Source organism: Pantherophis guttatus, chromosome 4 (genome assembly GCF_059756535.1).
Source record: "Pantherophis guttatus breed Tessera chromosome 4, ASM5975653v1, whole genome shotgun sequence".
Taxonomy (NCBI): domain Eukaryota; kingdom Metazoa; phylum Chordata; class Lepidosauria; order Squamata; family Colubridae; genus Pantherophis; species Pantherophis guttatus.
The window spans coordinates 6,809,594-6,860,290 of record NC_142066.1 but is presented as its reverse complement, the minus strand read 5'-3'; the positions used below and the strand labels follow the sequence as shown (position 1 = coordinate 6,860,290).

At 40.9% G+C, this 50,697-nt stretch overlaps 3 protein-coding genes across 3 annotated transcripts; all 3 read left to right on the top strand.

The window, feature by feature from the left end:
* The first annotated feature begins 417 nt into the window (after window positions 1-417).
* On the top strand, window positions 418-17,519 carry LOC148113638 (vomeronasal type-2 receptor 26-like). The gene is made up of 5 exons (XM_087892298.1): window positions 418-658; window positions 2,832-2,970; window positions 8,219-8,510; window positions 10,490-11,228; window positions 16,618-17,519. The coding sequence occupies exons 1-5, from the start codon at window positions 418-420 to the stop codon at window positions 17,517-17,519; spliced, it is 2,313 nt and encodes a 770-aa protein (XP_087748424.1).
* Window positions 17,520-19,953: 2,434 nt separating this feature from the next.
* Window positions 19,954-34,999, top strand: LOC148113636 (vomeronasal type-2 receptor 26-like). Its single transcript, XM_087892297.1, has 6 exons — window positions 19,954-20,038; window positions 21,213-21,387; window positions 24,702-24,993; window positions 29,740-29,961; window positions 31,356-31,482; window positions 33,811-34,999. The coding sequence occupies exons 1-6, from the start codon at window positions 19,954-19,956 to the stop codon at window positions 34,707-34,709; spliced, it is 1,800 nt and encodes a 599-aa protein (XP_087748423.1). The 3' UTR covers window positions 34,710-34,999.
* On the top strand, window positions 28,071-28,928 carry LOC148113637 (vomeronasal type-2 receptor 116-like). The gene has a single exon (XM_087891547.1). The coding sequence runs from the start codon at window positions 28,071-28,073 to the stop codon at window positions 28,926-28,928; it is 858 nt and encodes a 285-aa protein (XP_087747673.1).
* Window positions 35,000-50,697: the final 15,698 nt, after the last annotated feature.

Below are 50,697 nucleotides of genomic sequence, written 5' to 3'. Positions count from 1 at the left end.
ACGCATCCCTGTGTGCCCGAAACCAGAAGAGCAGCTGCCCGGCGCACCTGGTCTTATGGTTTCTGGTGGGCATGCGCGTGCAAAGACCAGCTGGCTGGTGCACATACATGCACTGGAAACCAGAAGAGTGTCAATGAAGCACTCACTCCAGCCTGCCACTGAGAACAAGCCAGTGCAGCCCTTCCAGGGGTGGGTTTTACTTACCTTTACTACCAGTTCACAGCGGGGCATGTGCAGAAGTGTTTTGATGATGTTGGGGTTGGTGGGCAGAGCCTCCTGCCAGTTTTACTACCAGTTCTATAGAACTGGTGTGAACCGGGGGCAACCCACCACTGAACTCTTCCCCCTCCGACTACTTCTGCCAAGAGAGTGTGACCACTTCCCGGCCAGTGCGACTCTTACCCAGGTGCCGGACAGATGTACATCCTGCACAGACTCAGCTCCTGTGCAGCCCTGCTGCCCCAGAAGAGCAGTTACAGCAGTGGCAGCTGCAGGGCAAGGGGCAGGAGCGACTGGCCCTTACTGGTGAGCTGGGCCCTCAGCGGTGTCTCCATGCATGAGGATCTGCGCTCTGCTTTGGCCCTCCTAGGTCAGCTCGCCTCCCCGATGGCAACTCCTCCTCCTCCTGGCTGCTCCAGCATCCTGGCCAGAAGCGGCAGTGCGATAACCGCCCCCATCCCTTCACCACTGCCCCTGGCGGCAGCAGCAGGAGATGGGGTGGGCAGCTGTCCCACCAGCAAATGCTGCCTGGCTGCCCTGTGCACCTGAACTGGCTAGTGCTTGTGACTACAGACACACATCAGTGCCATGGGGTGGAGGGCTGGGGCCACGCAAGAAGCCTGCTCGGATGGGGAGGGAAGGAAGCCCCAGCCCGTCTGTCCTGGCCAACAGCTCTGCTCCCCTAGGAAGTGACCGCTTTGATCCCCTCTCCACATCTTTGGCCCATAAGCCACTGCCCATTGCTCTTCCAGCTTCCGGCATGCCAGCCAGCTGGTCTTCACGTGGACGGGAGTGCTAGAAACTGGAAGAGCAGCCGCCCGGTGCACATGCATATTTTCGGTTACTAAATGATGCAAAGTTTAAATCCTGGCTTTTACTCAGATTTTCTATTATTTGGTGAGGTTTTTTCCCCTCCTTTCTTTCTTACTTTTCCAAAGTAGAAAATCATCCAAGTTTTAATAGTCAGAGAATGGCTTTGAAATACCCCTCTGAATTTTTCCAGTTATCATAGAAATAGCAATAGCACTTAGACTTATATACCACTTTACAATGCTTTACAGCCCACTCTAAGCGGTTTACAGAGTCAGCATCTGTGGTGGCATTCAGCTGGTTCAGACCGGTTTGTGCAAACCGGTAGTGGAAATGATGGATGGGCCTGCCCACTCACCCCGGTGCTATGCCGTCCTATTTAGCCACATTTTCTAAGCCGGGCACATGCATGCAAGCTGTGCATGTGAGCAAAGTGCACGTGTGGAAGGTGCGCGCGCGGGGCGAACCGGTGGTAAAAATATGTGAAACCTACCTCTGGTCAGCATATTGCCCCCAACAATTTGGGTCCTCATTTTACCCACCTCAGAAGGATGGAAGGCTGATCCACCTTGAGCCTGGTGAGATTTGAACTACCAAATTGCAGGCAGCCGGCAGAAGTAGCCTGCAGTACTGCATTCTAACCACTGTGCCACCATGGCTTATCATGCCACAAAGAGAAAAGAAATTAGGACATATTAAATTCAATATCCTTAAATATATATATATATGTCCAACAGTGGAAGAAAAAAATGCTGAAGGCATAATTTTGTTCCCCGCTAGAATTATTCTAAAGATAATAATTTGTTCTCTTCGTAAAATCTGTAAACACTAGAATGGAATGGAATGGAATGGAATGGAATAGAATAGAATAGAATAGAATAGAATAGAATAGAATAGAATAGAATAGAATAGAATAGAATAGAATAGAATAGAATAGAATAGAATAGAAAACATGGAATGGAATGGAATGGAATGGAATAGAATAGAATAGAATAGAATAGAATAGAATAGAATAGAATAGAATAGAATAGAATAGAATAGAATAGAATAGAATAGAATTCTTTATTGGCCAAGTGTGATTGGACACACAAGGAATTTGCCTTGGTGCTTATGCTCTCAGTGTACGTAAAAAGACAAAATACATTCGTCAAGAATCATAAGGTACAACACTTAATGATAGTCACAGGGAACAAATAAGCAATCAAATCATATTAGGAAACAGTCAATATAAATCGTAAGGATACCAGCAACAAGGTTACAGTCATACAGTCATAAGTGGGAGGAGATGGGTGATAGGAACGATGAGAAAATTAACAGTAATGCAGACTTAATAACTAGTTTGACAGTGTTGAGGGAATTATTTGTTTAGCAGAGTGATGGCGTTCGGGAGAAAACTGTTCTAGTGTCTAGTTATTCTGGTGTGCAGTGCTCTATAGCGTCGTTTTGAGGGTAGGAGTTAACTAAGACTTTAGAGAAATGAAAATCAAGGAACAGTCTTTCCCATGGAGATTAGGTAGGAGAAGAAAATGACACACAAGCCCTGAGATTTCAACTGCCCCAAAATTCATTTGTGTTCAGTGCCATTTGGAACGTCTGCATATAAGCACTATATGCAAGAAGAATCAGGGCTAAAACTTAATCTTCATCCTTACTCCTAATAGGAATTTTGAGACCGGTGAACGCAGACTAATATTGGAAGATCTGGTAGTGAAAGTTCTATACTTAGAGAGCATTTGCTGCCCAAATGTTCTTTCTTCTCCTATTTCCACTTTTAAGAGTTCAATCTTTGCCCTGTGATCCAGGTGATCCCATAATTGTCCCGAATGAATGGTACCAGGAAGGGGACCTTGTCATTGGTGAAATGGTATCCATGGCGAACTACCATTTCAACGAACTCTCATTTCAGCAGCATCCCTCTCGGGAATATTTTGGCAATCCAGAGTAAGGAATTCTTATCTTTTCATCTTTGTGGCATCTCTAGGTAGAGGGATTGTAATAAATAGGGGGGGGGGTGAGTAAATTTTCTTCCCATTTGTCTGACGTGGTGTAGGGTTTCCTGCCTAACAGGGGGTTGGACTAGAAGACCTCCAAGGTCCCTTCCAACTCTGTTATTAGATTATATTATGTGGACCCTTTCTGATGAAAGATGCAGCATGATGGAATATGGAGTGTAATAATGCTATTGTTTGTTTATGATGCAACAAAATTCTATGTTTGGAAAGATGATATACTGTATAGATAGATAGATAGATAGATAGATAGATAGATAGATAGATAGATAGATAGATAGATAAATAGATAGATAGGGATAGATAGATAGATAGATAGATAGATAGATAGATAGATAGATAGATAGATAGATGAGAGAAAGAGAGAGAGAGAATCTTTTCAGTTATAAAGAGCGCTGTAGATAAATTTCTAATTCTGTCTTTCAAATGAACTTTGTTTGAATTTGTATGTTGATGCTCTCTTTAAAAAAAAATAACAAATCAGTAAATTCTATTCTTATTTATTCTTAATAGACTGAGGTTATCTTTTAAAGATTGTTTTCATTTTATTAAATCCGTGTGTCTTAGAGATTTGTGATCCAGCAATTTATATTCACCTTCTCATGTCATTTTCTTAAAAACAAAATGAAGTATCTTAATGAGAACACAAAAGTCTTCTTTAGCCTACAGCCCAAAACTCCATGAAAACTCAAGCAGTTACTTGTCCAGATCGAGTTTTCATGTGCTTTTTTAAAAACAGCTTTTAACTCTAAAGAATAGGTGGCAACATCACATGAAGTGTTAATACTACTTTATAATCCCTTGGTAAGGCCACACTTGGAATACTGCATTCAGTTTTGGTCGCTACGATGTAAAAAAAAATGTTGAGACTCTAGAAAGAGTGCAGAGAAGAGCAACCAGAAAGAGTGCAGAGATGATGAGGGGACTGGAGGCTGAAACATATGAAGAACGGTTGCAGGAACTGGGTATGTCTAGTTTAATGAAAAGGACTAGGGGAGACATGATAGCAGAGTTCCAATATCTCAGGGGCTGCCACAAAGAAGAGGGAGTCAAGCTATTCTCCAAAGCACCTGAGTGCAGGACAAGAAGCAATGGGTGGAAACTAATCAAGGAGAGAAGCAACTTAGAACTAAGGAGAAATTTTCTGACAGTTAGAACAATTAATCAGTGGAACAACTTGCCTCCAGATGTTGTGAATGCTCCAACACTGGAAGTTTTTAAGAAGTTGTTGGATAACCATTTGTCTGAAGTGGTTTAGGGTTTCCTGCCTCAGCAGGGGGTTAGAGTAGAAGACCTCCAAGTTCCCTTCCAACTCTGTTATTCTATTCTATTCAACATATCTTTTCTTTTATGTACACTGAGAGCGTATGCACCAAGACAAATTCCTTGTGTGTCCAATGACGCTTGGCCAATAAAAAATTCTATTCTGTTCTATTCTATTCTATTCTATTCTATTCTATTCTATTCTATTCTATTCTATTCTATTCTATTCTATTCTATTCAACATATATAGAAAAAAACAAGGAATGATTTGGCGAAGAGCGTAAGATTTGCTTACTCTGAATATGGAGTGTAATAAAGCTATTGTTTTTTTTAAAGATGCAACTAAATTCTATGTTTGGAAAGATGAAACAATAGATTAAAATCTCCTTTATGTCAAAAGGAGAATACCTAGGGGAAAATATATATATTAAAGTGTTTTTCCAGTGAGACCGGTCTATCAGGCAATCTGGTCTACCCAAAAATGGGACGGAGCATACTGCTTCCAATTCCGCCTTTCAGCTCCAGTCCAGGAGCCTTTGCAGGCAGTTTCTTCTGCAACAAACTATTTTGTGTTAAATTTAAATTTACCAACAAAGAAATAAAGGGAGACTATAGCAGTGGCCAAAATTGTGGAAACCTTTTGGGAAAAGTGTATTTTCTAAAACTAGCTAATAACACCACTTTTCTTTGGAGTAGTACCATAAAGTTATATATCAATGGAAAGATAATTTAATCAAGAATGTAATGTAATAACCTTTATGAAGGATTTGCTATTAGAATAGCAGTTACAGTATAAAGAAGACAAGTGAAACATGTAGAAAAAAACGAGATATATAAAAATTATCCCCATAGAAAAAATGAGATATACAAAAATTATCACCTCAGTTAATACTTAGTTGGGTAAGCATGAATTTAGCATGAATGATGGCCTTACAACATCTTCCCATGGAGTGAACCAAGTCTTTTAGTTCTGCAGCTGTTATGATGTAAAACCAAGATTGAATGATTGCTTCTATTAAGTGGGTTTTATTGCTGTGTCATTTCTGACTAACAAGTTTCTTTAGTTGGCTCCATAGATGTTAAATTGGGTTAAGGTCTGGGCCATTCCAGCAGTGGAATAGGATTATCTTGAAACTCAAAAAAAGTGGTGTTATTAGCCATCAAACCTCAAAAATACACTTTTCCCAAAAAGTTTCCACAATTTTGGCCACTAGTGTATTATTATTATTATTTATTATTATTATTATTATTATTATTATTATTATTATTTAATCTTTAGTGAGATTCACAGCCTTTGAGGCTGGTTAATAGCTCAGCAGCTCGAGTCCTAACCAAGGACCTAGGAACTGTTAAGGTATCGTTGGAGGATGTAAGCTGTTCTGAGTAAGGTGGTTTTTTGTAGAGTCAAAATGTTCAAGTCCGGCAAATTTAGAATTTCTAAATAGCAGGGTAGCCCTTTGGGTATTGCTCCAAGGGCTCCAATTACAATCGGGACAACACACAATTTCTTTTTCCACAGTCATTCAACTTCAATTTGTAAGTCCCGGTACTTTGTGATTTTTTTCTTGCTGCTTATCTTCAATTTGTGCATCACCAGGTATTGCAATGTCGTCTTCTTCTTCTTCTTCTTCTTCTTCTTCTTCTTCTTCTTCTTCTTCTTCTTCTTCTTCTTCTTCTTCTTCTTCTTCTTCTTCTTCTTCTTCTTCTTATTATTATTATTATTATTATTATTATTATTATTATTATTATTATATACTTTATTCATTAAACATGAAACTCAATCATGAGCTTCATGTATAAATTTATGTGTTTATGAGTTTAAATTTATGTGTTTATGAGTTTATGAGTCATGAGTTTCATGTTTAAATTGAATGTTCAGTTTCAAAATGCATCACAAATACCACTGACTGATGCTAATGGTTGATACAGGTTGCTGCCAGCATCCTAGGTATCAACCAAGTCCCTTCTTAAGATGTACGATATTCCAAGTAGCACAGTTTTTTGCAGTTCCGCTGGTGTTATTGCAGGAAGCTGCAATTTGTTGATGTATCTTATAAAATTCTTGGACATGGTACCAAGTGCCCCGATGACAATGGGTATCATTGTTACATGTTTCATCCATAGCCGTGGAGTTTCGATGACCAGGTCGCAATATTTCATGATTTTTTCCAGTTCTTTTTCTTTGACTCTGGCATCTCCTGGTACTGTAATGTCACTAAATTGTACATTTCAGTTTTAAACAACTGTGATATCTGGCATGTTGTGTTCCAAATGATGATCTGTCTGTATTTGAAAGTCCCACAAGATCTTCATCTTCTCATTTTCTATAACTTTTTCCACTTTATGTTTCCATGACTTTTTGGATACAGGTAAGTTGTATTTTTTACATAATGACCAGTGGATTAATTTAGCAACTCGGTCGTGTCTAGCTTTGTAACCAATTTGTGAGATTTTGCTGCATTCACATATTAAATGTGAAACAGTTTTGACTTTGTTGTTGCAAAGTCAGCAGTTTGGATTGTCAGTGGATTTCTGTATCTTTGCTTTCATGGCATTAGTTTGTAGTGCTTGTTCTTGAGCAGCTAGTATTAAACCTTCTGTTTCTTTCTTGATGGCTCCCATCTTAAGCCATGCCCATGTAAAGTTGTCATCACATTTTCCTTCAATGTTTTTCAAGTGCTGTCCATCCAAAGCTTTGGTTTTCCATCTATTTAATCTGTCATCCAGCTGTTTTTCCTTATATTCTGCCTTTGTTTCTGTTGTTTTTATAATGTTCTCTGTCTTCACAGCCTGCAGCAATTTTTCTGTACTTTGGTTCACATAATCATTCAAACTTCGTTTTTCTTCTTCTACAGTTTGATGGATTTGCAATAGTCCTCTGCCCCCTATTTTTCTTGGCAGGTACAACCTGTCGATGTCACTTCGTGTATGTAAAGCGTGGTACATATTCAAAAGTTTGTGCGTTTTCTGGTCCAAGTTTTCCAGTTCAGCCACAGTCCAGTTGATGATTCCAGCTGAGTAGCGTATCACTGGAACTGCCCATGTATTAATGGCTTTAATTATGTTTCCAGCATTCAGCTTTGATTTTAATATTTTGTGGACCCTCCTGATGTATTCCTTTTGTATTGACTCTTTGACGTTTCCATTCAAGACGATATCTGCTTCCAATATGCATAGGTATTTGTAACCATCATCCTTTGCTAATGCTTTTACTATGTTTCCATTTCCCAGTTCTATTCCTTCTATTTTTTCCATTTTTCCTTGCTGCATGGATAATATAGCACATTTTTCAAGTCCAAAGTTCATTTTGATGTTGCTGCTGAACAGTTGAACTGTGTTGAATATTGATTTAAGTTCAGTGGGGCTTTTCGCATACATTTTTAAGTCATCCATGTATAGTAAATGGTTTATCTTGCCATGTTGACATGAGATTTGGTATCCCAGTTTTGTGTTTCATAGGATTATTGTCAATGGAATTGTCATGTTGAATGGTAGTGGTGAAAGTGAGTCTCCCTGGAAGATTCCTCGTCTGATGTTGACTTCACCAATGTTCTCCCCATTTGCTGTTAGAACTTTATTAACTGTTAGAAATTATATTATTACTATTACTATTGCTATTACTATTATTATTATATACAGCTACAAGAAATGTGGAAGTTTCTACCTTGTAAATAGAGCTTCCTGTGAACTAGTTTATAGCGTGACAACAACAGAACAATTTTACTTCTTCAAAACCAAAGAACATTTTTGTCAGTCAGGAACTATGTGAAACTTTAGACAAGAACCTCTAGTTAGTTGTCATAGACTAAGCAATAGAAATGGATCCGCCATTTCATATACACATGCATACGGAGTGAAGCACTTGTGATAATAATCTAGACGTAGTTAATGGTACCTATAAATTATCCTATTTTCAGAGCGCTGACAAAATTCTACCAGCATGTCCTTTCCTTGGTCTTTGCTGTGAAGGAGATAAATGAGAATCCAAAAATCTTGTCCAACATCACTCTTGGCTTCCATATCCATGACAGCTACTACAATGCTATGATGACCTATCGAACTACTATAGACCTCCTCTTCAGGTCACAAAAATTTGTCCCCAACTATAAGTGTGACACCAGGAAGAATCTCATTTCCATCATTGGGGGACTCAGCTTTGAAACTTCCTCCTATATCGCTAACCTTTTACAGTTTTACAAGATTCCACAGGTAGGATCTTTGAGAACGGAGGCATAAAAATTCCCTCCTCCTTTCTTTTTCTCAAGCAAGTTTATCAACAATTGATTGTCTTTCAATGATTGCACAGGAAAACAGTTTTGGTCATACAATAGAATTAGATAAATGGCAGAAACTGTGGGACAGGAATTACAAATTAACGATGTCAACTGCATATAAAGAAAATCTGTATAAAATGTTTTATAGATGGCACTTTGCACCGGCGAGGTTAGCAAAGATGTTTAAAGATAAGTCAGCCAAATGTTGGAAGTGCCACCAGATAGGTAAAGGTAAAGATAAAGGTTCCCCTCACACATATGTGCTAGTCATTCCCAACTCTAGGGAGCAGTGCTCATCTCCATTTCAAAGTTGAAGAGCCAGTGCTGTCCGAAGATGTCTCCATGGTCATGTGGCTGGCATGACTAAATGCCAAATGTGCACAAAACACTGTTACCTTCCCACCAAAGATGGTCCCTATTTTTCTACTTGCATTTTTTACATGCTTTCAAACTGCTAGGTTGGCAGAAGCTGGGACAAGTAATGGGAGCTCACCCCGTTATGCGGCACTAGGGATTTGAACCGCTGAACTGCCGACCTTTCGATTGACAAGCTCAGCATCTTAGCCACTGAGCCACCGCGTCCCTATATACCACCTGATACCTAGGTCTTATTATCATATGTGGTGGACATGTGTAGAAGCAAAAAAATACTGTACAAAAATACATGGTGGAAAAGATGATAAAACAGCACATTGATTTAAAATCAGAAATATTTTTGTTGGGGGTTTTACCTGAAATTTATAGTAAAGAGAACATATATTTATTCATGTATTAACCGCAGCTGGAATAGTATTTGCATGAAATTGGAAAAGTGAAGAGGTCCCGGCTGATGAGAATGTGATTAGGAAAATATTAGAATGTGCAGAAATGAACAGATTAATGCTTGCAATTAAGGAGAAAGGACAAACTGAATATTATATGATATGGGGATTATTTTATTCAATTGTTATAGAATAAAAATGGAAGTTGGAAATAAAAGAAAGAGATTAAAGAAGAGTAGAAACTATGTCAAGATAGAGATGTAAACATTGTAATTGTTATTATTAGGATTATTATGCTCAATATTATTATTGTATTCTTATTAGAAGATATGTTAAGAGGGAAAAATGAATAAGTTACTATGTTCAATTGTTCAATAGACTACAAATGTAAGATTAGAGAATTAATATTAATGTAATGAATGTTGTTGTAAATTTTAATGGTTATTGCACAGAGCTATTCGTATCCAGATGACACGCTGTTTAAGGGAAAATTGTATGTTTATCTTTTTTTAAAAAATAATAACTTTTATATTTAAAAAAAATTGATTGTCTCTGAATAATGTCCACATAGCTCAACAATCTGATCAATGTTGACCAGTATTAGTTTCACAAATAGCAAAAGAGAAATAGATGGGTTTTTTTAATTTATTTTATTCATAAACATTTTGAATTCTGTGTATCGTCAGGGTGTATCATTTACAAAAGAAAAAACAAGGAAAAGACAAAAAGAAATATTAACACATATACTAGTAGCAATAGTGATAACGTAACAGAATAGTTTGGCTAAATTTCTCTTTATATTGGCTTATTTATAATTTTGTTAATTATATTGGCATATTTATAAATGATAAATCATCTTTATATTTAATTCATACATAGCAATAATCTAATTTCTACCTCTTCTCTCTAACCACTCATAGAATCTATTCCGTATCAAGTAATATTCTGCCTTCTCTGTCTTTTAGTTTTAAAGTCAGTCTGTCCATCTCAGCACAATCTAACATTTTCCGAATTGCATCCTCATCTGACGGGGTGTTCTCAGTTTTCCAATATTTGCAAATGCAATCCTTGCTGCTGTCAGTACATGCAAAACTAAATATGTAAGAAATAGATGCTGGTATTGACAGTATAATATGTGTTTCTTTTCTTTTAGCTTACATATGGGTCATTTACCCCGCAGGATATTCATAGCGCTGAGATTCCCTTCTATTACTCCATGGTCCCAAATGAGTCCACCCAATATATTGGGATTATCCGACTGCTTCAGCATTTTGGGTGGAGATGGGTTGGGCTCCTTGCTATTGATAATAGGCACGGAGATTATTTTCTGCAGACCATGGAGTCCCTCTTTTCCCAGCACGGAATCTGCTCTGCTTGTACACAAAGAATTCCTTTCTTAACTTACTGGGATAAATTATTTGAGATGATGAAGAAAGGGAAAAACATTTACAACCAAATCACTACCAAACAGATCAACACCTTTATCATCTGCGGAGAATCTTTGTCGGTTATATGGGTGACGAGTATCATTTTTTGGATCGATCCCGGACATGGGCAGAGTTCTTTGGGGAAAGTGTGGATCATGACTGCCCAGATGGATTACATATTAACAGGAATGCAAAGAAAATGGGATCGGCAGCTCTTTGATGGGGCCATTTTTTTAACCATTCACTCCAGAGACATTCCAGGGTTCAAGGAATTCCTGAAGGTCATGAAGCCTCCTTGGATTCAAGAAGATGGGTTTTTCCCACTTTTCTGGGAACAAGTATTTGATTGTTCATTGCCATCTCCTCCTATGACTCTTCTGGATGATGACACTTGTACCGGAGAGGAGAGGCTGGAGAACATTCCTGGGGCACTTTTCGAGGTGCAATTGACTGGGCACAGCTATAGTATTTATAATGCTGTTTATGTATTGGCTGAAGCTTTACATGCTCTCTTCTTACTTCGATCTAACCCCAGGAATTTGGTGAGGCACCAATTATCGGGATATGAAGACGCACAACCATGGCAGGTGAATTGTGTGCTACAACTACTTTATACTAGATAAAGGTAAAGTTCAAAGCAGGGGTGAAATACAGCAGGTTCTGACAGGTTCTGGAGAACCAGTAGCGGAAATTTTGAGCAGTTCAGAGAACCGGTAGCGGAAATTTTGAGTAGTTTGGAGAACCAGCAAATACCACCTCTGGCTGGCCCCAGAATGGAGTGGGAATGGAGATTTTGCAATATCCTTCCCCCAGGAGTGGGGAGGGAATGGGGATTTTGCAGTGTCTTTCCCCTGGAGTGGGGTGGGAATGGAGATTTTGCAGTATCCTTTCCCTACCACACCCACCAAATCACACCCACAGAACCGGTAGTAAAAGAATTTGGATTTCACCACTAGTTCATAGTTAGGGTGATGTGATTCCAACAAGGAAGAAGCAGTTATTAAAATGAACATCTGTCCTTTGGTAATATTTAGGTGTATAATTTTATTTCCATCACTTTACTATGTCTTCTATTACGTTCCCTGGACATCTTCAGGATGCAAGGATGGCTTAAATGAATTAAGATCCAGGGCCTGGTTTTCAAACCCTGTAGCATTTTAGACATATCACCAGTGGTGGGATTCAGTCTGTTCAGGCCGGTTGTTGTGGCTCTGTTACCTGAGCCTGTGTCATCGGCAGGAGAGGACTCTGAGAGTGAAGGAGAGGAGTTGGCAAGGCCTCCCTCTCCAGGACCCTCCTCTCTGGCAATGCCTTCGGTGTCCGCCGAAGAGCAAGAGATAGGGCCGGGGCCAAGCACGTCCACGCAGCCACAGATGGACAGTGATGAGGGTAATAAGTCTTGGCTGGATCCATGCCAGCGTCGCAGAGATAAGCGCGCACAACAGAAAAAAAGGTGTGCCCGAGATTAGGTTGAGTCACTGGACCACACCCCACAGGATATAAAAGGGAGCGTGGTGGCCAGTCAAACCTTGTGACGAACAAAGCTGAAAGCTTCCATGCCATTCTGCATTGCCGGACTTTTGCTACAGACTTTGCTGGATTATCTCTGGACTTGATTGACTCCGTAATTATTGAGCTGTTTCTTTTGATGTACCAGAAGTGGGAAGAAGTTATCTCTCCTCTTCATAAATAATAAACTCTTGGCAGGCAGCCACTAGGTTGTTGCCAAGTTCCGTTATCATAAGGAAGAGGATTTTGCCAGCTGTTTTGGTCTTTAACTCTTGAATGTCTGTTGGTGTGTGTGCGTGTGGTTGGGGACAGAACACCGGTTTGGGCGAACCGGTTGTTAAATTGCTGGCATAGAATCCATTTTATCCCTTATTTGACAATTGCTCAAACTATCTGATCCTTCTTATTACCTGCATATGCAGAGGCTTGTCAACAGGTTCTCAAAGGGGTACAGAAGTGGATTTCCCATGTTTTCAGAGTGTCTCCCTGAAAGGTATATTACAACCAAGATTAAATGACTCATACCTTTCTATTCTTCATTTTTCTATTATTTTTTTTTAAAATCCCAATAATATAGCTCCACCAATTTCTTAAAGACATGAAGTTCAATAATTCGCTTGGAGAGGCCTTGGTTTTTTATGATCAAAAGAAGATGGAAGGGCTATTTGATATCATCAACATAGTCACCTTTCCCAATTCCACCTTCCAGAGACGAAAGGTTGGAAAAGTGGATCCAGATGCTCTGAGTGGAAAGGAATTAGACATAAATGAAGACATGATAATCTGGCATAGATCATTTAACCAGGTATTGTTTCAAGGAATGTTTGTATGAACGTTTCTCAGATGGGTTCCTATCTACTTTTATCCTTCTCGGCAATTCGTGAAGATTAACAGGATTAAGAAATGACATAATAGAGTTGGAAGGGACCTTGGAGGTTTTCTAGTTCAACCCACTGCTCTAGCAGGAGAACTTATACCCGTGATGGTGAACCTATGGCACACGTGCCACAAGTGGCATGCAGAGCCCTCTCTGTGGGCATGCCAGCTCTCTCCCCAACCCAGCTCCACCTTGCATGCACGCGTGCCTCCCACCGGCCAGCTGATCTTTGGGTCTCTGCCATGCATGTGCGGGGGCAGGACCTTCCCCAATCTCCGCAGGTTCCAGCCTCCGCAGGTGCCTCTCCGTGGCAGGAATGGAAGAGAAAGCTAGGATATGCTGGAGGCAGAAACTGCAAAGATCAGGGAAGGCATGGAAGGTAGAAAATCATTTTTCTTCAAAACAATAAATCTTCTGCCAACATTTTAACATTGAAAACTAGGTGCTTCCCATTTCTCTGTGCAACGACTATTGTCACCCTGGTTATCAAAAAAGGAAGAATGAAGGGAAAAAATTCTGCTGTTACGATTGTGTTCCATGTCCAGAAGGGAAAATCTCTAAAGAAATGGGTAAGTTAAAAAAAAAAATCTTCTGATTTTGTGGCTGTACGGTTTGTGGTGCTGATTAAATCAGTTAATGAAATGAAATGAAATCAGCTCATTAAATTTTCCAGTCGTGCCTTCGTGAGATTTTATTCAGAAATTAAATGGGGAAATGCAATTAAATTCATAAGATTAGAAATGATAGGTTCTAACCATGGAATTTTCAAGTGTTGATGATGACCACAGCTGCGATATAAAGATATCTGCAAGAGGGACCTAAAGGCCCTGGGAATGGACATTGACAACTGGGAAACCTTGACCTCTGATCGTTCAGCTTGGAGGCTAAAGACGCAGCATGGCCTTCTCCAATTCGAAGAGACACTTGTTCGGCAGGCTGAGGCAAAGAGGCAGTCCCGGAACCAGCGAAATCTGAGGGCTGGGCAGGGGACGGAATGTATCTGCCCTCAGTGTGGAAGGGATGGCCACTCTCGAATTGGCCTTTTTAGTCATGCTAGATGCTGTTTTAGGACCTCTTTCCAGAGCACGATACTATAGTCTCTTGAGACTGAAGGATGCCAATGATGATAATGATGATGACATAACAATGATTACAACAATGTTTTAATTAATTAAATAAAATGTCCAGGAATGGGTTAGGCTTTTTATAATCAAACAACCATCCTAATAGCAATTTGAAAAATAATAACCATGAAGAGTGCACAAGGGGAGCAAAAAAATGTGATCATTTCAGAACTTTCTTTTTGTCAAATACAGACAAAATATAAGAAACAAAATGATTAGAAAATTAAAATATCTGCATACTGTATATTACGTAGCGATGGTGGCACAATATTTAGAATGCAGGAATGCAGGCGGACTGTGCTCATTTCCACAGTTTGAGCCTAACCCGCTCAAGGTTGTATCAGTCACCCATCCTTCCAAGATCAGTAAAATGAGCAGTCAGATTGTTGAGGGCAATATGCCGACTCTGTAAACCACTTAGAGAGGGCTGTAAAGCCGGTGGTGGTATTCAGCCGGTTTGAACCAGTTCTGGTAAACTGGTAGCGGCTGTTCTGACCTAGGCTTCCCAAGAGCATGAAGCAGACTCCTTGTCCCGACAAAAATCCCTTTTTATTAAGTTACTGTGAATTCCTCTCATTCACATCCAGCAAGAAAGAATTTATAGTCACAGACCTTATCTGGCTTGGAGAGCTTCCAGGCCGATATCTTCAAAACTTGGCAATGAGCCATGAACCAATTAAGCGAACTAATTGTCTCCTGCAAACTCCACTCCCCTTTTGATCCTCTTTATTCCCTATTTGGGGGCGGGGGTGACATTCACCATCCATCTGTATCTTTACTCCTGAGTTGACCCTTGTTCCTTAGCTGTTCCCTTCTCCTGGCAGCTCTGTGCATGCACACATTGGGAACAGGCTCCAGCTGTTCTTCTGCCCCACTGATGTCCGACTCCGAAGGCATCTGACAACTGTCAGACGAGCCTGGCCCCATCTCTGCCTCCAACGCAGAGCACTCATCAGAGCCTTCCCCCGACTCCAGGACTGGCCCATGTTCCTCCCCAATCTCCTCCCTGTCTGAACCTGCCACCAGCTCCACTGGCCTTTGGTGGGCCACAATAGTGGTGACCTGTGAGTGGGCCTGCCCACCCACCCTGGAACTATGCCATCCTATTTACCCACGTTTTCTAAGCCGTGTGCATGTGTGCAAGCCGTGCGCATGAGTAAAGCGCTCACATTTTCAGTGTGCAATAAACTGGTGGTAAAATTATGTGAAACCCACCTCTGTGTAAAGCACTAGGAAGTGATATACATCTTAGATGTACACTTATACATCTAAGTGCTCTTGCTATTATAAGGACTTAAATCAGTGGTGGGTTGCCCCCGGTTTGCACCGGTTCTATAGAACCAGTAGTAAAACTGGCAGGAGGCCCCGCCCACCGACCTCGATGTCATCAAAACGCTTCTGCGCATGCGCAGAAGAGCACACGTGCAGGCAAGCAAAGTGCGCGCGCGCGGCCCCACTGCAAACCAGTAGTAAAGGTAAGTAGAACCCACCCGTGACTTAAATGGCTGGCAGGCAAGCAGGAAGGAAGGAGGAAGGAGGAAGGAGGAAGGAGGAAGAATTGTTTTTTCAGTGAAAACTATTCTTATTGATGAGAAATACAGAAACACACAATACAATGTGCCCAATTATATAAGAACACTCTCAAAATATCAAAATGAAATTTATAAAAGTAAATAATTATTTTTTGGGGACCAGGGGTGGTATAGTAAGTATACACTTACTATAAGTAAGTATACACTTACTTTCCCTACAGGTTCACAAATGTGTGCGCGCACCCTAACCCCATCCACGCATGTGCCTGGCCTTCTGTGCATGCAGTTTACTGGCACATGCGCCTTCCCAATATGCGCCCAGCCTCAAAAACATTCCTAAATAGGATGGCATAGAGCTGGGGTGGGTGGACGATTTCCGCTACCGGTTCTGATGAACCGGCTGAATACCACCTCTGTCAGAGGAAACAGGACAAACTAATGAAGCATTTATTGTCGCAATAATGCAAATATTATACTGTAGATGTTAGGAAGAATATAAATAAATTATTCCCTATTTAAAATCAATTCTTTTTTATTTCCAGTCATATTCTCCTTATGGGGTAAACACAAGAAAGGAAGTTTTAAAAGAAACATGGATGGTGATATTCCTGGGGTTTGCTATACTTTTGTACGTTTTTAAAGGAATCCTTGACTTAATTCCAACAACACACAAACCATACATAGGGAGAGGTTTAAATATATTTTCCTAATGCGGGTTGTATATTTTGTACCAAACATATAAATATCAGGGTGTGGATAAAAATGAAAATTCACAATTATAATTCTTATGAATCTTTTTTTTTCTCTTTCAGACACTGCTGCTTGCTTTCAATGTCCTGATGATCAATATGTAAACCATAAGAAAGATGGATGTATCATGAAAACAATTAACTTCTTGTTTTATAAAGAAGTTTTAGGACTCAGTTTAGCCATTGTTGCTACTTTCTTCTTCCTTACCACGACATGGGTGTTGGGAACATTTATTAAGCACAAAGACAGTCCCATTGTCAAAGCCAATAATCGAGATCTCACCTACACCCTCCTCATCTCCCTTCTGTTCTGCTTCCTCTGCCCTTTCCTTTTTCTTGGACAACCTGGGAGAGTCACCTGTCTCCTCAGACAGCCTGCGTTTGGCATCATCTTCTCATTGTCCATCTCTTGTGTGTTGGCCAAAACCATCCTTGTTTCTCTTGCCTTCAAGGCCACCAAACCAGGATCTCGGATGAGGACATGGGTGGGGAAAAGACTGGCTGTTTCTATTGTCCTTCTCTGCTCTCTAGTCCAAGCTAGCATTTGTACTGTGTGGTTGTCCACCTCTCCCCCATTCCCAGAATTAGACATGCATTCAGTCCCTGAAGAAATGGTTCTACAATGCAATGAAGGGTCAGTTGTTACGTTTTATTGTGTCCTGAGCTATATGGCCTTCCTTTCATTTGCCAGCTTCTTTGTGGCTTTCCAGGCTCGTAAACTGCCTGACAGCTTTAATGAAGCCAAGTTCATCACCTTCAGCATGTTGGCCTTTTGCAGTGTGTGGGTCTCTTTTGTCCCAACGTACCTGAGCACCAGGGGAAAAGCCATGGTGGCTGTGGAGATCTTCTCCATTTTATCCTCCAGTGCTGGGCTCCTAGGTTGCATCTTTTTCCCCAAGTGTTATATTATTGTTTTGAGGCCTGATTTAAACAACAGGGAACAACTGATAAGAAGGCATGTTTAAATACTTTTTTATTTTTATTTGTTTATTTTTTTTAAATTTTTATTTTTATTTTCTATTTTTATACATAAGCTTTTAGGTTGGTAAGATTAAAAAATTGAAATAATTATAAGTTTCTTTATCTTTCCTAAAAGGTTACCAAGCTTACCATCATGATTTACTTGTAGCTCTGAAATCTGAGTTTATGGGAACTTAAGTTATTTTTTCCCCAAGAACATCAAAACATGATTTTTTTTTTAAAGTTAAACCAGGAGAAAAAGTGTCCACATACATTTTGAGACGACAGAATTATAAAAACAAAATAAAACTGAAAAAGAAACAAATACATACATGCTATACATGACCCCAGCATACTAAAAAGCAGAGACATCACTCTGTCAACAAAAGTGCGTATAGTTAAGGCAATGGTTTTCCCAGTTGCAATGTATGGCTGTGAAAGTTGGACCATAAGGAAGGCTGAGTGCCAAAAAATTGAGGCCTTTGAACTCTGGTGCTGGAGAAGATTCCTGCGAGTCCCTTGGACTTCAAGGCAATCAAACCGGTCAGTCCTAGAGGAGATCAACCCTGACTGCTCTTTAGAAGGCCAGATCTGAAGATGAAACTCAGATACTTTGGCCACCTAATGAGAAGGAAGGACTCACTGGAGAAGAGCCTAATGCTGGGAAAGATTGAGGGCAAAAGAAGAAGGGGACGACAGAGAATGAGGTGTCTGGATGGAGTCATTGAAGCAGTAGCCATGAGCTTAAATGGACCCCCGGGGAATGGTAGAGGACAGGAAGGCCTAGGTGGGGCCACAATGGGTCGGACATGACTTCGCAACTAACAACAACAATATATGACCCAACAGTAATACATTTACAAAGGTTTTACATAAACGTTCTGCAGTCCATTGGGAACTGAGGTTATTTGCCAAACAAAAGCTTTTTGTCTCGTCTAAAATGGAAAATCCACTTTTCACATTCATATTGTCATATTTATTTCATGGTGTATACTCACATACATATGTAAATTTAATTTAATATTTGAGACCATTAAATCTTATCTCACGAGATAATGTATATATTAGGATCATAATAGCTGTTGCAATTGTAAATACTATCATTCACACTTACAATGCCATCATTTACATATCCTGGGCTGTCCTAAGCAGAAAATGTTTGTTTCCTAAAGGAGAAAAACATTTGCAGCTACTAATGTGAAGTATAAATGCTGGCTTTCACTCAAATCTTCCATTTATCATGTTTCTCCATTTAGTTAATGTTGAGATCTGGATTGCACATTGCATTAACTTAGCATGAAAGAAATGAAAGGAATTTTTTTTGCCTTTGTTTTGCACACATAAATCACCAAAGTCTTTGAGTCGATGTATAAAGTAAAGGTAAAGGTTCCCCTCACACATATGTGCTAGTCGTTCCCAACTCTAGGGGGTGGTGCTCATCTCCGTTTCAAAGCCAAAGAGCCAGTGCTGTCCGAAGACGTCTCTGTGGTCATGTGGCTGGCATAACTAAATGCCAAAGGCACATGGAATGTTGTTACCTTCCCACCAAAGGTGGTCCCTATTTTTCTACTTGCATTGTTTACATGCTTTCGAACTGCTAGGTTGGCAGAAGCTGGGACAAGTAATGGGAGCTCACCCCATTACGCGGCACTAGGGATTTGAACTGCTGAACTGCCGACCTTTCGATTGACAAACTCAACATGTTAGCCACTGAGCCACCGCATCCCCTGTCAATATATACTAAGCCATTATTAAAGACTCAAATCAATTCCACTTCTACCACTGGTGGTCCTCTAATATCTAATTAATTACAGATTAACAGAGTTAGAAGGGACCTTGTAGGTCATCTAGTCCAACCCTCCACCCAAGCAGGAGACCCAACACCATTTCTGACAAATGGCAGTCCAGTCTCTTCTTGAAAGCTTCCAGTGATGAAGCTCCCACAACTTCCGAAGGCAACTTCTGTTCCATTGGTTGATTGTTCTCACTGTCAGAAAAGAGAGTCTGCGAGTCCTTAAGGCCATTTTGGAGGTTTATCTGTGCCCTCAGAGTCTCCTGAATGGTGCAAATGGGTGTGGAAACATTTTGGAACTGCTGAAAGGACTGTGTTGTAAACAGGAGATAGCTGGTGTTGTATTCCTCTCCTTCTGTTGAGAGAGGGCTGTTCACTCTGAGAAAGAGTGCTAATCAGGGATGGTATTTTCTTACTTTCCCTACCGGTTCGTAAATGTGAGCATCTTTCCATGCATGTGCTCAGCCTCAGAAACGTGCCTAAATTACAAATTAACAATGGCTACAGCATATAAAGAGAATTTGTACAAAATGTTTTATAGATGACACATGTCACCGGAAAGATTTGGCAAAAGTCTTCCAAGATAAATCAACTAAATGTTGGAAATGCCACCAGACATCGGGATCGTACTCTCACATGTGGTGGACATGTCCAGAAGTGAGAAATTGTTGGGCAAAAATTTGAAAATGACACAGCAATCTATTGATCTTAAACCGGAGCTGTTCCTGTTGGGTATCTTACTGGAGAAATTTAGTAAAGAAAATATATATTTGATTATACATGTAATAACGACAGCAAGAATGGTATTTGCACAAAATTGGAAAGCAGAAAAAATTCCTACCAAGGGAGAGCTAATTAAGAAAATATTAGAATGTGCAGAAATGAAGTAGATTAACATTAGCAATTAGAGGGAAGGAAGAATCGGGGTATTACAACATATGGGGGCAATTTTATCAATGGATGGAGACTGAATACAGACAATGTAAAAATAAGAAATGTGGGAAGAATATGTTGTAATACATTACATTTAAATATAAGAGGGAAGATGTACTAAGAAAATGATGATAAATGTTGAATATGATGACACAAAAAAATTTTGTACCCAGATGATACACTGATTGATTAATGATGAATTGTTTGTTTAAAAATAAACATTCAAAAAAATCCGTGCCTAAATAGGATAGCATAGAGCCGAGGCAGGTGAGCGGGCCTGCCCGTGATTTCCACTACCAGTTCAGGCGAATCAGTCTGAACTGGCTGAAAACCACCTCTGGTGCTAATGAAACAGATGACTGCAAGGAGTGTAAATCTTTGCATTCCCCACCATTCAGTCAGAACTGAAGAAGCTTCTTGGATGAGAAACGAAACATCTTCAAGGAAAAACAAACAAGGTCCAGTTGCCTCTTGAAAAAAAAAGCACCTTTGGGATAACCATGATCCATAACTACATGGGACAATACATGATTGTCCCGTGTATTTATGGGACAATGAATTGGGACAATGAATTGCAACTATATTTGTCTTCCCTGCAATTACCTGGATTATAATAATGACTGCTTCTCAAAACAAAATCCAACAGCTTTACCAAAGTTAAAAGAAAAACAGCTGATGTGTCATTTCAAACATGGTTATAAAACCCATTTACCCCACCCTGCCATTCACATCTGGGCTAACTGGGGAGAAGAGACAGATGGCAGGCTTGGAACCCTGACAACAGATGTGGCTGTGGGTTGTTGTTGTTGTTTTTAATTCCTTTCCATGCTATGTGACATTCTCACCATTGAACGTGGTGCTTGCTTGAATTAAATATAGTCCTAGTGATGAGGTTCTTGATGGACATCTGAGCACCTAATCTGCACCTAGATGATGAAATTAGGAGTCTTGTTCTTTCTTTTATCTCACGTAGAAAACAACATCAGTGCAAGGGTCTGCAATCCATCTGATTCCCTTTGCATCCCTCATGAATCGTACCAACCAGGTGACTTCCTCACAGGTGGGGTGACTTCTCAGATGTGGTACTTTTTTCATGAACTTTCTTTCCACAAGCAACCTTCACAGGACCTGAGCTTCCAGTTTCCAATGTAAGAAAGTCTCAGATCTGACTTTAGAGTATTTATTTTATTTTATTTATTTTTTAATATTCATCAAGCATGTATTTTATGACAGATACAAGTGTAAACATAATTATAAATACATGAAAAGGATACGAATAAAAGAAAACGTTAGGACAGGGACGGTAGGCACCCTGGTGCACTTATGCACGCCCCTTACAAACTTCTTAGGAATGGGGTGAGGTCAACAGTAGACAGTCTTAGGTTAAAGTTTTGGGGGTTTGGGGAAGAAACCACAGAGTCAGGTAGTGCATTCCAGGCATTGACCACTCTGTTACTTAAATCGTATTTTCTGCAATCTAGTTTGGATCGGTTTATCATGAGTTTGTATCTATTGTATGCTCTTGTATTGTTTTGGTTGAAGCTGAAGGATTCATTGGCTTGTAGGAGGACATTGTAGCAGATGATTTTATTTACTATGCTTAGGTCAGACCGAATAAATATGAAAACCAAATAAATATGAATAAATAAGCCTGAGTGGCGCAGCAGACTAATGCTACTGTTAAAGGTAGTATTTAGCTTCCAGCTGCCTGCGAGTTCAATTCTTACCAGGCTCAAGGTTGACTCAGCCTTCCATCCTTTCTAAGGTAGGTAAAATGAGGACCTGGTTTGTGGGGGCAATAAGCTGACTTTGTATAAAATATACAAAAGTATGAAGGCTATTGCTTAACGCCTTGTAAGCTGCCCTGAGTCTCCGGAGAAGGGCGGCATATAAATAAAAATGAAAATAAAAATACAAAAATAAATAAATATGAATATGAATGAAGTAGCTCCATTCTCTTTTCTATGAAATAAGGTATTGATTGGACAACTCTGTAAATCATAAGACTTGGTGATAGGCAAATGTAATGGATGAATGAATGAATGAAGGAGACAGTTTACATTTTTCATATTTTTCATTCTATTTCATTTCATTTTTCATTCTCGGCGAACACATGCCAGTTCTGTGCTTACTTCTGTGTTTGAGCCACGGTGGCGCAGTGGTTAGAGTGCAGTACTGCAGGCTACTTCTGCTGACTGCCGGCTGCCTGGAATTTGGCAGCTCGAATCTCACCAGGCTCAAGGTTGATTTAGCCTTCCATCCTTCCGAGGTCGGTAAAATGAGGACACAATTGTTGGGGGCCATATGCTGACTCTGTAAAACTGCTTAGAGAGGGCTGTAAAGCACTGTGAAGTAGTACATAAATCTAAGTGCTATTGGAATTGCTACTTGCCTTTTATGTATTTTTGTCCTTTTTCAAGAGACACTCACAAGAGGTGCCATTCAAGATTAGCAGAGATGGAAAGAATCTATGAGACTTTTCACTGCTGAGGTTGTAATTGGCCTGGGAGACTTGGCTTATTTGATTTTGACTGGGTGGAGAAATGGTGACAAATAAGGATATTCAAAGAAGTGCCATTTTTAACTGAGACTATTGCAAAAGAAAATGGGAATGTGCCTTTCCCTTAAGCTTCAAATGCCAACATCCTTTTATTCAGTGTGTCTACATTGTCACTGCCTCCACCCTCTGGAACAAACTTATTCTTACAATTTCTAAGGACAAATTAAAGGGGAAATGAGTAAATAAGTAAGCTAAATTCTCTCTTATGTTCTCTCCATGGATTCCTCTAAGACATTATAATTGAAGTAACTACTTCCAAAATAATTTTTATTTGGTTTGGTTCCAGTCACTGAATTCATCCAATAATTCTATTCTTCTTCCCAGGACTAAGGAGAAATATTGTAATAGTGACAACAGTTAGCCAGTGGAATGGCTGGTTTTCCAGAAGTTGTGGGTGCCAAATCACTGAACATTATCTGAAATGTTATAGAGTCTCCTTCTTGAGCAGGGTTTGCACTATATGACTTCCAAGGTCCTTTCCAACTATTTTATTCTATTTTCTACTCTACTCTACTCTACTCTACCCTACTCTACTCTACTCTACTCTACTCTACTCTACTCTACTTTATTATTTCTATTCTACTCTACTCTACTCTACTCTACTCTACTCTATTATTTCTATTCTATTCTATTCTATTCTATTCTATTCTATTCTATTCTATTCTATTCTATTCTATTCTACTCTACTCTATTATTTCTACTCTACTCTATTATTTCTATTCTATTCTACTCTACTCTACTCTACTCTACTCTACTCTACTCTATTATTTCTACTCTACTCTACTCTATTATTTCTATTCTACTCTACTCTACTCTACTCTACTCTACTCTACTATTTCTACTCTACTCTACTATTTCTACTCTACTCTACTTTACTCTACTCTATTATTTCTATTCTATTCTACTCTATTATTTCTATTCTATTCTATTCTACTCTACTCTACTCTATTATTTCTATTCTATTCTACTCTACTCTACTCTACTCTACTCTACTCTACTCTACTCTACTCTATTCTATTCTATTCTATTCTATTCTATTCTATTCTATTCTATTCTGTTCTATTCTAATGTTATAGAGTCTCCTACTCATTCAGGGGGTTGAGTAGGACTAGAACACCTCCAAGATCGCTTCCAACTCTGTCATTCTACAGTAGCGGCCAAAATTGTGGAAACCTTTTGGGAAAAGTGTATTTTTGAGGTTTGATGGCTAATAACACCACTTTTTTTGGAGTTTCAAGATAATCCTATTCCACTACTGGAATGGCCTGGGAATAGCCGAGACCTTAACCCAATTGAAAATCTATGGAGCCAATTAAAGAAACTTGTTAGTCAGAAGCGACCCAGCAATAAAACCCAGTTAACAGAAGCAAATATTCGATCTTGGTTTCACATTATAAGAGCTGCAGAACTAAAAGACTTGGTTCACTCCATGGGAAGACGTTGTAAGGCCATCATTCATGCAAAAGGTTACCCAACTAAGTATTAACTGAGGTGATAATTTTTGTATATCTCATTTTTTTCTATGGTGATATTTTTTGTATATCTTGTACTTTCTATGTGTTTCACTTTTCTTCTTTATACTGTAACTGCTATTCTAATAGCAAATCCTTCATAAACATTACTGCATTACATTCTTGATTAAATTATCTTTCCATTGATATATAACTTCATGGTACTACTCAAAAAAAAAAGTGGTGTTATTAGCTAGTTTTAGAAAATACACTTTTCCCAAAAGGTTTCCACAATTTTGGCCACTACTGTACATAAACAACACCTCATTTTGCTTCTATTGATTTTTTGCCCCAAATTTTAGATTGCTTGTAGTAAGTTAAATGGATCCAGAGACTGATTAAAAAAAAAGAGTTATATGGGTTGTACAATCTGAACCTAACTGTCTTTCAGCATAGTGACAAAGTTCTACCAACATGTCTTGGGCTTGGCATTTGCAGTAAATGAGATCAACCAAAATCCCCAGATCTTGCCCAATGTCACACTTGGATTCCACATCTATGATAGTTATTATGATGAGAAGATGACTTATCGGACCACACTGGACCTGCTCTTCAAATTTGATCGATTTGTCCCCAACTATGCATGCAACATCCAGAAAAACCTCATGGCCATCATTGGGGGACTTGGCTCTGATATCTCCTTCCACATTTCTGACATCTTAACCCTTTATAAAATTCCACAGGTAAGATCTTCAAATGCATTTTTTTTGTCCCTTCTAGTTGTCTTGATTCCTGGTGACTGCCTAAGGACTAGACTAGACTAGACTAGACTTGACTAGACTAGACTAGACTAGACTAGACTAGACTAGACTAGACTAGACTAGACTAGACTAGACTAGAATAGAATAGAATAGAATAGAATAGAATAGAATAGAATAGAATAGAATAGAATAGAATATTGGCCAAGTGTGATTGGACACACAAGGAATTTGTCTTTGGTGCATACGCTCTCAGTGTACATAAAAGAAAAGATACGTTCATCAAGAATCGTAAGGTACAACACTTAATGATAGTCATAGGGTACAAATAAGCAATCAGGAAACAATATCAATATAAATCGTAAGGATACAAGCAACAAAGTTACAGTCATACAGTCCTAAGTGGAAGGAGATGGGTGATGGGAATGATGAGAAGATTAATAGTAATGCAGACTTAGTAAATAGTTTGACAGTGTTGAGGGAATTATTTGTTCAGCAGAGTGATGGCATTTGGGAAAAACCTGTCCTTGTGTCTAGTTGTTCTGGTGTGCAGTGCTCTATAGTGTCATTTTGAGGGTAGGAGTTGAAACAGTTTATGTCCAGGATGTGAGGGGTCTGTAAATATTTTCACAGCCCTCTTTTTGACTCGTGCAGTATATAGGCCCTCAATGGAAGGCAGATTGGTAGCCAATGTTTTTTCTGCAGTTCTAATTATCCTCTGAAGTTTGTGTCTGTCTTGTTGGGTTGCAGAACCAAACCAGACAGTTCTAGAGGTGCAGATGACAGACTCAATAATTCCTCTGTAGAACTGGATCAGCAGCTCCTTGTGCAGTCCCTACAGTTTTCTTGACAAGATTTCAGAAGTGGTTTGCCATTGCTTCCTTCCTAGAATTGAGAAAGAGTGACTTAACCAAAGTCAACCAGCTAGCTTCATGCCAAATGAAGGACTGGAATTCACACTCTCCTTGTTTGCAATCTGATGCCTTAACTGACTCTCATGCCACTATGAAGGGTATACTGATTTGTTTATGAATTAAGATGGAGTAGATATGTGTTTAATTCATTTTTGGAACTATTTTATTTATTTATTAAAAACAATGGCTACCAACCTGCCTTCCATTGAGGACCTGTATACTGCACAAATCAAAAAGAGGGCTGTGAAAATATTTACAGACCCATCGCATCCTGGACATAAACTGTTTCAACTCCTACCCTCAAAACAACGCTATAGAACACTGCACACCACAACAACTAGACACAAGAACAGTTTTTTCCCACACGCCATCACTCTACTAAACAAATAATTCCCTCAACACTGTCAAACTAGTTATTAAGTCTGCATTACTATTAATCTTCTCATCGTTCCTATCACCATCTCCTCCCACTTATGAGTGTATGACTGTAACCTTGTTGCTGGTATCCATACGATTTATATTGACTGTTTCCTAATATGATTTGATTGCTTATTTGTTCCCTATGACTCATTAAGTGTTGTACCTTATGATTCTTGATGAATGTATCTTTTCTTTTATGTACACTGAGAGAGTATGTACCAAGACAAATTCCTTGTGTGTCCAATCACAATTGGCCAATAAAGAATTCTATTCTATTCTATTCTATTTTTGGAACAATTCATTTATTTTAATTAATTAATTTATTTTATTCATTTGTCAAACAAGTACAAGATAACAAGTATAGGTATGAACGTAAACATGAACAAAGGAAGTAAATGCATATAAATGGGGGTAGTAAGACAGGGACGGTAGGCACGCTGGTGCACTTATGCACACACCCTTTACGGACCTCTTAAGAATGGGGTGAGGTCCACGGTAGACAGTTTGAGGTTGAAGCTGTGAGGGTTTGAGGCTGTAACAACAGAGTCAGGAAGAGCATTCCAGGCGTTGACCACTCTGTTGTTGAAGTCGTATTTTCTGCAATCAAGTTTGCAATGGTTTACCTTGAGTTTGTATTGATTGTTTGCCTCTGTATTGTTGTGGTTGAAGCTAAAGAAGTCGTTGACAGGTAAGATGTTGTAGCAGACAATTTTGTGTACTATGCTTAGATCGGACCCCAAGCGGCGCAGTTCCAGATTGTCCAAGCCCAAAATTTCAAACCTGGAGGCATAGGGAATTCTATTGTGATTAATATTATTACTCAATATTACTCAATATTTAGAAAAAAGGAAGAAAGATTTGACTGGCAACAAATGTTTGACTATTCAAAATGAAGCCAAGTTATTGTGGTTTAATGGATTTTGACAATTAAAGAACAGAAAAATAAGCCAGAGGAATGAATTTGAGCAGATTTATTTATTATTATCCTCTTTGTAGAAATTATTTCATTTCTCCATAGACCAGCATTGTTTATGAATGAAGGAAAGGCATTCAAATCATGATCCGAGGCTCCATGTTCTAAAAAGGCAGTCACAAAGACTGAGAGATGATCAAGGGAGGTACTAATACCACTCTATAAAGCCTTAGTAAGACCACATCTAGAATACAGCATCCACACTATAAAAAGATGATGAGACTCTAGAAAAAGTGCAGAGAAAAGTAACAAAGATGATTAAGGGACTGGACACTAAAACATATGAAGAACAGTTGCAAGAACTGGGCATGGCTAGTCTAGTGAAGAGAAGGACCAGGGGAGACATGAGAGCAGTCTTTCAATATTTGAGGGGCTGCCACAGAGAGGAGTGGGTCAAGCTATTTTCCAAAGCACCTCAAGGCCAGACAAGGAATAATGGATGGAAACTGATCAAGGAGAGATTCAACCTGGAAATAAGAAGGAACTTTCTGACAGTGAGAACAATCCACCAGTGGAACAGAAGTTGCCTTTGGAAGTTGTGGGAGCTTCATCACTGGAGGCTTTCAAGAAGAGATTTGTCAGAAATGGTGTAGGGTTTCCTGCTTGGGTGGACGGTTGGACTAGTTGACCTACAAAGTCACTTCCAACTCTGTTAATCTAATCTAATCAAATATATCTGCCTTTCCTTTCAGCTCACATATGGTTCTTTTGCCTTGGAACAAAATAACTCAACACGGTTTCCTTCCTTTTATCGCATGGTCTCAAACGAAGCCCATCAGTATACAGGAATTGTCCAATTACTGAAGCATTTTGGATGGACCTGGGTTGGACTCATTGTTTTGAGAGACGAGAGCGGAGATCATTTCTTGAAGATCTTGGAACATTTGTTTTTCCAGAATGGAATCTGTTCTGCCTTCACACAAAGAATTCCAAGCCAAAGTCGTTTGCCATCGTTAACCCAAATGAACGAAGTATCCTCAAGCACTTATCAATATGTCATGGACAACAGAGCCAACATATTTGTTGTGTATGGAGAAACTCTTACAGTGATGTGGCTAAGTTCTCTAATGTTTCAGCCAGATTCTTTTCATCAGGAAAATGCATCCATTGGAAAGTTGTGGATTGTGACTGCACAAATTGATTTCACCATCATGGGCCTTGTCACCAGCTGGGATTCAGAATTATTCCAAGGCACCATTTCCTTTGAGGTCCCTTCAAATGAACCACTCGGGTTTCAGACGTATCTTCAGAACCTAAAATGCTGCTCAGAACAAGGGGACAATTTCCTAAAGGATTTTTGGGAGCAAGCCTTTCACTGTACGTTTTCAAATTCCAAAGAATCAGTAGAGCACGATAAAGTATGCACTGGGGTAGAGAGGTTGGAGGTGCTTCCAGATGCTGTTTTTGAAATGCAGATGACTGGTTACAGCTACAGCATCTTCAATGCTGTCTATCTGTTGGCACATGCTTTACATGCCATGACTTCATTTAGGTCCCTTCACCGAGCATCAGTGAAAAGAAAGAGACTGGCAAGCCAAGATCTTCAACCTTGGCAGGTATTAATGATCATGGTGGCTCCGATGATTAGGACACTGGTTTATAGAATAGAATAACAGATTTGGAAGGGACCTTGGAGGCCTTCTAGTCCAACCCCCATCTTAGGCAGGATACCCTATACCTACACTTTTTTTTAAATATTCCTCAAAACTATTTCATTCTTCTAGGAGGGGTGGTGGTGGCTTCCCACAAGTTGATCAATTAGGTGAACTGTTCAGGGGTGGGATTCTACCATTTTATTTATTATTTATTTATTTTATTAAATTTCTATACCGCCCTTCTCCCGAAGGACTCAGGGCGGTGAACAGCCACAAGATAAAACACATAAATACAAAAATTTAAAATAAAATAAAAACAAATTAAATAATTTGGCTGAACAAATTTAAAATACCCCATAATTTAAAAACAAATTAAAATTTACCATTTAAAAAGGGGAGAAGATTTAGGCCAGGCCAGCTTGATGAAATAAAAAAGTCTTAAGCGCGTGACGGAAGGTGCGCAGACCCATCCATTTTGGGTGGGTTTGGGGGAACCAGTAGCTCTGACGATCAGCTGGGAGCAAACCGGTTCTCCCCGACGATCAGATAGACCTATCCGCTCGCTTGCACTATTTTCCTATCTTTATCTCCTCCGCTGATTCGCGCAGCAAAGCAGATTGCTGTGCCTCAGCTGTGTTTCTCCTCCGAAGAAACGCGGAAGTAAATTTTTTTTTCAATCTGTGCACACGGACACCCGTTCACAAAGTGTGTGATCACCGAACCTGTTGTTAAACCAGGAGGACCCCACCACTGGAACTGTAGCTTGTGTCAATTTTCCCACTGTGTTACATGTGATGTTTTAGCTGTTATTTTTTTTTTTTTCTGACAGCTTCACCGGTTTCTTCAAGGCATTTCCTTTAACAATTCAGCTGGAGAAAGAGTGGCTTTTAATGATAAAATGGAGGTTGCCACTGGTTTTGATATCATGAAGATGGTCACATTCCCAAATAACTCCTTCACTAAAGTAAAAGTTGGGAGAATAGATTCCAAAGAAGAGCAAAGTTTCAGCTTGTATCAAGACAGAAAGAGCTGGCTCATGCTTTTCAACCAGGTGAATGATCTCAATTTAAATCCACTGCTCCGTTATCTGAAAAAAGTATTTGATGGATTAGACATTTCCTCTGGTTTAGAAATTGGCCCTGTATGGGTAATTACCATATTTTTCAGAGTATAAGACACTCTGGACTTCTGCCGCCGATAGCCTCCCACCGACCAGTACGGGCTCACAGAGAGGGACTCCTCAGGGTGCCATCAGCCAGGCAATGTCGGCTGGCGACCCCCAGGGGGAGGGCCTTCTCTGTGGCAGCTCCTGTCCTCTGGAACGATTTGCCCCCGGAGATACGAAGGATATCGGATCTCCGGGTCTTTCGCCGTGCCCTGAAAACTTTTCTTTTCTATCAAGCAGGGCTGGCGTGAACCCCCTCCCCCTTTTTTAGTCTTTTTAGTTTTTTAGTTTTAAATTGTCATGGGGTTTTAAATTGAATTGTTTTAAATTGGGCCAGTTATATAATTCTTTTAACAATTTTAAATTTTGTATCTGCATGTGTTTTAGCTTTGGCTGTTCACCGCCCTGAGTCCGCTAGGAGAAGGGCGGTATACAAATTTAAATAAATAAATAAATAAATAAATAAATAAATAAATAAATAAATAAATAAATAAATAAAATGCACCTATCTTTTTTGAGGAGGAAAACAAGAAAAAAAATCTGACTCTGCCTCCCAGCAATTTGTCTTGTTGCAGCAAACAGCCTGCTTTAGTTTCATTTTCATCACAGCCTGATTAGCACAAGAAAAAAAAAAAAAACAGCCTCCCACCAATTTGCCTCCTTGCAGCAAACAGCAGAGTCCCACGTGGCAATAGGCAATGGCAATCCCTGCAGCCTGAAACAGCTGAGGATCGGGAGGCCGATCCAACCGACAATCAACTGCTTGTGGTAATAGGCTGTGCTGAAGCAGAAATGGGCTGTTTGCTATTTGCTGCTTGCTACAAAGAAGTAAATTGCTGGGAGGCAGAGGTCAAAGGGTGGGTGCCAGCGGGTGGGTGGGGCTACATTCAGTGTATAAGATGCACCCAAATTTTCATCCTCTTTTAGAGGGAAAAAAGTGTGTCTTATACTCCGAAAAATACGGTATATTTTGAAATGAAGAGGAATAGCAGTAGCAACAGCACTTAACACTTACGTACCACTTCATAGTGCATTCAGCATTTTCTAAGTGGTTTACAGAGTCAGCGTATTGCCCCCAACAATCTGGCTCCTCATTTTACCAATCTCAAAAGGATGGACGGTTGTGTCAACCTTGGGCCTGTCGGGATCGATCTCCTGGCAGTGGGCAGAGTTAACCTGCAGTTAACCTGCCCTAACTGAATCATGAGTATGATGAGTATGAATATATGATGAAGAAAACCGGGTTTTCTATCTTAAATTATTTTCACATGTATGGATAGGTTCTGCCCTTTTCTCTGTGTAGTGATCCTTGCCAGCCTGGATACCAAAAGAAAAAGAAAGAAGGGGAGAAATACTGCTGCTACGATTGTGCACCTTGCCCAGAAGGGGAGATTTCACACCAAATAGGTAGGTAATATAGTACAAAAAAATATCTCAGCACTTGTTAATGCAACCGAACATGTGCAAAATGTGTTACCTGTGTTTCCCCGAAAATAAGACCCTGTCTTATATATATTTTTTTGCCACCAAAAAAGGCACCAGGACTTATTTTCCAGGGGGGGCGGGAATGTTGTCCACTGACTCACCGCACTTGCGTGCATCACCACAAGCCTCTTTTTCATTATCAGAGGCCTTCAGGAACTTCTCATCTGGCAAGGCCAGCAAGGCTTTCCTGAAGGCCTCTGTAGCCAATAAGAGATCCCTGGATCAATCTGGAGCTCTGTTATCAGCTACAGAGGCCTTCAGGAAAGCCTTGCTGGCTGCAGCGAAAGAAATAGGCCGAGATGTGTGCGGCTGGCTGCAACCATCCAAAGGTAAGCAGTAGCGCAGCTCCACCCCCTACATCCCCACCCTAGCTTAATTTTTCCCTGAGCACCCTGGAGTGTGCGGGGTCAAATGATTTACTAAGACTGTGTTACTATTCTTCTTCTCTTCCTCACTAGTATCTATCTCTTCCCACTTATGACTATAATCATGTTATTTATTTTATTCGATTTTTATACCACCCTTCTCCCACTTGGACTCAGGGCGGTGAACAGCCAAGAGTAAAAACATCACATACAAAATTTAAATTTTTTTAAAAAGAATTAAACAAATTTTGGCCCAGTAAATTTAAGACACCCCAACTAAAATCAATTAACATTTAAAAATATCTAAAGGGGGGGGTGGTTAAGCCAGCCCGGCTTGATGAAATAAAAAAGTTTTAAGGGCACGGCGAAAAGCACGGAGATCTGGGATCCTATGTATCTCCGGGGGCAGGTCGTTCCAGAGGACAGGTGCTGCCACAGAGAAGGCCCTCCCCCTGGGGGTCGCCAGCCAACATTGTCTGGCCAACGGCATCTGAGAACTCCCGCTCTGTGGGAGCGTACTGGCCGGTGGGAGGCTATCGGTGGCAGAAGGCGATCCCATAAGTATCCAGACCCTAAGCCATGGAGCGCTTTAAAGGTGGTAACCAACACCTTGAAGCACACCCCGAAGACCACCGGAAGCCAGTGCAGCTCACGCAGGAGGGGTGTCTTGCTGGTATCTTTCAATTTATATTGTTTTTATTTGTTTCCTAGTACGATTTGATAGCCTTATTAGCAACCTTGTCTATCACTAAGTGTTGTATCTTTTTATTCTCGATGAATGTACTTTATTCTCCTTATGTACACTGAGAGCATAGGCACCAAAGACAAATTCCTTGTGTGTCCAATCACACTTGGCCAATAAAGAATTCTATTCTGTCCTGTCCTGTCCTGTCCTGTCCTGTCCTGTCCTGTCCTGTCCTATGCTATGCTATGCTATGCTATGCTATCCTATCCTATCCTATCCTATCCTATCCTATCCTATCCTATCCTATCCTATCCTATCCTTAATTAGGGCTTATTTTGGGGGTAGGGCTTATATTGGATGCACATGTAAAAATCAAGCTAGGACTTACTTTCTGAGTAGGTCGTATTTTGGGGGAAATATAGTATTATGTCAGGTTAGCCAGGAGCATTTTAATACATTTCCATGTGTCTGGGAAATCCAAAGAAGAAAACTAATTTCTAGTACAATGATTTTTCAGTGAGATCAATGAGAAATCAACAGGGTTAAAAACAATATCTGTGCATAAAAAGTAAAATTTTTCCTGTCCAATCATGTCTGACATTTGGACAAGGTGCTCATCTCCATTTCTTAGCCAAGGGAGCCAGCATTCTCTGAAGACACTTCCATGGTCATGTGGCCAGCATGACTGTATGATCAAGCACATGGAATGCTGTTACCTTCCCACCAAAGTGGTACCTATTTATCTACTCACATTTGCATGGTTTCTAACTGCTAAGTGGGCAGTAGCTGGGTAAAGGAACAGGAGCTCACATTGTCACACAGCGCTGGGTCTTTAACCCATGCTATCAACTCTCCAGCTGACAGGCTCAGTGTCAGCTTGCGAACTGGTTCAAACTGGGGGCAACCCACCACTGGTGAAGAGGCCAAAAAATGGCTGGTGGATGGGTGGGGCTTTGGCAATATTCAGTCTATAAGATGCACAGACATTTTCACCTCCTTATGGGAGACAAAAAAGTGCATCTTATAGTCCAAAAAATATGGTACTCTAAGTGCTTGGTTAAATACCAACAGCATACAATGATAACACAACCTAGGTTAACACAACAATGTTCAACAGGGAGGGATTATGTTGAATAGAACATGGAAATATCTCTTGGACACATATTGTCAATTTTTTATGTTTCTTTTTTCAATGTCCAGATATGGTTGACTGTTCCCCTTGTCCAGAAGATCAATATCCAAGCAAGAAGCAAGATCGATGTGTTTTCAAGACTTTAAACTTTCTGTCTCATAAAGAACCATTAGGGATGAGTTTAGCCTTGGTTGGGATTAGCCTATTTATAACTACAGCTTTTGTCCTTAGAACCTTTGTTAAGTACCAAGACACTCCCATCGTCAAAGCCAACAACCGGGAACTTACCTTTACACTCCTTCTGTCCCTTCTTCTTTGCTTTCTTTCCCCTTTGCTGTTTTTGGGGCAGCCTAAGAAGACCACTTGCTTTCTTTGCCAAAGTGCTTTTGGCATCATCTTTGCTGTGTCCGTTTCCTGTGTATTAGCTAAAACCATCACCGTAGTTGTAGCTTTCATGGCCACCAAACCAGGGTCCAACATGAGGAAATGGTTGGGGAGAAAACTGGCCGGTTCCATTGTTATTTCCTGCACCCTTGTTCAAGCAAGTATTTGTTCTTGGTGGATGGCAACCTCTCCTCCTTTCCCAAATCTGGATATGCACTCCCTCACCAGTGAAATCATAGCAGAATGTAACGTGGGATCTGCTGTCATGTTCTATCTTGTCCTGGGCTACTTGGGATTTCTAGCCATCATTAGTTTTATGGTGGCTTTTTTTGCCAGAAAGTTGCCAGATGCTTTCAATGAAGCCAAGTTTATCACCTTCAGCATGCTGGTGTTTTGTAGTGTTTGGTTGACTTTTGTCCCTACTTATCTGAGCACAAAGGGGAAGTATATGGTGGCTGTGGAGATCTTCTCCATCCTAGCATCCAGTGGTGGATTGCTGTCTTGTATCTTTTTCCCCAAGTGCTACATTATTCTGCTGAGACCTCAATTAAACAACAAGCAGCAGTTAAGAAAAAGCAATTAAGCAAAGTTTATGTGTTCTTTGTGTGGTAGGCATGTAAACATGTGTGTATTACAGTTGGTGGTGAGTAATCAATTTCTGCCTAATTTTAAATGCAGCAGAACAAAATTTAGCTCCCTTCATGGAGACTGAATCATGTTGATCTGATAACAAGTGTATAATAAAAAGAACAGAATTTCCTGATTTACCAGGTAACAAATTATAAGGTGGTTCTTTGAGCCCTCATAGAAGTTACAGTGTTCTGTCCCCATCTCACACACGCACACAAACAGACACCTGGAGGTTAAATAAACTGGCAGACAACCAATTCTTCCAATAAGATGCTTGGCAGCAACCCAGTAGCTGCTTGCCAAGAGCTTTTACTCAATAAACAAAATACACACAATCAAGAATTGTCCGTTTCATAAAATAAATCCAAGGCCGATAATGTTGTTTCCAAAGATGCAATGTGACTCGATAGTAGTTAGTTTTGTCCGTCACAGAGTCTGAATGGCCACCTCACCCCCTTTTATATCCTGTGGGGTATGGTCCAGTGACTCAGCCTAATCTCTGGCACGCCTTTCCTTCTGTTGCGCGCGCTTATTTCTGCGACACTGCCGGGGATCTAGCCAAGACTCATTACCCTCATCACTGTCCACCGGTGGCTGCATGGAAGTGCTTGGCCCTGGCCCTATCTCTTGCCCTTCGGCGGGCACCGAAGGCATTTCCAGAGAGGAGGGTCCTGGAGAGGGAGGCCTTACCAGGCTCAGGTAACGGAGCCACAATAGCACAGTGATGGCTAACCTTTTCTGGACCGAGTGGCCAAAGCGTGCACACACACCCAAAATGCAATGCACGTGCAGCCCTGCATGCATGCATTGAACATACATGTGTGACCCACACGTGTCCCCCAGGCATCCCCGTGCATGCATCCCACCCTCACGCATATGCACGCTCACTCCTGCATACACCCTGATGCCTGCACATGCAGACACAGCCTCCCCATGGCCCTCCGTGCATGCACATGCCATTGCATGCGCTCCCCATGCATGCATGCATGCCCCCCTGTCATGCACCTCACTCCCCACGCATGCACGGCAGAGACCCAAAGATCAGCTGACTGGCGGGGGGTGCACGCACATGCTCAGCAGAGTTGAGCTGAAGCGACAGCTCATGTTCCCATGGAGAGGGCGCTGCTTGCCGCAATCACGGGTATAGCAGAATCTCAACTTAAGTTCAACAACTACTTTTCCATAGGGACATAATCTCAGCTCATAGGGGCATTGCATCAACCTCCAAAACTGCTGTGGGGAGAAAACCGAAGTGTACTTTTTTTTTTTTTTTTTTGCTTTAATTTATATGCCGCCCTTCTCCGGAGACTCAGGGCGGCTTACAATGCATTAAGCAATAGCCTTCATACTTTTGTATATTTAGACAAAGTCAGCTTATTGCCCCCACAAACTGGGTCCTCATTTTACCTACCTTTGAAAGGATGGAAGGCTGAGTCAACCTTGAGCCTGGTGAGATTTGAACTTGCAGTAATTGCAAGCAGCAGATGTTAATAACAGTGTTTTAGTCCACTGTACTACAGGCTCCTAAAGTCAGTTCTCTTTGGAATTTGAAAACAGTTATGTGGTGTAAGTATCTTGCTGGTTTGTAAAAAAAGGGGAGGCTTGGCTGCTCAAAATAAAACATTCTTAGGTAGAACAGACTGGTCTTGTTAGACTTCCAGATCTTTCATAAGTAATTTAAATGTGCTGCGTGCAGGCTTATAACACATAATTAGGATTCCCTCCCTGGAAAAACCAAAATGTTGAATTCTTTTAGAATAACAGAGTTGGAAGGGACCTTGGAGGTCTTCTAGCCCAACCCTCTGCTTAGGCAGGAAACCCTACACCACTTCAGACAAATGATTATCTAACATCATCTTAAAAACTTCCAGTGTTGGCGCATTCACAACTTCTGGAGGCAAGTTGTTCCACTGATTAATTGTTCTCACTGTCAAGAAATTTCTCCTTAGTTCTAAGTTGCTTCTCTCCTTGATTAGTTTCCACCCACTGCTTCTTGTCCTGCCCTCAGGTGCTTTGGAGAATAGCTTGACTCTCTCTTCTTTGTGACATCCCCCGAGATATTGGAACAGTGCTATCATGTCTCCCCTAGTTCCAAGTTTTTGTGAGATGGTTCTGTACCATATTGATTTGTAACAGAGTCCTCAAGAAGGAAAGAACTGAAACGGGTTTGAAAGAACAGTGTCCTATGATACAGGTATATGTGCCTGCTTCAACTTTAGATCCCTCCCTCTCTCCCTTCTTAATATTACATTTAGAACAAACATGCAGCTACCTTGAATATAGATTTTAAGAATTTAATTTGGACCCTTTCAAAAGGAGAACAGAGTATAAGGACATCAAAAAGTAGTTGTGCATAGAATGACATGCATGCTTTTTTTAAAATAAAGCTCACTCTTAAAACAGAATTGGTCTTTTTTATTATATCATCATCATCGTATACATCTTCATTACTATGTAAAGATAAAAGCCTTCTGAACTCTGGCTGACCCTATAACCATCGAAGATCTAATAAGATGTTTTAAAGTATTAGTTGGATGTTTTAAAGTATTAGTTGGGTTGCAAAATAGAGTCCCAAAGATGCTTTTTCAGGAGTCACCTGGACTTTCCTGTTTTTTCTTTGAAGATGTTTCGCTTCTTCAGTTCTGAGATTGGGTTTCCCTTTCAAACGCAAGATATTATTTTTGTTTTACAAATTTTTGCTCTATGGTTATTGAATTGCATTTATTTCGTTTGTCTTTTAAAATGGACACCTAACATTAAAAACGTCATCAAAAAAGCACAACAAAGTATGTTCTTTCTGCGTAAACTCAGAAAGTTCAAACTGCCCAAGGAGCTGCTGATCCAGTTCTATAGAGGAATTATTGAGTCTGTCATCTGCACCTCTAGAACTGTCTGGTTTGGTTCTGCAACCCAACAAGACAGACACAGACTTCAGAAGATAATTAGAACTGCAGAAAAAACATTGGCTACCAACCTGCCTTCCATTGAGGACCTGTATACTGTACGAGTCAAAAAGAGGGCTGTGAAAATATGCTGTTGTTTGGCTTTGTGTTCGTGGCCGTGCCATTTCTTCATGTTGGGTGTCAGTCCAATCCATACATGAAGCAGACTGACACCCAACATGAAGAAATGGCATGGCCACGAACACGAAGCCAAACAACAGCAACACAGCTCACCAGCTCAAATCCCCCTGCTACTCAGACTAACCCAAGCACAACCAAGCCCCCACCTAAACAGAACACACACCCAGCCAATCGTTTTGACGAAGTCTCATTCGTCATCTTCAGGCTGGTGTTCTCGGCTTCGTGCTTCCAGGAGCAAGATTCTCTATTATTATCTGTCTGCTGTAGAGGGGAAAGGATTCTGGTAGGCATCACAGCACCCTAATTGTTAGTTGAGATCTCAGCCTATCTTCTGGCTCGATCCTCTCTCTCTCCCTATTGCTAGCTATCCTCTGCAAAGAAGGAAGAATTCTGAGAGAGAGAATCTGAGAAAGCTGGGCCTGTAACACGAAGCCAAGTAGCTAGGAGTAGGAAGCAGGAAGAAAAACTGCTGTCCTCCAATCGGAACACAGAGTTGCAGGCTAGCCAGCATACGTTAGCAGCAGCAAATATAGATAAGCGACAGCTCCGGCCCCGCAACAGAGAACCCATAGCTTCTACATGAAACAGAGCCTGAAGATGAAAGGGTGTGAGCCTGTTGAAACGTTGCTTTAAGAAAAACTTTTAAAGTCACTGGTAGGATTTTAGCTGAGGTTTTAAAGGACCTTGCAGAGTGCTCTGTAGGGAATTTTAGAAGGTTTTAAGCTGGGATTTTAACTAGGATTTTAAATATTTTAACCAATTTATTTATAATGACGTGGGAAAACACCCGAGATTTTAATTTTTTGCATATATATATATATATATATATATATATATATATATATATATATATACATTATATATATAAATATAGCTCTAGTTGTTCATTTTCAGCAGCAGGAAAAAGTAGACTGTGACTCTAGAGATATTAATAAAATGTGTGTGCATTTTGTCTGTGTTGACTTCTCTAAGCCACTCTCGTGTCCTCCGAGCAATTCAGTTTCCATGTCAGCAAATTCCAGAGAAAGTTGAAATTATCTCAGCTGTGAAAAAAGCTGAGATGATTTGTAAGAAACTCTTTTGGGGACTGCAACTCTCAAAGGCCTTGAAGTAGTCTTGTTCATAACATTGAGGCTGAGGAAACATCTAAAGCCAAATTGCAAAGTCATTATCTTGGAAAATAAACAATGGCATAATAAGATGTCTGTCGAACTGGGCATTAGATATCCTACTGTGGCATGCTTATGGCCAGCAGATACGAACATTCATATTTTTAGTTTGTGATTCAACCCAAGAATTAACCCAAGGTCTACTAGGAGTGGCATCAGTCAACCGGCTGGACTGTCTGTGTTGTAATTACACACCAGAGTATCAGTTAATGATATCTATGGAGATTGTCAGTCATCCAAATCATGGTTGTCCTGAAAGTGCTTTTTCAAAAGGCAGCTGGATTTTGTTTTTCCATGAGGAAAAAATGTCTCCCTTGAAAAAGCATCTTTAGGATCACTTAATTATAGAGTTATTAGCATTCGCAGAAGAACGGCTGAGGAAGAAAAACTGAAATACTCCTTTGGTAGTTCTCCTAATCTCCCCCTTCTTCATATCTAACTTTTCCAATGACGCAATTAGTGAGCTGCAGTCCTGCTTCTGCTTTTTAAGAAATTATCCTCTCTGTGATTATATTGTAGGAAATTTGGTCCTGTGTTTTTGAAGCATCAGAATTCAAACCAAAACAAACACACTAAAACTATTTGAGATTTGATTCCTGGATCGTTTAATGACAGTGTATGAACCTTAAGCTGACAAAAATAAAAAAGATAATATGATAAGATAAAAGGCAAATCCCTAGCATTTAGCATTGCCTTTATTTTTTAGGATGTTGCGTGAGTCCTCTGTGAGCTCTCAGGCCAATGTGTGGTAAAGCTATTAATAATAACAATAATTTAAAAAAAAAAAAACTTGTCCAGGCATTTGCTATGAGATAATACTACTTTGAATGTACAAATGATTCTGATTTTAAAGATCAGAAATTAGATTGCAATGGATATAGTTAGTTTCATGTGCAGGCTGAAATCATAAGATACATAAATCATAAATCTTGAGATACATAAAAAGAACATTGGTTAAATTAGGACTCAGATTAAACAATTTACAGCAAAATTAACAGAATAACAGAATCATGGAGTTGGAAGGGACCTCGGAGGTCTTCTAGTCCAACTCCTCTGCTCAGCAGGAAACTCTATACCCGTGATGGTGAACCTATGGCACACGTGCCACAGATGGCATGCAGAGTCCTCTCGGTGGACATGCGAACCATCACCCAGCTCAGCTCCACCGTGAATGCACATATGCCTCCCGCCAGCCAGCTGATTTTCGGGTCTCTGCTGCACATACATAGGGGGTGGGGCGCATGCGGGAGATGCATGCACAGGGGGCAGGAGGGAGCACGGGGGTCATGCATGTGGGTGGGGCATGTGGGGGGTTGTGCATGCATTGCATTATGGGTTATAAGTGCAGGAAGGCCTACTAGGCCCAAAATGGGGCATGGGGAGTGTGGTGCACCCTCCCATCCGTGGCTCATTTTTGCTCCCAAGAGGCTGCAGGAAGGCCTACTAGGCCCAAAATGGGGCATGGGGAGTGTGGTGCACCCTCCCATCCGTGGCTCATTTTTGCTCCCAAGAGGCTGCAGGGAGGTCTACTTGGCCCAAAATGGGGTGCAGAGCATGGGGGGGTCATGTGTGCATGCACAGGGAGGTGGGGCATGTGGGGGGGGTCTCGCACACGCATTGCATTATGGGTGTGGGCACACGCACGCGCTTTCGGCACGCAACAACAAAAAGGTTAGCCATCACTGCTCTATACCATTTCAGACAACTGATTTTGTGTCACTTTGTGTCAAAAGATTTAGGCACCCCTGTTCAGGTTGCAGGTTAAATCAAAAGAAAGGAAGTAATAACTTGTACTTGAGATGCAGTTAAGGATTATATCTTTCACCCAATGTAACGGTAGTTTTATTTTATTCGGCACGAATAGATTTTTGCATATAAATGGACCTAATACAAGTTTGAATCCTGGCCATAACAAATGGATCTCTTTTCCATTGTTCTGCAGCCTTGATCAGTGATTAATCCAAAATATGTGTTAATGTAATGAAGTCAAATTTCCTTTCTCTTCTGCCACATATTCATCTAAAACTAAGTATAGCTTCACGCCCGAAACCACTGCACAAGGAGCTGAAGTCTTGATTCTTCCTATGGGCTTTGAACTTTTATGCAAGTGTGAATTGTCCTGAATCAGAAACTGTAAGTGCAGAAGAGGCTAGAATTGTGTCTCCATAGAAAGAAAAACTCAGAGCAGGTTGTAACGTGTTCTGTGACTGCACGGTCTATATTCTAATCCGAAAAGGAAATAGTACTCTTCGGTGGGCTATATTGGGTTTTTTAAAAGATTTTATTTAGGCTTAGCTTAGACTTAAAACACTAAGAATAAATATTTAGGAAGTTGTGAATGCGTGTGGTTGAATACTATTGGATTTTAGCTATCGATATGATTTTATAATCAAGGGTGAAAGGAACAAGAGATTATTCAAAGACGATAATTCCAATGGTTGAATGTAGGTTTTGTCACCAGAACTTTCTTCAGTGGTTAGTTCTTAACATTTCAATGAGTTGATTGATTGGTTGGTTGATGGATTGTGTTCTGACCCAGGCTTCCCTAAAAAGCACGAAGCAGTCTTGGTCCCGGCAAAAACCCTTTTATTTACACAACAGTGAATTCCTTTCATTCACAGTCAGCAAGGCCTGGGAAACAGTCTTTCCAAGGAATATTTATCAACACATATTTATCTTGCTTGGAAAGCTGCCATGTAAATAGTTTCCAAATGCAGTGCAAGGCAAAACTTGGCACAGAGTCTCTGAGACTCACAGACAGATCTTCCCACTCTTCAAATGACTGACCAAATGAATTGTTTCCTGCAAAAGCCCCCTCCCCATTCGCTCCTCTTTTGTTTCCTATGGGAGGGGCCAATCACCTCCAAGGTGTGGCTTTACTCCCAAGTCGACCCTGCTTTCTGAGTTGTTCTTGCCTTCTGGCAGCTCTGCACATGTGCACACTGGGAGCAGGCTCCAGATGTTCCTCTGCCTCGTTGCTGTCTAGTTCCCTCTCTGCCTCAGAGCCCTCATCTGAGCTTTCCCCAGCCCCCAGGACTGGCCCATGTTCCTCCCCAACCTCCTCACTGTCCGACTCTGCTTCTAGCTCCACTGGCCGCCAGCAGGCCACAACAGATTGATTGATTATATTGTTTTCAATTTAGGAACTCCATAGATCAGTGGTCCCCAAATCTTTCTGGCTCCATGGACCAGCAGCAACAGCAGCTGGTCCATGCAGAGGCAGGAAGGAGAGGATGGTTTTGCATACACAAAACCTAGATCCCACACATGCACAAATGAAGCTTTGCACACTTGCCTGCTACTTGTGCAACTGGTTCCCAACGGGCTGTTGACTGGTACTGGTCCGCAGCCCAGGGGGTGAAGACCTCTGCCATAGATAGATTTTTACCATGATGATGTATCTTTAACCTATACTTTCAAGTTTCCTAATGGTGCATTCATGGTCAACGTAACTGAATATGTCATTGTCCTCTTTTTCTCTTTCCTTCCCTCTTTCCCAGCATTAGGGCCTTTTCCAGAGAACTGGGTTTTCATATGAGGTGTCCAAATAGAATAATTTGTGCCTGGTCATTTGTGTTTCAAGTAAAAATTCTGGATTGATTTGTTTCATTAGCCATCAGGATTTTTATTTCTTGGCTGCCAATGGAATTCTCAGAAATCTTCCCCAACAGCAAAGTTCAAAAGCATCAATACTCTTCTTTAAAATCCCACTTTAGCTTCTGCAAAGTCACATACCATGGCAAGCAGGATTCTGATTTTTGTTGGTATAGACACTTCACAATATTTTGTTGGTATAGACACTTCACAATATTTTTTCCAAAGCCTTCACCTATACTAAGACTATTCTGTGTCATATTTGGAACATAGAATTACAGAGTTGGAAGGAAACTTGAAGGCTGTCTATGCACCCTCTGCTCAAGTAGGACAGTACTATATTATTTCAGATAGTATATCTGAACTATACTATTTCAGATAAATGGCTGTCCTCTTGAAAGTCTCCAGTGAAGGGGAACCTACAACTTCTGAAGGCAAGCCATTCCACTGGTTGATTGTTCTCACTGTTAGGATATTTTTCCTTAGTTTGAGATTGCTTCTGTCCATTGGTTTTTGTCTTGCAGGGGGCCATATCATGTTCGGGGGGTACGCATGCGCTGTTTGTGAGTGATTGCATACTCCGGCCCCCAATGCGTGTCTCGTTTCCCAGGTTGCACAGAATCTCAGGCCTTGGGTCCTTGGCTGATGATGTGTAATGCCGGGTCGGTCGTTAATAAAGCCCCCCTCATTTGTGACCTTTAATTGGAGGGGGGTGCAGACCTGGCAGGGATTACGGAGACCTGGTTGGGCCAGGAAGGGGGGTCCCCCTCTTAAAATGTGTCCACCGGGTTTCCATGCATTTCATCAGCCGAGGGCCCAGGGGATGGTGGGGGGGGTGGCGGTGATTATTAGGGAAAGTCTTTGTCCGAGGGAGGCCACTGTTCCTCAGATAGCCAGATGTGAGTCCATCTTTGTGAAGTGGGGTCGTGGGGTGCAGATGGGCTTGCTAACTACGTACCTGGCTTCCTGCCATGTGGTGGCAGCCCTACCCGAGCTGCTCAATGTTATTGCCGGGGTGGCGGTGGATACCCCCAGACTCGTTGTCATGGGGGATTTCAACCTGCCATCCGTCGGTGAGACATCGGAGGCAGCTAGGGAGTTCATGGCTTCCATGACGGCCATGGACCTGACCCAGTTAGTGCAAGGCCCCACTCACACAGGAGGACACACTCTGGACTTGATTTTTGTCTCTGGTCAGTGGTTGAATGATCTAGGAATAGGAGATTTAGATATTAAGCCCTTGTCATGGACAGATCATTCCCTCCTTCACTTAGACTTCTGAGCTGCTTTCCCCCACCGCAGGGAGACGGAACCAACCAGGTGGTTCCATCCCAGGTGCCTGATGGACCCTGATAGGTTCCTGACGGAGCTTGGCCCATTTCCTGAGACTCTGGCACACGACTCGACTGAAGACCTGGTAGCCGCCTGGGATAGGGCGGCCACCGGGGCTTTAGACCACATCGTGCCTTTGCGGCCTCTTACCCAATGTCGATCTCAATTGGCTCCTTGGTTCTCCAAGGAGCTGAGAGAGATGAAACATCGGAAAAGATGCCTAGAAAGTGTCTGGAGGACTAGTCAATCTGAATCCAACTGAACACTGGTGAGACCTACCTAGTGGCGATAAAAGCGGCAAAATTTAACTATTTTTCTGCTCTTATCGCATCTGCAGAGAACCGCCCAGCCGCTCTGTTTAGGGTGACCCGTTCCCTTCTTCGGGGTGGAGCGCGGGAAGACCCTTTGCAGGGTCGTGCTGAGGAGTTTGTGCAGTTCCTGCATGATAAAGTCGCTCGGATTCGGGAAGGCTTGGACTCCGACTGGGTGAGTCCAGGGAGGGAGATGGGGGTAGGTCTTGAGAACATTATCTGGGAAGAGTTTGACCCTGTGGCTGCTGAGGACGTGGACAGGATCCTGGGTAGGCTTAGTGCTGCCACATGTTTATTGGACCCGTGTCCCTCCTGGTTGGTACTGGCCTCCTGGGAAGTTACATGAGGCTGGCTCCAGGGGATTATAAATGCTTCTCTGAGTGAGGGGACCTTTCCTGCCACCTTGAAGGAGGCGGTGGTGAGGCCCCTACTCAAGAAGCTTTCCCTGGACCTGGCTGTATTAGCAAATTACCGTCCGGTCTCCAACCTTCACTTTGTGGCGAAGGTTGTTCAGAGTGTGGTGGCACGACAGCTCCCCCAGTACCTGGATGAAGCTGTCTATCTGGACCCTTACCAGTCGGGCTTCAGACGGGGGTACAGCACAGAAATGGCATTGGTCGCATTGGTGGATGATCTCTGGAGGGCTCGGGACAGAGGTTGTTCCTCTGTTCTGGTCCTATTAGATCTCTCAGTGGCTTTTGATACCATCGACCATGGTATCATGCTGCAGCGATTGAGGGAGTTAGGAATAGGGGGCACCGTTCTGCGGTGGTTTTCCTCCTTCCTCTCTGACCTCTCACAGATTCTGTTGGCAGGGGGGCAGAGGTCGACCTCGAGGCGCCTCACTTGGGGGGTGCCACAAGGGTCGGTCCTCTCGCCCTTCTATTCAACATTTATGTGAAGCCGCTGGGTGAGATCATCCATGGTTTTGGGGTGAGGGTACATCAGAATGCTGATGACACTCAGCTGTACATCTCCACCCCAGACCACCCCAATGATGCCCTTGACGTGATGTCCTGCTGCCTGGAGGGTGTATGGGTCTGGATGGGGAGAAATAGGCTCAGACTCAACCCTTCCAAGACCGAGTAGCTGTGGCTACTGGCATCCCGGTATAGTCAGCTGATGCCATCGCTGTCTATAGGGGGTAAATCACTACCCCACACAGAGAGGGCTCGCAATCTGGGTGTCCTCCTAGATGCACGGCTGTCTTTAGAAGAGCATATGATGGCCGTGGGCAGGAGGGCTTTTTATCAGGTCCACCTGATTCACCAGTTGTGTCCCTTTCTGGACTGGGACGCCTTGTGCACGGTCACTCACACCCTGGTTACCTCCCGGCTGGACTACTGTAATGCTCTCTACATGGGGCTCCCCTTGAAGAGCACTCGGAGGCTCCAACTGGTCCAGAATGCGGCCGCGCTGGTAATTATGGGTGCAACTTGTTGTGCCCATGTAACACCTCTCCTGCGCAAGCTCCACTGGCTCCCAGTGGTCTTCCGGGTGCGATTCAAGGTGCTGGTTCCACCTTTAAAGTGCTCCATGGCTCAGAATCTGGGTACCTACAAGACCGCCTCCTGCCACCAATAGCCTCCCACCGACCAGTTCGCTTCCACAGAGAGGGAGTCCTCAGGGTGTCGGCTGGCGACACCCAGGGGGAGAGCCTTCTCGATGGGGGCACCTGCCCTTTGGAATGAACTGCCCCCGGATATACGCAAGATCTCTGACGTCCGAGTTTTCCGCTGTGCTCTTAAGACCCTGTTCTTCCGACAGGCAGGGCTAGCTTCATAATTGAGTTTTAATTTTGGAATTCTTAAATTTTGGGTTTTTTTAGCTAATTGGCCTTGAATGTAATACTTTTAATAATTTTTAAATTTAAATTGTGATATTTGTATTGTGTTTTTACCTGGCTGTACACCGCCCCGAGTCTTTCGGGAGAGGGGCGGTATAGAAATAAAACTATCCTATCCATCCTATCCTTGTGCTTTGGAAAATAGTTTGTCCCTCTCATCTTTGTGGTAGCCCCTCAAATATTGGAATATTGCTACCCATGATTTCCCAAAAATAAGACCCTGTCTTATATTTTTTTGAACCCTGAAATAAGCGCTTGGCCTTATTTTTGGGGGGTCTTATTATTTTGGGGTGTGTGAAGCAAGATGGAGCTCCTCTTGACATCTTACCTGATTTCCAGCTCTGCATTTAAATATTTTTGGGGAGGGCTTATTTTCAGGGGGAGGCTTATTTTAGCGCATGCACTCAAAAGTCTGATTGGGCTTATTATCATGGGATGTCTTATTTTTGGGAAAACAGGGTATCCTGGTTCTTCTTTTCACTAGAATAGGGAACTCATTTCATTCAACATTTTACAGGGAAATGGATTCCTGATCCATTGATAAAATTAAATCTTTGTCCTTTTAGAATTTGATTTTAGAATTAGAGCAATGTTTTAGCTTCCAACTTCCCAATTTGAATTCTCCACTATTTTCAAAACAGGTTAAGCATCAGTCACTTACGATGTCACTTCAAAGAACGAAAGTTGATGATCAGACATATAAAGAAAACATAATCTTTAACATAAAAAATAATCTTTGCACAAAATTGGAAGAGTAGTGACACAGCAACAGAAGATAGAGTAATAAGTAAAATCATGGAATGTGCAGAAATGGACAGACTCACAAAGGAACTACAAGATAAAGAGGGACACGATTACTATCTAGTATGGGAAAAGTGGTACACTTGGTTGGAAAATAGAAAAGGGAAAAAGACTAGGGAGTAATTGGAGTTATAGAAACAGAAACATAAATCACTAACGCAGGCTAGCAGTGAACTACAAAGATACATATAAGAGAAAGACCAAACAAGGAGGAGTCAAAAACACAAATAAGAACATATATTACAGTTGCGATAATCTTGACAAAATGTATATTCAAATTCTTTGTTTACATGTTTTGTATGTTTTGTGGTTACTCGTTTTGTCTTGTTTGTATTTTTTAACAAATAAAAAAAATATAAACAAATAAAAAAAGGGGGAAAAAAAGAAAACATTGCCAGGTTGCCAATGGTTCAATGGCAGTTACGTCCCTTATGAATGACTGCAATCATTCTATTATTCTAGCAGGCCACAATATCAATCGTTCTGCACAGAAGGGAATAGAAACTGAGAAAGGATCCATATAAATACTTCAAGAGCAACATGGAGGAAGGAAGTCATAATGCTGACTCTGTGAGATTCATTTCCACAAAGTTCTCTTCCTTCTGTTTTATCTGCCAGATGTTCTCCTTGAAGATAGACTTAGACATTTCCTCAATACACAGAGAATCATAAAATTGATCCTCCTGGTGTTCCGGATGCACAAAGAAGTTACTCTGAGCTGTCCTGCAAGTGATGCTTTCCCTGTTCCACATGAGTGGTATCAACCTGGTGACCTCGTCATCGGTGGGATGATGTCTCACTTGATTTACCATTTCTATCAAACTCTATTCAAGCAACATCCTTTTCTCAACCTTTATGATTCACCAGGGTAAATGTTTTCCTTTGAATCATCTGACCTTAGACTCACATTGCAAAGAATCATTTATATGGCTGTTTGTGTAGGAAATGTAGAGTTTTTCATGTAAATGTAAAAATCCTTTGTGTTTTGAAAGTGGTAAGAGAAGAGGGAACTTTCATTGTATTTGTTTCATTAACAACACTCAATAAATAAAGCATATTTGATTGTGTGGAAATTATCAAAAAGAGGAATGCTAAAAACAATCAGCTCTGCCACATTTCACAACCCAGAAATAAAAGTGTTTTTCCAAAAAGCAACTGGACATTATTGTTTTTTTTTCTTTGAAAATATTTCATTACTTATCCAAGAAGCTTCTTGTTCTGTCTCAGTTCTGGTTCAATTCTGGAAGCTTCTTGGATGAGAAATTAAAAATATTTTCCAAGAAAAAAAAAACTCAAGAAAGTCCAGTTGCCTTTTGGAAAAGGACTTTTGGGCCGACCATGACCAGGATGACTGAGAATCTCCATAGACTTAAATATGGGAAAATAGTTAAATCTATTGGCATTCTGTTTTATTAAATAGGTAAGGAATTATAGGATAAAGATCTTTTGATATTTCTATCTGTTGCAGCAGATAGATAGATAGATAGATAGATAGATAGATAGATAGATAGATAGATAGATAGAATTTTTTATTGACCAAGTGTGATTGGACACACAAGGAATTTGTCTTTGGTGCATATGCTCTCAGTGTACATAAAAAGAAAAGATACATTTGTCAAGAATCATAAGGTACAACACTTAATGATAGTCATAGGGTAGAAATAAGCAATCAAATCATACTAGGAAACAATCAATAAAAATCCTAAGTATACAGCAACAAGTTACAGTCATACAGTCATAAGTGGGAGGAGATGGGTGATAGGAACAATGAGAAGATTAATAGTAATAGTAATGCAGACTTAGTGAATAGTTTGAAAGTGTTGAGGGAATTATTTGTTTAGCAGAGTGATAGTATTCGGGAAAAAAACCTGTCCTTGTGTCTAGTTGTTCTGGTGTGCAGTGCTCTATAGCGTCGTTTTGAGGGTAGGGGTTAAAACAATTTATGTCCAGAATGTGAGGGGTCTGTAAATATTTTCACAGCCCTCTTTTTGACTCGTGCAGTATACAGGTCCTCAATGGAAGGCAGGTTGCTAGTAATTTTTTTTTTCTGCAGTTCTAATTATCTTCTGAAGTCTGTGTCTGTCTTGTTGGGCTGCAGAGCCAAACCAGGCAGTTAAGGAGGTACAGATGACAGACTCAACAATTCCTCTGTAAAACTGTACCAGCAGCTCCTTGGGCAGTTTGAGCTTCCTGAGTTGGCGCAAAAAGAACATTCTTTGTTGTGCTTTTTTGATGATGTTTTTGATGTTGGGTGTCCATTTTAGGTCTTGAGATATGATAGAGCCTAGAAATTTGAAGGTCTCTACTGTTGATACTGTGTTGTCTAGTATTGTAAGAGGTGGAAGTATAGTGCACACACATCATGGATATTGACTCTGGGGGAACTAAGAATTATGACCACTTATGTAATATTCCTTCAGAACTGAGAAGATTCAGATGAACAAGATCTATGGGTTTAGAGGGAAGCTCACCCTTAATCTATAATTCTTTCTAATTCAGTAACGTGCCTAGAAAACTAAATCAACAGAGAAACCAAGCCACAGCCTTCTAGTTTAAACTGAGCACTGAAGTCAAAACTTCAGAAATTAATATAGTACGCTTAACGATGAGTAACTTTCTCGAAAAATATAAAGGAACAAAAAATGTGTGCAAAATATATTTGGACTGATTACAAAATTGTTTAATACTTCAGACAGAAACAAGTTTTCCCGTAATCAGTTACAAACAATACCATACCAAAATTATTTGGAAAATTATTAAATATTATTATTATTATTATTTTGAAAAGGTGTGCTTAATCTATTTGCAGTGTAATGACCAAATTCTACCAACACATCCTTGCCTTGGCCTTTGCTGTGAAGGAGATCAATGAAGACCCCCAGATCTTACCTAACGTCACTCTTGGGTTCCACATCTATGACAGTTACCAGAATCCAAGGATGACCTATCGCACCACTCTGGACCTCCTTTTCAAATCCCAGGAATTTGTTCCTAACTACAAATGTGATAGCCAGAAGAATCTGATGGCCATCATTGGAGGATTAGGTTCTGATACATCATCTAATATAGCTGAAGTTGTAGGTTTCTACAAGATTCCACAGGTCAATATGGAGCAAAAAAATCTGTACCATGTTTTTATGGCATAATTACTGCAAATCAGATGTTAAGATGTTCTGCCAATCTTAAGATATAATACTTAGCACTCTTTTCTGAAATTACAATACCGCTCCTAGAAGTACATATTAGGGGTGGGATCCTACTGGTTGGACAACCAGTTTGCTGAGTGCGCACTTCGTTCACTCTCACTCTCTGGTTCGCTCTTGGCACGAAGTGGGAACTACTGGTCTGAACTGGTAGAATCCCACCCCTGGTATGCATCCTGGGACATTCCATAAATAAAGAAAAAAACTGAATGTAGTACTTCCTGGCCCTGTTCAAACAATTGAACTATTATAATGTGTTTGAAATAATTCCTAGAAATTCCATTCTATCTTAATATTTCAAAAGAAATAGAGGAAAAATGCCTTCTTTAGATATTTTTTTACAGGAAAACTAGATCCAGAAAGATCGGATTTGAGCTAATGACTCAACAGAGTATTATTCTGCTTTATTTTAGCTGACATATGGCTCATTATCCCAAGAAGAGTTTCAGAGCAGCAAACGCTCTTCACTTTATTTCATGGTCCCAAAAGAGGATCATCAATACATTGGAATCATTCAACTGCTTCATCATTTCAGATGGACATGGATTGGGATTTTTACTATAGATAACAACAATGGAGAACGTTTCTTACAGAAAATGCAG

Coding starts and splice junctions, on each gene's coding strand:
- LOC148113636 (XM_087892297.1), top strand. CDS start 19,954: ATGTCCAGAAGTGAGAAATTGTTGGGCAAAAATTTGAAAATGACACAG. Junction 21,388..24,701: donor CTGAGCTTCCAGTTTCCAAT/GTAAGAAAGTCT, acceptor ACTGTCTTTCAG/CATAGTGACAAAGTTCTACC. Junction 24,994..29,739: donor CCCTTTATAAAATTCCACAG/GTAAGATCTTCA, acceptor TTTTTCTGACAG/CTTCACCGGTTTCTTCAAGG.
- LOC148113638 (XM_087892298.1), top strand. CDS start 418: ATGTACATCCTGCACAGACTCAGCTCCTGTGCAGCCCTGCTGCCCCAG. Junction 2,971..8,218: donor GAATATTTTGGCAATCCAGA/GTAAGGAATTCT, acceptor TCCTATTTTCAG/AGCGCTGACAAAATTCTACC. Junction 11,229..16,617: donor ATTGACTGGGCACAGCTATA/GTATTTATAATG, acceptor TTTCTCTTTCAG/ACACTGCTGCTTGCTTTCAA.
- LOC148113637 (XM_087891547.1), top strand. CDS start 28,071: ATGGTCTCAAACGAAGCCCATCAGTATACAGGAATTGTCCAATTACTG.